This window comes from Cryptomeria japonica, unplaced genomic scaffold, assembly GCF_030272615.1.
Source record: "Cryptomeria japonica unplaced genomic scaffold, Sugi_1.0 HiC_scaffold_84, whole genome shotgun sequence".
Classification (NCBI taxonomy): domain Eukaryota; kingdom Viridiplantae; phylum Streptophyta; class Pinopsida; order Cupressales; family Cupressaceae; genus Cryptomeria; species Cryptomeria japonica.
This window is the reverse complement of record NW_026728906.1, coordinates 1-52937: the sequence shown is the minus strand read 5'-3', so window position 1 is coordinate 52937 and position 52937 is coordinate 1. Positions and strand designations below refer to the sequence as shown.

At 33.8% G+C, this 52937-nt stretch overlaps 4 protein-coding genes across 4 annotated transcripts; all 4 read left to right on the top strand.

Annotated features, from left to right (window-relative positions):
* The first annotated feature begins 2452 nt into the window (after positions 1–2452).
* Positions 2453–3144, top strand: LOC131864359 (putative germin-like protein 2-2). Its single transcript, XM_059215203.1, has 2 exons — positions 2453–2510; positions 2609–3144. Exons 1-2 carry the CDS (start codon positions 2453–2455, stop codon positions 3142–3144), a joined length of 594 nt encoding a protein of 197 aa, XP_059071186.1.
* A 12000-nt stretch (positions 3145–15144) lies between these two features.
* On the top strand, positions 15145–15836 carry LOC131058069 (putative germin-like protein 2-2). The gene is made up of 2 exons (XM_057992104.2): positions 15145–15202; positions 15301–15836. The coding sequence occupies exons 1-2, from the start codon at positions 15145–15147 to the stop codon at positions 15834–15836; spliced, it is 594 nt and encodes a 197-aa protein (XP_057848087.1).
* A 12000-nt stretch (positions 15837–27836) lies between these two features.
* Positions 27837–28528, top strand: LOC131058070 (putative germin-like protein 2-2). The gene is made up of 2 exons (XM_057992105.2): positions 27837–27894; positions 27993–28528. Exons 1-2 carry the CDS (start codon positions 27837–27839, stop codon positions 28526–28528), a joined length of 594 nt encoding a protein of 197 aa, XP_057848088.1.
* A 12000-nt stretch (positions 28529–40528) lies between these two features.
* LOC131058305 (putative germin-like protein 2-2) lies at positions 40529–41220 on the top strand. The gene is made up of 2 exons (XM_057992179.2): positions 40529–40586; positions 40685–41220. Exons 1-2 carry the CDS (start codon positions 40529–40531, stop codon positions 41218–41220), a joined length of 594 nt encoding a protein of 197 aa, XP_057848162.2.
* Positions 41221–52937: the final 11717 nt, after the last annotated feature.

Here is a 52937-nt window from a genome sequence, read left to right as displayed (position 1 = left end):
TGCTCTCTACATTAATAAACATTTTCTTACTTATGCAAACCATGTCATTAAAGGGTCCAAAAGTATAGGGATTCATTCAAAAAATATTCCTCACTTAATTGCATCCAATATTAGATCACTCCCGGTGTCCATGCTCTTACATGGATGTAGATTTACCTTTCGTATTAGTCATTTGTGGAAACTCAATGGGGAATTGGAGATTGTGAGTGTGGTATGAAAGACAAGGTAAAACCTATGAGAGATATTAAAAAAAAATGTACTCGAGTAGTTATCAAGAAAACTGAGATTATACTAGCGTAAAATATGACCAAACTGTTTTATTGACTTGCTCTTCTATAATATGAACCACTTATTATAATCATGAATCGATCAGGTGTAGAATTTTATTCCCCCTCTCACTCTATTTGTTCCTTATATTCGATTGTTGATCACTTTGATTTCTTAATTGTAAAAAGTTCATTAGTTAGCCACCCTTATCCAAAGAGAGTAAAAAGATAATTCTTGATAGGTAAACAAGGGATCATGGAACTAAACGTTTCCCAACCAAGAATCATCCCAATATATCACTTTTAACGCATTTTTTACTTCTCAAATTGAATATTTTTTATAAACTATTTATAATTGTCATATTATTTGATATAAAAGAAAAGAAAATTCAATCAATATAAATAAAAATAAATAAAATGAAATGTCTAATCAATATGAAATACTTTTCTCATATATTTGATTGAAGTAAGAGGAAAAAAATAATCTTTAATATTATATTTTCCTATTTAGTTACCCCAAACAACTAATTCATCAAAACATTAAGTTAAAAAAAATATTAAATAAACATATATCTCACAAAAATAATAAAAAATAAATCATCTAAATCAACTGTATGTACTTTGTTAAAAGGAGAATCGAGAGGACAATGCAGTCAACTGGACGAAAAGTTTTGGTGTCGAAAAATGGAAATAGACAGATCTCAAACATTAGAAAAAGTAGTAAACCTACTTTATTAAAGAGAATTCACTCACCTAAAGGTAAAATTTTGATCTCCAAAACTGCTAGAAAAGACACCTACTTCATTTACAACAATGCACTTCATTTACAACAACACACTCACCTAAAGATTAAATTTTGGCCGAGTTCAACTGTAGATGGATGTGAAAGAGACAATCTAAGCAACGCACTCAACGCAACGTGAGCAATGTTTTCGCACCCATCAACAGTTTGAGAATGAAGGCTCTTTTCTCTAAAATATCGCGGTTTACATTCATTATAGTTATGAGTATTGGAAGCGGTACGATTTTTAGTCACTGTTGTACCTTGACCCAAGGTAGTTCAAGATGCATTCAAACTACTCACCCATGACATTCTGAAAATCAGACATCAACGTCTTAATAAGGTTATATCTTATAGAGGTGATGGATTCTAGTGAATTGTAATGTCAAAACCGGATTCTATTTCCGCTACCCATCTACCCTCTAGGGTTTGGAAAAATAAAACGATCTTAAATAATTCTAAATACTAGATCCCTTGGACAACATGGTCTCTTCCAAGATGGGATTCTCAACACCACCAAAAAGTTTTTTTTCTTGTAGAATACCTCTCCAAAATCTATCTTCTTATACATTTATCCTCCATAAATTGGTTCTTATGTTTGCATATGTTGTCTTAAACCTATAATTTAGGTCTCCAAAACTGCTAAAGAAAAGTAATACACCTACTTGACTTCAAAATTGTAGATGGATGTGAAATAGATATTCTAATCAACGCATTCAATGTAAAGTAAATGAACATAAGTTATTTTGAGCAATGTTTTTCTGTCCTAGAACATAGACAATCTGAGAAATAAACATTGAATAACATAAATTAATTTAAATGACGAGAGATAAAAATCTCATTGAAAAAGGGTACAAAGCATGGACAGTCTTTAGGCCAATATCCAACTCCAAGAAAGAAACTTTCCTCTCATACCGATTCTCCCACGGTGGAGAAAGATTTATATATTGTTTCCTTTGAAGAAGCCCACCGTTCCAATTAAGTCTAAACAATTCCACATTACTAAAATGATGGCGATGGCGAGAATACGTGTAAGGCAGGAGGTAAGTTGATCTTGAGATAGGCATACGCAGCAGGGCAGGGAGAAGATAGAAAATTTCAACGTTAATGAAAGGATGGTGAGAATACATCTGCGGTAGCAGGCGAGACAACCACATGCAGTAAGACTTAGTGTGACGTAAGGAAAAGAGCAACAACTCTGGAAGGATCCGTGAAATATACGGAGTCAAGATGAATTAGTCTTTGCGGAGAGTTATGGTTTGGGCTATATAAAGCGTGTAATGGGTTTGTAATAGACATTCATATCCTGATCTCTTGTGTCTGCGTTTCTATTACAATGGCTAACCGCATGATTTACTTCACGTTGGGACTTTTTCTGTTGATATGCTGTTACAGCGACAGGGTCATGGCAGGGGATCCGGATCCCTTGCAAGATTTCTGCGTTGCAGATGAGGAAAGCAACGGTGAGTGAGAATATTTATACATAAACAATGATAATGATTTGCTTATTAGACGAGTCGAGTTACTAACAGACAGATTGATTTGATCTTGTTTTAAACAGTTTTGGTGAACGGGTTCGTTTGCAAAGACCCAATGCAAGTTTCAGCAAACGATTTCTTCTTCCGGGGACTTGGGCAGGCAGGGAACACCGACAATGATGTGGGCTCCAACGTAACGATGGCGAACGTTAAACAGATACCAGGCCTCAATACGTTTGGAATATCGTTGGTCCGCATCGACTACGCAGTGGGTGGAATAAATCCTCCTCACACACACCCAAGAGCCACCGAAGTTCTTGTTTTACTGGAAGGCCAGCTTCTTGTGGGTTTCATTGACACCAGCAACAAATTTTTCAGCAAAACTTTGGAGAAGGGAGATGTGTTTGTGTTTCCAAAGGCACTTGTTCATTTCCAGCAGAATGTGGGGCATGAAAATGCAGTGGCCATAGCTGGATTGAGCAGCCAGTTTCCCGGAGTTCAGACAATCGCCAATTCTCTGTTTGCGGCGAATCCCCCTCTCCCCGATTCCGTTTTGAGCAAGGCCTTCCGCATCACCCAGGAACTGGTGAATTACATTCAAAAGAAATTCGCATACTAAACAAAACAAACAAGAGGTCTCCCAATGAAGACCGTCTTTCCCAATTCTTTTTTCTCACCGTTGAATAAAACTATCATTTTAGGGTTATTGGCGTCCTCTTGTGCCATTCATAGCATCTGTTTTGGACATCAGCATGTCCTCATCATATTCCAAAGATTGAAAATTAACCGTTGAATAAAACTATCATTTTAGGGTTATTGGCGTCCTCTTGTGCCATTCATAGCATCTGTTTTGGACATCAGTATGTCCTCATCATATTCCAAAGATTGAAAATTAAATATTGATGTCGTTTTGTCCCTTTGATGACAACATTAAAATTTCACTTTGCTGTAACACATTTTAAGGTAAGTTGTAAGCGCATTTTGAATATAATTTCCAATATCTCAAGGTATTTGTTGATTGATACGAAGAAGATAAAAGTGTCGTCATATTGAGAAATTGGCAATCGCATTTCCATCAAGAATAAGATAATAGATATAACTCATACATTATCAGTGAGATCTGCAAATATCATAATCTTCTACTTTTCCCATGCATTTATAAATGATCTAATAAAATAGAGCTTCATACATCAGTTCATTCTAAAGCTTCACGACCTCTTCTTTCATGCCTTCGATGTCTATATAACCTATGTCTTTGAAGCTTGCTCATTTTCATTCTATGCAACTACTGCAGATACTCAAATTCTTAAGAAACTGCAACAATAATGTCTTGAGTTGGTGAAAAACATAGTACATGCTCACAACAAAAAAGAAGCATATTTCAAATACATAAATCTTATTCAATCAACATACTCTTTATTAAATAGTCTTGTGGTATTACAGGGGTGACATATTGTTATAAATCACAAAGGGGTGCGAAATATTATGTATAACATTGTAGGCACAAAATTTGACCACATACAAAATTTCAAGACAAGTGGAAGGTGTAGATGTAGAAGATACCAATTTTGGCTTTCTGAATGTTCACATCAGTAGCATAGTGCATTGGATCGGCACATAGGTGAAGAGAACAAAAATCAGCGATGGTGAGATTAGAATGGAATATTCGATTTGATTATCGATCGGTTGGTATTGGAGAAAGTTTTCTACATGATTTATTTAGGGAAGTGCTAATTTGTTTTAGACAAGTGCATGCATTTTATTCCATATTTGATAGCTAGGTGCATGTTTTTTATTCTAGGTTTTGATTGAGGTTGACAAGGAAGTGAACGCTATTTGGTTGCATAGTTTAGCTTGGGGGAAGACATTGAAAAGAGAGACTATAAAATAATGAAGATATCAATCAATAGATTTGGATGAAGAAAAACGTCGAGTAATAAGATGGTGCAACACTTGGAAATGGAGATTCTAGATTTCAACTCATGGAAACATAAGTTTTGTCATTGGAGAGAAGTAGTCAATGAGCGTAGAACTCGAGCATATTGTTAAGCAAGCTCTTTCCACAAGAATACAATATTGTACGAAATTACATAAGTGCTAGGTAATGTCCACTTTGTATTTAAGACTCAAATTGAGAAGTTGGCTTGTGAATCTTGCATTTAATTGATACTAGAGATGAGGGTACAACTCCATTCTTTTCAATATTTTTTATTGGGTTACACCAAGGAAAGTTCTAAATCACTAGTCACTATTTTATATTCTATTGAGTCCTACACGCTTACTTTCATTTTATGCCACCAGTATGTATATGTGAGCATTTAAGAAAACATATAAAGCACATTTTAAGTGATAAAAACACAACCTTTGCTCATATCTACAAATAGAAGCCGAGTTTAGTTACATGAACCACACGAAGCATTACACTCCTTGCGCACTCCTGGTCTTATGGAATTAGAGGAGTCACATTATGGTATGAAGCATAAAAGGGCGCGAGTATAACATCGTTGGTATTTACATGAGAATGTACACAATTGCAAGACAAGTGAAAGATGTAGATGGAAACACGTTAGAAATAAAAATGTCTATTTTTTTCTATATCAATGTTGGTTTCAGTACCACCAATTTTATACCAATACAATATGGGATCATACCTTAAAAAATGTTGGTTTATGTAGCATATATAATCATACCATCTCATAAATCAATGTAAACCTTGAAATGGAGGAAACAAGATCCTACGATTGACCAATGTAAGCTAGAAGATCTTAGTTGACACAACATAATTAGTAATAAGAATAGGACTAGTTGTTGTCTTTAAGGAAGGGATACGAAATTAGGTTCCTGTTCCTTTTGTTGCATGAGATGGAGACAGTGAAGTGTCTATAGATGAACTAGTCTAACAATGGTAAAATGACTAAGTTTTATAGAATGTAGTAGATACAAGATGAAATATAGAAAGAGTAAGACATATCTGAGATGGAGACATAGAGAGGAAATTGGGACTGTAATATGAAGCTAATTGTACTAGAGAGAAACGTTGGAGATCCGTGTCTAAAGTTGAGGGAAAATTGAGAGATGATCGAAAATGAAATCGACAATATTTGATCACTTGCCTCTTAAAAATATGGGTCAATGACTGCTGGGTGCCCTGTTCTTAGGGTTTTCGTTCAATCAATGTTTTGTGATGCCTGCTAATGTCTGGTCTACTTTTCTTTAACTTCCTTGTTATCGGATTTGGACCTATAGATAGAGAAAATTGGGAGAAATGGTTATTTCATATAAGGGATTACCTTATCCAAACCGCGTATTAGTGTTCTCTCTTCAACAATGATAATGATGAGATAGGATGCATGCCCCCACAAGAAAAGAGGCTAAGCAAATGATAAATGGTGAAATGATGACACCTTATCTTAGGTACGAATTACATAATACACTTGATCATAATTTCTATAGCATATATTTCAATGATTGAATAATCAAATTGGGACTTCTTTATCGTTTCGCTCCCTGAATGCTTGATTGACTAGGTTTTTTGGTTTTCTACATTGAGTACATTGATTCCTAGAATGGGAAAGGGCGTTGTGTTTATATGAAGTTCACACCTTTTCGAAACATTTTGTTGTGATGGGACAACAAAACAAATTAGATTCATGCAAATTACAAGGTCCACTTTCATCTCTCAACAGTTGAGCCTATTTTAGCAAAATAGGGGTGTTGGGTGCACTAGTCCTTGAAAAATGTGCTAGTTAAAAGTTCACCAACAGGGGAAATAACCTGGTTTTCCAAAGCAATCTGAACATTAGGTACACACACGAATAAACCAGGCACACACAAAAAAATAGAAGAAAACCACATAGAAAACCATGCTGAAGAAGACCGTAGTCTACAAAAGGATAAACACTTGTGCAAGAGAAAACTCGTGACTTGTGCAAAATCGACGAGCTCCAAATGACCTTTTTGTGGGTTTGAGCAATTTCACTTACTATAGATTAACGTTTGCTCGCACCTCCATGAACCCAAAATAGCCTACGCCAATTTTTCAAGCTATGTGTTGTTAGTGTATGATATTCTAACTAGAATATTCTTCTATGTAAGTTTGCTAGATGGTTAGTTGTTAGAATAATGCCTGGTTATGTTAATCTTATCCATGAAACATTACATGATTCTAGATAGCATCTGATATTATAGGTGGAACTGTATTAGATATGTATTTTTAATCACCCCTAAGTTGATCAAAGATATTAAGAGCTTATCATTCATCTCAATCTGTGCATTTTCTTTTTTTGAGCTCCACTAGTTTTTTGGTACTCACATGTTTGTAATTTATTTTAATTATGACTGCAGATTTATAGAGGTTTTGATTGAGGTTGAGCATCTGAAAGGAATGTGGATTTGTGCCATAATATTTTTGTGTTCTTGTGAGGACATGATAATCCGAAGGTGTTTCTACTGTGATTTTAAAAATCCCGATGAATTGAAGTTTATAAAATTCATCGTATAAATAATAAAATAAAAATAGGAGATTTTATTTCATGGTTGATTAGTGTATTTTAAATTATATATATTTTTTATTAAATTGTTGATCATGGAGACCAAGTTGACAAATTTGAAGCTCTACTGTAGGGCGATTTTTTAGGAACACATTATTGTGTGGATAGTGGAAGCGCTTAATTAGCTAAAAGATGATTTGTCTTCAATTTTAATAAGACGATCAATTATTTTACTATGGTCAATCTGCATGTGTAAAGGTTTGGGATATTTTATTAAAAAGCCGATCCTTGTGTGCTGGCTTTTTGGCACTTTCTGGTGTGGTAAAATTTGCATAGGCTGATCTTTTGGCATAGATATTTGATTTGAACTAGTGATATAAAGTGGTTGTTTTGGCATAAATTGTTGGATATTGTTGGTCATGCTAGGATATGTTGTGGTCATTGATGTCAACATATTCCTATGATTTTCTCTGGTGATTGCAGATTGGGAAGATTTTCTGATCCGGTTTGTAGCGATGCTTTGTTGATCACTGTTTCGCAGAGTTCGGTATATCCTCTGGTATATTTTGGTGTGATCAGATCTGGTGCTGAGATTTTGGGATATTTCTTGGGAAGGTCTTGTGTATCTTAATTTCAGTTGAATCATGATTTGGTTCTCCGCAAGTTATCTTTCTTCCTGGCCGTTGTTGATTGGTTGTGTTCTTTAGCTTTCAGACGTTGACCGATGAAGATTTGAAAAGTAGTGTTGGTGCAGCTATTGTGGATGATTCTAATGTGCTTGCTGGTATTTTTTTTAATTATGTCCTATTTGTTTTGGCAATCTGTATTTATCGTTGTGTGAGTTTTTGGTGGTTTCTATCAACCAGTGATGATTTGTGTGTTATGCACCATTTCTGGTGGTGTAGCGTGTTGCGATTGATCTTTGCGTGATTTTCGGTGGAGTTATGTGTTTGGGAATTTGACCTAGAACCATGCTATGCTATGTAAACCACTATATTGGTCTGGTGGTCAGTGTTTGTATCGTGTGATGTAATTTTTTAATTGAGGGTCGAGGGTTTAGCCGACCTTGTTATCAAGGTTGATAAATTATATATATAGGTGATATAGTCATGTAATTTGGTTGTTTGATGTTGTGTCTTCATTATCAGAGAGAGGTTTGTGTGCGAACATGTGATGTATCCTTCGATGTTGAGTTTGTGGTGAGATTCTATTTGGAGATGCTATTCTTTCCGTTCATTTCTTTCGAATTGTAGTCCAAATCTTATTGCGAGTCAGTGAGACTTCCCTAAGGGTTGTAGCCTTCCGAGCAAATATTATTTGAGCAGTGAGCTCTAGGCAGTGTGCCTGAATGCATGTGCATTCCTCATTGTAATATTTTCACATACTATTGTAGAGTATCATCTTACTGTGGGTAGGTTCCCACCATGGTTTTTCGCTTAACTGGGTTTTGCGCATCAAAATCTTAGTGTTGTGTGTTGTGCTATTAATTTTCTTATCTGTCTTATTACTGCAGTTTATCAAATCTGTGTTTTGCGGTAAAGTTTGTTATTCCGGTGAAGACTGATTCACCCCCCTCTCATTCTTCCCTCTTGGCTGTTGTTAACATAAATATTGTCAAATCAAATCAATTTTTGGTCAATCTTAGAGTTGCATATGTTGCTTATCTATTTTTGCATGAATTTTGAACAATTTGAATAAAACTGTTTTGTCTTTCTCTATTAATTTTTCCTTGCATGAATGTCATTTTGGCTATTTACAAGGCCGCAAGACTCCTTCTTGGTCTAATTTTTAACCTTTTTTTACCGTTACTTGAGTTCTTCAAGGTCATGTTTTGCACCACTTAGACCAGTTATCTAGCATTAGAGGGCATGTGGAGATTTTGTTTTGCCTCATGGCCTCATCTAGTTTTACTTTATTTTGGTAGTCACGTTTGCCTTTTTAGGCTATAGTGTCCCTTGTTCCATTGCTGATGAAAAGATCCTTTGTCAACTATGAATCTTTGTTACATGAATTTTGGATGAGAATAATTGCTTCCAGAGATTTATTCCTATTACAAGCACTTTTTTGTGGAGGCTTTTATGGAGGAAGACAATAATAGTTCCTAGTGCATATTTTGTGTTCTTTTTGCCCCCGTATTGTTTATGCTCTTTCCAATTTGGTTATTTTAAAAATTGTTCACATATTTTAATGATGAAGTATCATTTCGTGAATTATACTACACAAAATGTAGTAAAGTTCCATCATCTGGGTGGTTACATGCACACACATCTAGTGTAGGTTTCATTCAAAGCTTTTTGAAAAATAAAACTTATGAAATATAAGTTACTAATTAACCATACAATCTCTTCAACAATTCCTCCAACTGGTAGCCAAATGATGTTACGTGCATCTAATTTTTTTGACATCATACCAACTAGAGAGTAACTATGCAGTTATTGTCATGAGCCTATTTCATAAATTACAAAATAATTTATACTTATTTATTTATTTTTCATTAAATTTAAAACAAATTAAGATAGAAATTTTTATTTGAATTAAATATACATTATTATGATAAAGATTTTTATAAATATATTAAATATTTTATTGAAAAGTTTTTTATAAATTATATAAATATGTATATTAAAATCATAAATAAAATAGAAACTCTATCAATTAGAAATATTTTAATTAATATAATGAAATGTCATCACACACAGGCATAGAATCCCAAGAAACCAACATCCTAACAAGCTAATATCAACTCTAAAATTTATCTAGAAGGAACATTCAGATACACTAACAAAGTCTAAATACGTAGTTGTTGTTGGTGCTCCAAAATGTTCCTTGTATTGTAATGGATTAGTCATATATGTATCCCACAAAATTATGATAGAAACATTTTACATCTACCACAATGAAAGAATAGATAACAATACTAAAAGTATAATAAATGTAAACCTAGGTATTTTGTCAATCTCCTAAAATATTATTCAAGAAAAAGATAACTGATATGAAAAAAATTACATGTTATAAATAGTTTTAGAAGAGTTAATCAAAGCTAGAAACTTGATTTTCAAGAGGATGCAATTTGAGAATATGAACCATCACATCAAGCAATTGGATGATGTTGAGTGTCGACATATTGCTAGGGAGACATGCAAGCTAAGGTGGTGCTTGATCATCATAGACCAATTCAGTGATGCCAAGTCAGTTCTTGTAGGTGTATTGAACCTAACTCATCAAAGGAGGAGCAAGTGACATATGGCATTACATCAAATATTATTCAATGTACCTAATCTCATTTCTCATTGATCCACATTCAAAGAGGGACATGTGCCCAAAGTGTTGTAGTTTTCTCATTGGTTAAAGTGGTTGTTGTTATAACTAGCCCTAATTAGGGTTTCATGGTTAAATCTCGGCCATTAAATTCAAATCAATCTCGGACATTCATTTGTATCAAGACTTCTATATAAGGTTTGCCTTCTCATTTTTAAAGGTTAATAGGTGGATAATAGAGTAGAGCAGAACTGTTAGAAAGTAGAGTAGGAGGAGGAAGCTAGAGATTGTTTCCAAGACTTGTTGAAATTAATACATAAGTTTTGTTGAAGATATGGTGGATGTTTGTGCTGTCTTTCTACATTTTGCATGGGTTCTTGTTACTTCTCAAAGTTAATTGAATTTTACTGATTATGATGGAGAAATGCGAAGATATATGATGAATTACTTAGTGCTCATACCATTTGTTATTTGTTGATTGCAAATTGTAGTGCATGGTTGGTCTAAACCTCATTGTTGAAATAGTTCGATTTTTTAGTATTTTTAAAAATGTAAAAAGTTCTATATATTATTATTTTTAAATTATATTTTGAATTTTAAAAATAATTTGTTTTAATTTATTTTGAAATTTTTATCTATTAATATTTATTGCTTTTAAAAGTTTATAATATTAAAATAATTAATTATGTATTTAAAAAATTTAATATTAAATTATATGTTTATGACTTCTTAAATATTATTCTTATTTAAAGGAGAATCTAGATCAATAGAACAATTTAGATTAAATTAAACTTAATGGTCGTTGGACATAAAATCGAAGCTATTGTTAATTCAGTTTAGAATGTGATTATTAACCACACATGTCATTAGAGGGATGCAAGGTTGTATGGGCTTTAGGATGACTTGACCTTATTATGTGTGGTCATAAGGTTGTTTGTAAAGCTAAAGCAAGGCAAGTATGGATATCGAGAAAATAATTATAGTGTGTAATTTAAGACTCCCAAATGTGAGAAATAAATACAAACAAGAGAAGTGTTGAAGTATACAACTTCTATGTAACTTCTTCCCTTGCCACTCTATCTACAAAATTCCTCAGATGTATTATGTACTGAGAAGTATAAGTGGATAATGCACTAAAGGATAGTGCATACGTGACAAAACACACAAAATGAGGTTATACATGGCAATTACAAATAATTCAATACTATGTTAATACTATTACTATTGGTTCAAAGATTTACAAAAGGTATAACCACCATACTAGGTGTCAACCTATGTTAACATCTTCATTAACGAGTTTGAATTACAAATTGGCCCAAAAATATCCCTCCCTCCCTCTCTCTCTCTCTCCCCTTTTGTATCTTTGTATCTCTTCTTTTCTATCCGTTTCTATCTCCTAATCTTTATCTTAATTTCTCCTTATCCCTCTACAACTATATCTCTCTTTATTTGTCCTTTTCATCCTCTCTCACTCTATCTAGGCACGTCTCACTCTCTTTAACCATCTATTTCTTTGCCACCTCCCTCTCTTCATTTCCATCTCTAGCTCTCTCTTCCTCTGTCACCCTATCTCCAGACATGTCTCGCTCTCTTTATCTATTCATCTCTCCCCTCTCACTATTGCAAACATAACATGAGCCTATTGGTAATGGAGTTCAATTATCTTTTGATTGAAAGGTTTTCTTTCACTTATGTTTGGTTTGTATTAATGAATGCACAATTGATTCAAAGTTATCCCTCGCTCATTCTCTCTCCCCCTCTCTATATATTTATCTCTTCTATCTCTATCTATTTCTCTCTCCTCTCTCTTTATCTCTTCCTCTCATATCCATATCCCTATTCTTCTCCATATCTATATCAATCTCGATCTCTATCTTCCTCTCTATATTTATCGCCTAACTCTATCTCCTCACTCCTTTATCTTTCCCTCACTCTTCCTCCTCTATCTCTCTCTTTATATCCCTATATCTCCCTCTCTCCTTCTCTCCCTATTTCAAACAAAACATAAGAATATTGGTAATGGAACTCGATTATATTCCCGGTTTAAGGGTTTTGTTTGATTGCATTTGTCCGTTTAAGTAGATGCATAGTTGATTTGGATCTATAATTTTTTCAAATGTTGAGACCTTTGTTGAATAAATAATATCATTTACTAAATGGTTTGCTAATTTATCTCACGTGTTGCACAAATATATGAAAAAATAGATCAATTTTTTTTAATAATCATTCCACATCTATTCGGCGTACATATTGCACACCAAGGTGCAATTGCTAGTTGTATATTCTTGACTTTTCTATTACACCATATCATTCAATAAAAAAGAGAATAGCGTTGATGGAAGAACCACAATCATCTGTAACCGCATAGGCTACCCATGCCTATTTGTATCACCTCCACATAGAAAAGTACCTAAAACCATGCTCTCTACATTAATAAACATTTTCTTACTTATGCAAACCATGTCATTAAAGGGTCCAAAAGTATAGGGATTCATTCAAAAAATATTCCTCACTTAATTGCATCCAATATTAGATCACTCCCGGTGTCCATGCTCTTACATGGATGTAGATTTACCTTTCGTATTAGTCATTTGTGGAAACTCAATGGGGAATTGGAGATTGTGAGTGTGGTATGAAAGACAAGGTAAAACCTATGAGAGATATTAAAAAAAAATGTACTCGAGTAGTTATCAAGAAAACTGAGATTATACTAGCGTAAAATATGACCAAACTGTTTTATTGACTTGCTCTTCTATAATATGAACCACTTATTATAATCATGAATCGATCAGGTGTAGAATTTTATTCCCCCTCTCACTCTATTTGTTCCTTATATTCGATTGTTGATCACTTTGATTTCTTAATTGTAAAAAGTTCATTAGTTAGCCACCCTTATCCAAAGAGAGTAAAAAGATAATTCTTGATAGGTAAACAAGGGATCATGGAACTAAACGTTTCCCAACCAAGAATCATCCCAATATATCACTTTTAACGCATTTTTTACTTCTCAAATTGAATATTTTTTATAAACTATTTATAATTGTCATATTATTTGATATAAAAGAAAAGAAAATTCAATCAATATAAATAAAAATAAATAAAATGAAATGTCTAATCAATATGAAATACTTTTCTCATATATTTGATTGAAGTAAGAGGAAAAAAATAATCTTTAATATTATATTTTCCTATTTAGTTACCCCAAACAACTAATTCATCAAAACATTAAGTTAAAAAAAATATTAAATAAACATATATCTCACAAAAATAATAAAAAATAAATCATCTAAATCAACTGTATGTACTTTGTTAAAAGGAGAATCGAGAGGACAATGCAGTCAACTGGACGAAAAGTTTTGGTGTCGAAAAATGGAAATAGACAGATCTCAAACATTAGAAAAAGTAGTAAACCTACTTTATTAAAGAGAATTCACTCACCTAAAGGTAAAATTTTGATCTCCAAAACTGCTAGAAAAGACACCTACTTCATTTACAACAATGCACTTCATTTACAACAACACACTCACCTAAAGATTAAATTTTGGCCGAGTTCAACTGTAGATGGATGTGAAAGAGACAATCTAAGCAACGCACTCAACGCAACGTGAGCAATGTTTTCGCACCCATCAACAGTTTGAGAATGAAGGCTCTTTTCTCTAAAATATCGCGGTTTACATTCATTATAGTTATGAGTATTGGAAGCGGTACGATTTTTAGTCACTGTTGTACCTTGACCCAAGGTAGTTCAAGATGCATTCAAACTACTCACCCATGACATTCTGAAAATCAGACATCAACGTCTTAATAAGGTTATATCTTATAGAGGTGATGGATTCTAGTGAATTGTAATGTCAAAACCGGATTCTATTTCCGCTACCCATCTACCCTCTAGGGTTTGGAAAAATAAAACGATCTTAAATAATTCTAAATACTAGATCCCTTGGACAACATGGTCTCTTCCAAGATGGGATTCTCAACACCACCAAAAAGTTTTTTTTCTTGTAGAATACCTCTCCAAAATCTATCTTCTTATACATTTATCCTCCATAAATTGGTTCTTATGTTTGCATATGTTGTCTTAAACCTATAATTTAGGTCTCCAAAACTGCTAAAGAAAAGTAATACACCTACTTGACTTCAAAATTGTAGATGGATGTGAAATAGATATTCTAATCAACGCATTCAATGTAAAGTAAATGAACATAAGTTATTTTGAGCAATGTTTTTCTGTCCTAGAACATAGACAATCTGAGAAATAAACATTGAATAACATAAATTAATTTAAATGACGAGAGATAAAAATCTCATTGAAAAAGGGTACAAAGCATGGACAGTCTTTAGGCCAATATCCAACTCCAAGAAAGAAACTTTCCTCTCATACCGATTCTCCCACGGTGGAGAAAGATTTATATATTGTTTCCTTTGAAGAAGCCCACCGTTCCAATTAAGTCTAAACAATTCCACATTACTAAAATGATGGCGATGGCGAGAATACGTGTAAGGCAGGAGGTAAGTTGATCTTGAGATAGGCATACGCAGCAGGGCAGGGAGAAGATAGAAAATTTCAACGTTAATGAAAGGATGGTGAGAATACATCTGCGGTAGCAGGCGAGACAACCACATGCAGTAAGACTTAGTGTGACGTAAGGAAAAGAGCAACAACTCTGGAAGGATCCGTGAAATATACGGAGTCAAGATGAATTAGTCTTTGCGGAGAGTTATGGTTTGGGCTATATAAAGCGTGTAATGGGTTTGTAATAGACATTCATATCCTGATCTCTTGTGTCTGCGTTTCTATTACAATGGCTAACCGCATGATTTACTTCACGTTGGGACTTTTTCTGTTGATATGCTGTTACAGCGACAGGGTCATGGCAGGGGATCCGGATCCCTTGCAAGATTTCTGCGTTGCAGATGAGGAAAGCAACGGTGAGTGAGAATATTTATACATAAACAATGATAATGATTTGCTTATTAGACGAGTCGAGTTACTAACAGACAGATTGATTTGATCTTGTTTTAAACAGTTTTGGTGAACGGGTTCGTTTGCAAAGACCCAATGCAAGTTTCAGCAAACGATTTCTTCTTCCGGGGACTTGGGCAGGCAGGGAACACCGACAATGATGTGGGCTCCAACGTAACGATGGCGAACGTTAAACAGATACCAGGCCTCAATACGTTTGGAATATCGTTGGTCCGCATCGACTACGCAGTGGGTGGAATAAATCCTCCTCACACACACCCAAGAGCCACCGAAGTTCTTGTTTTACTGGAAGGCCAGCTTCTTGTGGGTTTCATTGACACCAGCAACAAATTTTTCAGCAAAACTTTGGAGAAGGGAGATGTGTTTGTGTTTCCAAAGGCACTTGTTCATTTCCAGCAGAATGTGGGGCATGAAAATGCAGTGGCCATAGCTGGATTGAGCAGCCAGTTTCCCGGAGTTCAGACAATCGCCAATTCTCTGTTTGCGGCGAATCCCCCTCTCCCCGATTCCGTTTTGAGCAAGGCCTTCCGCATCACCCAGGAACTGGTGAATTACATTCAAAAGAAATTCGCATACTAAACAAAACAAACAAGAGGTCTCCCAATGAAGACCGTCTTTCCCAATTCTTTTTTCTCACCGTTGAATAAAACTATCATTTTAGGGTTATTGGCGTCCTCTTGTGCCATTCATAGCATCTGTTTTGGACATCAGCATGTCCTCATCATATTCCAAAGATTGAAAATTAACCGTTGAATAAAACTATCATTTTAGGGTTATTGGCGTCCTCTTGTGCCATTCATAGCATCTGTTTTGGACATCAGTATGTCCTCATCATATTCCAAAGATTGAAAATTAAATATTGATGTCGTTTTGTCCCTTTGATGACAACATTAAAATTTCACTTTGCTGTAACACATTTTAAGGTAAGTTGTAAGCGCATTTTGAATATAATTTCCAATATCTCAAGGTATTTGTTGATTGATACGAAGAAGATAAAAGTGTCGTCATATTGAGAAATTGGCAATCGCATTTCCATCAAGAATAAGATAATAGATATAACTCATACATTATCAGTGAGATCTGCAAATATCATAATCTTCTACTTTTCCCATGCATTTATAAATGATCTAATAAAATAGAGCTTCATACATCAGTTCATTCTAAAGCTTCACGACCTCTTCTTTCATGCCTTCGATGTCTATATAACCTATGTCTTTGAAGCTTGCTCATTTTCATTCTATGCAACTACTGCAGATACTCAAATTCTTAAGAAACTGCAACAATAATGTCTTGAGTTGGTGAAAAACATAGTACATGCTCACAACAAAAAAGAAGCATATTTCAAATACATAAATCTTATTCAATCAACATACTCTTTATTAAATAGTCTTGTGGTATTACAGGGGTGACATATTGTTATAAATCACAAAGGGGTGCGAAATATTATGTATAACATTGTAGGCACAAAATTTGACCACATACAAAATTTCAAGACAAGTGGAAGGTGTAGATGTAGAAGATACCAATTTTGGCTTTCTGAATGTTCACATCAGTAGCATAGTGCATTGGATCGGCACATAGGTGAAGAGAACAAAAATCAGCGATGGTGAGATTAGAATGGAATATTCGATTTGATTATCGATCGGTTGGTATTGGAGAAAGTTTTCTACATGATTTATTTAGGGAAGTGCTAATTTGTTTTAGACAAGTGCATGCATTTTATTCCATATTTGATAGCTAGGTGCATGTTTTTTATTCTAGGTTTTGATTGAGGTTGACAAGGAAGTGAACGCTATTTGGTTGCATAGTTTAGCTTGGGGGAAGACATTGAAAAGAGAGACTATAAAATAATGAAGATATCAATCAATAGATTTGGATGAAGAAAAACGTCGAGTAATAAGATGGTGCAACACTTGGAAATGGAGATTCTAGATTTCAACTCATGGAAACATAAGTTTTGTCATTGGAGAGAAGTAGTCAATGAGCGTAGAACTCGAGCATATTGTTAAGCAAGCTCTTTCCACAAGAATACAATATTGTACGAAATTACATAAGTGCTAGGTAATGTCCACTTTGTATTTAAGACTCAAATTGAGAAGTTGGCTTGTGAATCTTGCATTTAATTGATACTAGAGATGAGGGTACAACTCCATTCTTTTCAATATTTTTTATTGGGTTACACCAAGGAAAGTTCTAAATCACTAGTCACTATTTTATATTCTATTGAGTCCTACACGCTTACTTTCATTTTATGCCACCAGTATGTATATGTGAGCATTTAAGAAAACATATAAAGCACATTTTAAGTGATAAAAACACAACCTTTGCTCATATCTACAAATAGAAGCCGAGTTTAGTTACATGAACCACACGAAGCATTACACTCCTTGCGCACTCCTGGTCTTATGGAATTAGAGGAGTCACATTATGGTATGAAGCATAAAAGGGCGCGAGTATAACATCGTTGGTATTTACATGAGAATGTACACAATTGCAAGACAAGTGAAAGATGTAGATGGAAACACGTTAGAAATAAAAATGTCTATTTTTTTCTATATCAATGTTGGTTTCAGTACCACCAATTTTATACCAATACAATATGGGATCATACCTTAAAAAATGTTGGTTTATGTAGCATATATAATCATACCATCTCATAAATCAATGTAAACCTTGAAATGGAGGAAACAAGATCCTACGATTGACCAATGTAAGCTAGAAGATCTTAGTTGACACAACATAATTAGTAATAAGAATAGGACTAGTTGTTGTCTTTAAGGAAGGGATACGAAATTAGGTTCCTGTTCCTTTTGTTGCATGAGATGGAGACAGTGAAGTGTCTATAGATGAACTAGTCTAACAATGGTAAAATGACTAAGTTTTATAGAATGTAGTAGATACAAGATGAAATATAGAAAGAGTAAGACATATCTGAGATGGAGACATAGAGAGGAAATTGGGACTGTAATATGAAGCTAATTGTACTAGAGAGAAACGTTGGAGATCCGTGTCTAAAGTTGAGGGAAAATTGAGAGATGATCGAAAATGAAATCGACAATATTTGATCACTTGCCTCTTAAAAATATGGGTCAATGACTGCTGGGTGCCCTGTTCTTAGGGTTTTCGTTCAATCAATGTTTTGTGATGCCTGCTAATGTCTGGTCTACTTTTCTTTAACTTTCTTGTTATCGGATTTGGACCTGTAGATAGAGAAAATTGGGAGAAATGGTTATTTCATATAAGGGATTACCTTATCCAAACCGCGTATTAGTGTTCTCTCTTCAACAATGATAATGATGAGATAGGATGCATGCCCCCACAAGAAAAGAGGCTAAGCAAATGATAAATGGTGAAATGATGACACCTTATCTTAGGTACGAATTACATAATACACTTGATCATAATTGCTATAGCATATATTTCAATGATTGAATAATCAAATTGGGACTTCTTTATCGTTTCGCTCCCTGAATGCTTGATTGACTAGGTTTTTTGGTTTTCTATATTGAGTACATTGATTCCTAGAATGGGAAAGGGAGTTGTGTTTATATGAAGTTCACACCTTTTCGAAACATTTTGTTGTGATGGGACAACAAAACAAATTAGATTCATGCAAATTACAAGGTCCACTTTCATCTCTCAACAGTTGAGCCTATTTTAGCAAAATAGGGGTGTTGGGTGCACTAGTCCTTGAAAAATGTGCTAGTTAAAAGTTCACCAACAGGGGAAATAACCTGGTTTTCCAAAGCAATCTGAACATTAGGTACACACACGAATAAACCAGGCACACACAAAAAAATAGAAGAAAACCACATAGAAAACCATGCTGAAGAAGACCGTAGTCTACAAAAGGATAAACACTTGTGCAAGAGAAAACTCGTGACTTGTGCAAAATCGACGAGCTCCAAATGACCTTTTTGTGGGTTTGAGCAATTTCACTTACTATAGATTAACGTTTGCTCGCACCTCCATGAACCCAAAATAGCCTACGCCAATTTTTCAAGCTATGTGTTGTTAGTGTATGATATTCTAACTAGAATATTCTTCTATGTAAGTTTGCTAGATGGTTAGTTGTTAGAATAATGCCTGGTTATGTTAATCTTATCCATGAAACATTACATGATTCTAGATAGCATCTGATATTATAGGTGGAACTGTATTAGATATGTATTTTTAATCACCCCTAAGTTGATCAAAGATATTAAGAGCTTATCATTCATCTCAATCTGTGCATTTTCTTTTTTTGAGCTCCACTAGTTTTTTGGTACTCACATGTTTGTAATTTATTTTAATTATGACTGCAGATTTATAGAGGTTTTGATTGAGGTTGAGCATCTGAAAGGAATGTGGATTTGTGCCATAATATTTTTGTGTTCTTGTGAGGACATGATAATCCGAAGGTGTTTCTACTGTGATTTTAAAAATCCCGATGAATTGAAGTTTATAAAATTCATCGTATAAATAATAAAATAAAAATAGGAGATTTTATTTCATGGTTGATTAGTGTATTTTAAATTATATATATTTTTTATTAAATTGTTGATCATGGAGACCAAGTTGACAAATTTGAAGCTCTACTGTAGGGCGATTTTTTAGGAACACATTATTGTGTGGATAGTGGAAGCGCTTAATTAGCTAAAAGATGATTTGTCTTCAATTTTAATAAGACGATCAATTATTTTACTATGGTCAATCTGCATGTGTAAAGGTTTGGGATATTTTATTAAAAAGCCGATCCTTGTGTGCTGGCTTTTTGGCACTTTCTGGTGTGGTAAAATTTGCATAGGCTGATCTTTTGGCATAGATATTTGATTTGAACTAGTGATATAAAGTGGTTGTTTTGGCATAAATTGTTGGATATTGTTGGTCATGCTAGGATATGTTGTGGTCATTGATGTCAACATATTCCTATGATTTTCTCTGGTGATTGCAGATTGGGAAGATTTTCTGATCCGGTTTGTAGCGATGCTTTGTTGATCACTGTTTCGCAGAGTTCGGTATATCCTCTGGTATATTTTGGTGTGATCAGATCTGGTGCTGAGATTTTGGGATATTTCTTGGGAAGGTCTTGTGTATCTTAATTTCAGTTGAATCATGATTTGGTTCTCCGCAAGTTATCTTTCTTCCTGGCCGTTGTTGATTGGTTGTGTTCTTTAGCTTTCAGACGTTGATCGATGAAGATTTGAAAAGTAGTGTTGGTGCAGCTATTGTGGATGATTCTAATGTGCTTGCTGGTATTTTTTTTAATTATGTCCTATTTGTTTTGGCAATCTGTATTTATCGTTGTGTGAGTTTTTGGTGGTTTCTATCAACCAGTGATGATTTGTGTGTTATGCACCATTTCTGGTGGTGTAGCGTGTTGCGATTGATCTTTGCGTGATTTTCGGTGGAGTTATGTGTTTGGGAATTTGACCTAGAACCATGCTATGCTATGTAAACCACTATATTGGTCTGGTGGTCAGTGTTTGTATCGTGTGATGTAATTTTGTAATTGAGGGTTGAGGGTTTAGCCGACCTTGTTATCAAGGTTGATAAATTATATATATAGGTGATATAGTCATGTAATTTGGTTGTTTGATGTTGTGTCTTCATTATCAGAGAGAGGTTTGTGTGTGAACATGTGATGTATCCTTCGATGTTGAGTTTGTGGTGAGATTCTATTTGGAGATGCTATTCTTTCCGTTCATTTCTTTCGAATTGTAGTCCAAATCTTATTGCGAGTCAGTGAGACTTCCCTAAGGGTTGTAGCCTTCCGAGCAAATATTATTTGAGCAGTGAGCTCTAGGCAGTGTGCCTGAATGCATGTGCATTCCTCATTGTAATATTTTCACATACTATTGTAGAGTATCATCTTACTGTGGGTAGGTTCCCACCATGGTTTTTCGCTTAACTGGGTTTTGCGCATCAAAATCTTAGTGTTGTGTGTTGTGCTATTAATTTTCTTATCTGTCTTATTACTGCAGTTTATCAAATCTGTGTTTTGCGGTAAAGTTTGTTATTCCGGTGAAGACTGATTCACCCCCCTCTCATTCTTCCCTCTTGGCTGTTGTTAACATAAATATTGTCAAATCAAATCAATTTTTGGTCAATCTTAGAGTTGCATATGTTGCTTATCTATTTTTGCATGAATTTTGAACAATTTGAATAAAACTGTTTTGTCTTTCTCTATTAATTTTTCCTTGCATGAATGTCATTTTGGCTATTTACAAGGCCGCAAGACTCCTTCTTGGTCTAATTTTTAACCTTTTTTTACCGTTACTTGAGTTCTTCAAGGTCATGTTTTGCACCACTTAGACCAGTTATCTAGCATTAGAGGGCATGTGGAGATTTTGTTTTGCCTCATGGCCTCATCTAGTTTTACTTTATTTTGGTAGTCACGTTTGCCTTTTTAGGCTATAGTGTCCCTTGTTCCATTGCTGATGAAAAGATCCTTTGTCAACTATGAATCTTTGTTACATGAATTTTGGATGAGAATAATTGCTTCCAGAGATTTATTCCTATTACAAGCACTTTTTTGCGGAGGCTTTTATGGAGGAAGACAATAATAGTTCCTAGTGCATATTTTGTGTTCTTTTTGCCCCCGTATTGTTTATGCTCTTTCCAATTTGGTTATTTTAAAAATTGTTCACATATTTTAATGATGAAGTATCATTTCGTGAATTATACTACACAAAATGTAGTAAAGTTCCATCATCTGGGTGGTTACATGCACACACATCTAGTGTAGGTTTCATTCAAAGCTTTTTGAAAAATAAAACTTATGAAAAATAAGTTACTAATTAACCATACAATCTCTTCAACAATTCCTCCAACTGGTAGCCAAATGATGTTACGTGCATCTAATTTTTTTGACATCATACCAACTAGAGAGTAACTATGCAGTTATTGTCATGAGCCTATTTCATAAATTACAAAATAATTTATACTTATTTATTTATTTTTCATTAAATTTAAAACAAATTAAGATAGAAATTTTTATTTGAATTAAATATACATTATTATGATAAAGATTTTTATAAATATATTAAATATTTTATTGAAAAGTTTTTTATAAATTATATAAATATGTATATTAAAATCATAAATAAAATAGAAACTCTATCAATTAGAAATATTTTAATTAATATAATGAAATGTCATCACACACAGGCATAGAATCCCAAGAAACCAACATCCTAACAAGCTAATATCAACTCTAAAATTTATCTAGAAGGAACATTCAGATACACTAACAAAGTCTAAATACGTAGTTGTTGTTGGTGCTCCAAAATGTTCCTTGTATTGTAATGGATTAGTCATATATGTATCCCACAAAATTATGATAGAAACATTTTACATCTACCACAATGAAAGAATAGATAACAATACTAAAAGTATAATAAATGTAAACCTAGGTATTTTGTCAATCTCCTAAAATATTATTCAAGAAAAAGATAACTGATATGAAAAAAATTACATGTTATAAATAGTTTTAGAAGAGTTAATCAAAGCTAGAAACTTGATTTTCAAGAGGATGCAATTTGAGAATATGAACCATCACATCAAGCAATTGGATGATGTTGAGTGTCGACATATTGCTAGGGAGACATGCAAGCTAAGGTGGTGCTTGATCATCATAGACCAATTCAGTGATGCCAAGTCAGTTCTTGTAGGTGTATTGAACCTAACTCATCAAAGGAGGAGCAAGTGACATATGGCATTACATCAAATATTATTCAATGTACCTAATCTCATTTCTCATTGATCCACATTCAAAGAGGGACATGTGCCCAAAGTGTTGTAGTTTTCTCATTGGTTAAAGTGGTTGTTGTTATAACTAGCCCTAATTAGGGTTTCATGGTTAAATCTCGGCCATTAAATTCAAATCAATCTCGGACATTCATTTGTATCAAGACTTCTATATAAGGTTTGCCTTCTCATTTTTAAAGGTTAATAGGTGGATAATAGAGTAGAGCAGAACTGTTAGAAAGTAGAGTAGGAGGAGGAAGCTAGAGATTGTTTCCAAGACTTGTTGAAATTAATACATAAGTTTTGTTGAAGATATGGTGGATGTTTGTGCTGTCTTTCTACATTTTGCATGGGTTCTTGTTACTTCTCAAAGTTAATTGAATTTTACTGATTATGATGGAGAAATGCGAAGATATATGATGAATTACTTAGTGCTCATACCATTTGTTATTTGTTGATTGCAAATTGTAGTGCATGGTTGGTCTAAACCTCATTGTTGAAATAGTTCGATTTTTTAGTATTTTTAAAAATGTAAAAAGTTCTATATATTATTATTTTTAAATTATATTTTGAATTTTAAAAATAATTTGTTTTAATTTATTTTGAAATTTTTATCTATTAATATTTATTGCTTTTAAAAGTTTATAATATTAAAATAATTAATTATGTATTTAAAAAATTTAATATTAAATTATATGTTTATGACTTCTTAAATATTATTCTTATTTAAAGGAGAATCTAGATCAATAGAACAATTTAGATTAAATTAAACTTAATGGTCGTTGGACATAAAATCGAAGCTATTGTTAATTCAGTTTAGAATGTGATTATTAACCACACATGTCATTAGAGGGATGCAAGGTTGTATGGGCTTTAGGATGACTTGACCTTATTATGTGTGGTCATAAGGTTGTTTGTAAAGCTAAAGCAAGGCAAGTATGGATATCGAGAAAATAATTATAGTGTGTAATTTAAGACTCCCAAATGTGAGAAATAAATACAAACAAGAGAAGTGTTGAAGTATACAACTTCTATGTAACTTCTTCCCTTGCCACTCTATCTACAAAATTCCTCAGATGTATTATGTACTGAGAAGTATAAGTGGATAATGCACTAAAGGATAGTGCATACGTGACAAAACACACAAAATGAGGTTATACATGGCAATTACAAATAATTCAATACTATGTTAATACTATTACTATTGGTTCAAAGATTTACAAAAGGTATAACCACCATACTAGGTGTCAACCTATGTTAACATCTTCATTAACGAGTTTGAATTACAAATTGGCCCAAAAATATCCCTCCCTCCCTCTCTCTCTCTCTCCCCTTTTGTATCTTTGTATCTCTTCTTTTCTATCCGTTTCTATCTCCTAATCTTTATCTTAATTTCTCCTTATCCCTCTACAACTATATCTCTCTTTATTTGTCCTTTTCATCCTCTCTCACTCTATCTAGGCACGTCTCACTCTCTTTAACCATCTATTTCTTTGCCACCTCCCTCTCTTCATTTCCATCTCTAGCTCTCTCTTCCTCTGTCACCCTATCTCCAGACATGTCTCGCTCTCTTTATCTATTCATCTCTCCCCTCTCACTATTGCAAACATAACATGAGCCTATTGGTAATGGAGTTCAATTATCTTTTGATTGAAAGGTTTTCTTTCACTTATGTTTGGTTTGTATTAATGAATGCACAATTGATTCAAAGTTATCCCTCGCTCATTCTCTCTCCCCCTCTCTATATATTTATCTCTTCTATCTCTATCTATTTCTCTCTCCTCTCTCTTTATCTCTTCCTCTCATATCCATATCCCTATTCTTCTCCATATCTATATCAATCTCGATCTCTATCTTCCTCTCTATATTTATCGCCTAACTCTATCTCCTCACTCCTTTATCTTTCCCTCACTCTTCCTCCTCTATCTCTCTCTTTATATCCCTATATCTCCCTCTCTCCTTCTCTCCCTATTTCAAACAAAACATAAGAATATTGGTAATGGAACTCGATTATATTCCCGGTTTAAGGGTTTTGTTTGATTGCATTTGTCCGTTTAAGTAGATGCATAGTTGATTTGGATCTATAATTTTTTCAAATGTTGAGACCTTTGTTGAATAAATAATATCATTTACTAAATGGTTTGCTAATTTATCTCACGTGTTGCACAAATATATGAAAAAATAGATCAATTTTTTTTAATAATCATTCCACATCTATTCGGCGTACATATTGCACACCAAGGTGCAATTGCTAGTTGTATATTCTTGACTTTTCTATTACACCATATCATTCAATAAAAAAGAGAATAGCGTTGATGGAAGAACCACAATCATCTGTAACCGCATAGGCTACCCATGCCTATTTGTATCACCTCCACATAGAAAAGTACCTAAAACCATGCTCTCTACATTAATAAACATTTTCTTACTTATGCAAACCATGTCATTAAAGGGTCCAAAAGTATAGGGATTCATTCAAAAAATATTCCTCACTTAATTGCATCCAATATTAGATCACTCCCGGTGTCCATGCTCTTACATGGATGTAGATTTACCTTTCGTATTAGTCATTTGTGGAAACTCAATGGGGAATTGGAGATTGTGAGTGTGGTATGAAAGACAAGGTAAAACCTATGAGAGATATTAAAAAAAAATGTACTCGAGTAGTTATCAAGAAAACTGAGATTATACTAGCGTAAAATATGACCAAACTGTTTTATTGACTTGCTCTTCTATAATATGAACCACTTATTATAATCATGAATCGATCAGGTGTAGAATTTTATTCCCCCTCTCACTCTATTTGTTCCTTATATTCGATTGTTGATCACTTTGATTTCTTAATTGTAAAAAGTTCATTAGTTAGCCACCCTTATCCAAAGAGAGTAAAAAGATAATTCTTGATAGGTAAACAAGGGATCATGGAACTAAACGTTTCCCAACCAAGAATCATCCCAATATATCACTTTTAACGCATTTTTTACTTCTCAAATTGAATATTTTTTATAAACTATTTATAATTGTCATATTATTTGATATAAAAGAAAAGAAAATTCAATCAATATAAATAAAAATAAATAAAATGAAATGTCTAATCAATATGAAATACTTTTCTCATATATTTGATTGAAGTAAGAGGAAAAAAATAATCTTTAATATTATATTTTCCTATTTAGTTACCCCAAACAACTAATTCATCAAAACATTAAGTTAAAAAAAATATTAAATAAACATATATCTCACAAAAATAATAAAAAATAAATCATCTAAATCAACTGTATGTACTTTGTTAAAAGGAGAATCGAGAGGACAATGCAGTCAACTGGACGAAAAGTTTTGGTGTCGAAAAATGGAAATAGACAGATCTCAAACATTAGAAAAAGTAGTAAACCTACTTTATTAAAGAGAATTCACTCACCTAAAGGTAAAATTTTGATCTCCAAAACTGCTAGAAAAGACACCTACTTCATTTACAACAATGCACTTCATTTACAACAACACACTCACCTAAAGATTAAATTTTGGCCGAGTTCAACTGTAGATGGATGTGAAAGAGACAATCTAAGCAACGCACTCAACGCAACGTGAGCAATGTTTTCGCACCCATCAACAGTTTGAGAATGAAGGCTCTTTTCTCTAAAATATCGCGGTTTACATTCATTATAGTTATGAGTATTGGAAGCGGTACGATTTTTAGTCACTGTTGTACCTTGACCCAAGGTAGTTCAAGATGCATTCAAACTACTCACCCATGACATTCTGAAAATCAGACATCAACGTCTTAATAAGGTTATATCTTATAGAGGTGATGGATTCTAGTGAATTGTAATGTCAAAACCGGATTCTATTTCCGCTACCCATCTACCCTCTAGGGTTTGGAAAAATAAAACGATCTTAAATAATTCTAAATACTAGATCCCTTGGACAACATGGTCTCTTCCAAGATGGGATTCTCAACACCACCAAAAAGTTTTTTTTCTTGTAGAATACCTCTCCAAAATCTATCTTCTTATACATTTATCCTCCATAAATTGGTTCTTATGTTTGCATATGTTGTCTTAAACCTATAATTTAGGTCTCCAAAACTGCTAAAGAAAAGTAATACACCTACTTGACTTCAAAATTGTAGATGGATGTGAAATAGATATTCTAATCAACGCATTCAATGTAAAGTAAATGAACATAAGTTATTTTGAGCAATGTTTTTCTGTCCTAGAACATAGACAATCTGAGAAATAAACATTGAATAACATAAATTAATTTAAATGACGAGAGATAAAAATCTCATTGAAAAAGGGTACAAAGCATGGACAGTCTTTAGGCCAATATCCAACTCCAAGAAAGAAACTTTCCTCTCATACCGATTCTCCCACGGTGGAGAAAGATTTATATATTGTTTCCTTTGAAGAAGCCCACCGTTCCAATTAAGTCTAAACAATTCCACATTACTAAAATGATGGCGATGGCGAGAATACGTGTAAGGCAGGAGGTAAGTTGATCTTGAGATAGGCATACGCAGCAGGGCAGGGAGAAGATAGAAAATTTCAACGTTAATGAAAGGATGGTGAGAATACATCTGCGGTAGCAGGCGAGACAACCACATGCAGTAAGACTTAGTGTGACGTAAGGAAAAGAGCAACAACTCTGGAAGGATCCGTGAAATATACGGAGTCAAGATGAATTAGTCTTTGCGGAGAGTTATGGTTTGGGCTATATAAAGCGTGTAATGGGTTTGTAATAGACATTCATATCCTGATCTCTTGTGTCTGCGTTTCTATTACAATGGCTAACCGCATGATTTACTTCACGTTGGGACTTTTTCTGTTGATATGCTGTTACAGCGACAGGGTCATGGCAGGGGATCCGGATCCCTTGCAAGATTTCTGCGTTGCAGATGAGGAAAGCAACGGTGAGTGAGAATATTTATACATAAACAATGATAATGATTTGCTTATTAGACGAGTCGAGTTACTAACAGACAGATTGATTTGATCTTGTTTTAAACAGTTTTGGTGAACGGGTTCGTTTGCAAAGACCCAATGCAAGTTTCAGCAAACGATTTCTTCTTCCGGGGACTTGGGCAGGCAGGGAACACCGACAATGATGTGGGCTCCAACGTAACGATGGCGAACGTTAAACAGATACCAGGCCTCAATACGTTTGGAATATCGTTGGTCCGCATCGACTACGCAGTGGGTGGAATAAATCCTCCTCACACACACCCAAGAGCCACCGAAGTTCTTGTTTTACTGGAAGGCCAGCTTCTTGTGGGTTTCATTGACACCAGCAACAAATTTTTCAGCAAAACTTTGGAGAAGGGAGATGTGTTTGTGTTTCCAAAGGCACTTGTTCATTTCCAGCAGAATGTGGGGCATGAAAATGCAGTGGCCATAGCTGGATTGAGCAGCCAGTTTCCCGGAGTTCAGACAATCGCCAATTCTCTGTTTGCGGCGAATCCCCCTCTCCCCGATTCCGTTTTGAGCAAGGCCTTCCGCATCACCCAGGAACTGGTGAATTACATTCAAAAGAAATTCGCATACTAAACAAAACAAACAAGAGGTCTCCCAATGAAGACCGTCTTTCCCAATTCTTTTTTCTCACCGTTGAATAAAACTATCATTTTAGGGTTATTGGCGTCCTCTTGTGCCATTCATAGCATCTGTTTTGGACATCAGCATGTCCTCATCATATTCCAAAGATTGAAAATTAACCGTTGAATAAAACTATCATTTTAGGGTTATTGGCGTCCTCTTGTGCCATTCATAGCATCTGTTTTGGACATCAGTATGTCCTCATCATATTCCAAAGATTGAAAATTAAATATTGATGTCGTTTTGTCCCTTTGATGACAACATTAAAATTTCACTTTGCTGTAACACATTTTAAGGTAAGTTGTAAGCGCATTTTGAATATAATTTCCAATATCTCAAGGTATTTGTTGATTGATACGAAGAAGATAAAAGTGTCGTCATATTGAGAAATTGGCAATCGCATTTCCATCAAGAATAAGATAATAGATATAACTCATACATTATCAGTGAGATCTGCAAATATCATAATCTTCTACTTTTCCCATGCATTTATAAATGATCTAATAAAATAGAGCTTCATACATCAGTTCATTCTAAAGCTTCACGACCTCTTCTTTCATGCCTTCGATGTCTATATAACCTATGTCTTTGAAGCTTGCTCATTTTCATTCTATGCAACTACTGCAGATACTCAAATTCTTAAGAAACTGCAACAATAATGTCTTGAGTTGATGAAAAACATAGTACATGCTCACAACAAAAAAGAAGCATATTTCAAATACATAAATCTTATTCAATCAACATACTCTTTATTAAATAGTCTTGTGGTATTACAGGGGTGACATATTGTTATAAATCACAAAGGGGTGCGAAATATTATGTATAACATTGTAGGCACAAAATTTGACCACATACAAAATTTCAAGACAAGTGGAAGGTGTAGATGTAGAAGATACCAATTTTGGCTTTCTGAATGTTCACATCAGTAGCATAGTGCATTGGATCGGCACATAAGTGAAGAGAACAAAAATCAGCGATGGTGAGATTAGAATGGAATATTCGATTTGATTATCGATCGGTTGGTATTGGAGAAAGTTTTCTACATGATTTATTTAGGGAAGTGCTAATTTGTTTTAGACAAGTGCATGCATTTTATTCCATATTTGATAGCTAGGTGCATGTTTTTTATTCTAGGTTTTGATTGAGGTTGACAAGGAAGTGAACGCTATTTGGTTGCATAGTTTAGCTTGGGGGAAGACATTGAAAAGAGAGACTATAAAATAATGAAGATATCAATCAATAGATTTGGATGAAGAAAAACGTCGAGTAATAAGATGGTGCAACACTTGGAAATGGAGATTCTAGATTTCAACTCATGGAAACATAAGTTTTGTCATTGGAGAGAATTAGTCAATGAGCGTAGAACTCGAGCATATTGTTAAGCAAGCTCTTTCCACAAGAATACAATATTGTACGAAATTACATAAGTGCTAGGTAATGTCCACTTTGTATTTAAGACTCAAATTGAGAAGTTGGCTTGTGAATCTTGCATTTAATTGATACTAGAGATGAGGGTACAACTCCATTCTTTTCAATATTTTTTATTGGGTTACACCAAGGAAAGTTCTAAATCACTAGTCACTATTTTATATTCTATTGAGTCCTACACGCTTACTTTCATTTTATGCCACCAGTATGTATATGTGAGCATTTAAGAAAACATATAAAGCACATTTTAAGTGATAAAAACACAACCTTTGCTCATATCTACAAATAGAAGCCGAGTTTAGTTACATGAACCACACGAAGCATTACACTCCTTGCGCACTCCTGGTCTTATGGAATTAGAGGAGTCACATTATGGTATGAAGCATAAAAGGGCGCGAGTATAACATCGTTGGTATTTACATGAGAATGTACACAATTGCAAGACAAGTGAAAGATGTAGATGGAAACACGTTAGAAATAAAAATGTCTATTTTTTTCTATATCAATGTTGGTTTCAGTACCACCAATTTTATACCAATACAATATGGGATCATACCTTAAAAAATGTTGGTTTATGTAGCATATATAATCATACCATCTCATAAATCAATGTAAACCTTGAAATGGAGGAAACAAGATCCTACGATTGACCAATGTAAGCTAGAAGATCTTAGTTGACACAACATAATTAGTAATAAGAATAGGACTAGTTGTTGTCTTTAAGGAAGGGATACGAAATTAGGTTCCTGTTCCTTTTGTTGCATGAGATGGAGACAGTGAAGTGTCTATAGATGAACTAGTCTAACAATGGTAAAATGACTAAGTTTTATAGAATGTAGTAGATACAAGATGAAATATAGAAAGAGTAAGACATATCTGAGATGGAGACATAGAGAGGAAATTGGGACTGTAATATGAAGCTAATTGTACTAGAGAGAAACGTTGGAGATCCGTGTCTAAAGTTGAGGGAAAATTGAGAGATGATCGAAAATGAAATCGACAATATTTGATCACTTGCCTCTTAAAAATATGGGTCAATGACTGCTGGGTGCCCTGTTCTTAGGGTTTTCGTTCAATCAATGTTTTGTGATGCCTGCTAATGTCTGGTCTACTTTTCTTTAACTTTCTTGTTATCGGATTTGGACCTGTAGATAGAGAAAATTGGGAGAAATGGTTATTTCATATAAGGGATTACCTTATCCAAACCGCGTATTAGTGTTCTCTCTTCAACAATGATAATGATGAGATAGGATGCATGCCCCCACAAGAAAAGAGGCTAAGCAAATGATAAATGGTGAAATGATGACACCTTATCTTAGGTACGAATTACATAATACACTTGATCATAATTGCTATAGCATATATTTCAATGATTGAATAATCAAATTGGGACTTCTTTATCGTTTCGCTCCCTGAATGCTTGATTGACTAGGTTTTTTGGTTTTCTATATTGAGTACATTGATTCCTAGAATGGGAAAGGGAGTTGTGTTTATATGAAGTTCACACCTTTTCGAAACATTTTGTTGTGATGGGACAACAAAACAAATTAGATTCATGCAAATTACAAGGTCCACTTTCATCTCTCAACAGTTGAGCCTATTTTAGCAAAATAGGGGTGTTGGGTGCACTAGTCCTTGAAAAATGTGCTAGTTAAAAGTTCACCAACAGGGGAAATAACCTGGTTTTCCAAAGCAATCTGAACATTAGGTACACACACGAATAAACCAGGCACACACAAAAAAATAGAAGAAAACCACATAGAAAACCATGCTGAAGAAGACCGTAGTCTACAAAAGGATAAACACTTGTGCAAGAGAAAACTCGTGACTTGTGCAAAATCGACGAGCTCCAAATGACCTTTTTGTGGGTTTGAGCAATTTCACTTACTATAGATTAACGTTTGCTCGCACCTCCATGAACCCAAAATAGCCTACGCCAATTTTTCAAGCTATGTGTTGTTAGTGTATGATATTCTAACTAGAATATTCTTCTATGTAAGTTTGCTAGATGGTTAGTTGTTAGAATAATGCCTGGTTATGTTAATCTTATCCATGAAACATTACATGATTCTAGATAGCATCTGATATTATAGGTGGAACTGTATTAGATATGTATTTTTAATCACCCCTAAGTTGATCAAAGATATTAAGAGCTTATCATTCATCTCAATCTGTGCATTTTCTTTTTTTGAGCTCCACTAGTTTTTTGGTACTCACATGTTTGTAATTTATTTTAATTATGACTGCAGATTTATAGAGGTTTTGATTGAGGTTGAGCATCTGAAAGGAATGTGGATTTGTGCCATAATATTTTTGTGTTCTTGTGAGGACATGATAATCCGAAGGTGTTTCTACTGTGATTTTAAAAATCCCGATGAATTGAAGTTTATAAAATTCATCGTATAAATAATAAAATAAAAATAGGAGATTTTATTTCATGGTTGATTAGTGTATTTTAAATTATATATATTTTTTATTAAATTGTTGATCATGGAGACCAAGTTGACAAATTTGAAGCTCTACTGTAGGGCGATTTTTTAGGAACACATTATTGTGTGGATAGTGGAAGCGCTTAATTAGCTAAAAGATGATTTGTCTTCAATTTTAATAAGACGATCAATTATTTTACTATGGTCAATCTGCATGTGTAAAGGTTTGGGATATTTTATTAAAAAGCCGATCCTTGTGTGCTGGCTTTTTGGCACTTTCTGGTGTGGTAAAATTTGCATAGGCTGATCTTTTGGCATAGATATTTGATTTGAACTAGTGATATAAAGTGGTTGTTTTGGCATAAATTGTTCGATATTGTTGGTCATGCTAGGATATGTTGTGGTCATTGATGTCAACATATTCCTATGATTTTCTCTGGTGATTGCAGATTGGGAAGATTTTCTGATCCGGTTTGTAGCGATGCTTTGTTGATCACTGTTTCGCAGAGTTCGGTATATCCTCTGGTATATTTTGGTGTGATCAGATCTGGTGCTGAGATTTTGGGATATTTCTTGGGAAGGTCTTGTGTATCTTAATTTCAGTTGAATCATGATTTGGTTCTCCGCAAGTTATCTTTCTTCCTGGCCGTTGTTGATTGGTTGTGTTCTTTAGCTTTCAGACGTTGACCGATGAAGATTTGAAAAGTAGTGTTGGTGCAGCTATTGTGGATGATTCTAATGTGCTTGCTGGTATTTTTTTTAATTATGTCCTATTTGTTTTGGCAATCTGTATTTATCGTTGTGTGAGTTTTTGGTGGTTTCTATCAACCAGTGATGATTTGTGTGTTATGCACCATTTCTGGTGGTGTAGCGTGTTGCGATTGATCTTTGCGTGATTTTCGGTGGAGTTATGTGTTTGGGAATTTGACCTAGAACCATGCTATGCTATGTAAACCACTATATTGGTCTGGTGGTCAGTGTTTGTATCGTGTGATGTAATTTTTTAATTGAGGGTCGAGGGTTTAGCCGACCTTGTTATCAAGGTTGATAAATTATATATATAGGTGATATAGTCATGTAATTTGGTTGTTTGATGTTGTGTCTTCATTATCAGAGAGAGGTTTGTGTGCGAACATGTGATGTATCCTTCGATGTTGAGTTTGTGGTGAGATTCTATTTGGAGATGCTATTCTTTCCGTTCATTTCTTTCGAATTGTAGTCCAAATCTTATTGCGAGTCAGTGAGACTTCCCTAAGGGTTGTAGCCTTCCGAGCAAATATTATTTGAGCAGTGAGCTCTAGGCAGTGTGCCTGAATGCATGTGCATTCCTCATTGTAATATTTTCACATACTATTGTAGAGTATCATCTTACTGTGGGTAGGTTCCCACCATGGTTTTTCGCTTAACTGGGTTTTGCGCATCAAAATCTTAGTGTTGTGTGTTGTGCTATTAATTTTCTTATCTGTCTTATTACTGCAGTTTATCAAATCTGTGTTTTGCGGTAAAGTTTGTTATTCCGGTGAAGACTGATTCACCCCCCTCTCATTCTTCCCTCTTGGCTGTTGTTAACATAAATATTGTCAAATCAAATCAATTTTTGGTCAATCTTAGAGTTGCATATGTTGCTTATCTATTTTTGCATGAATTTTGAACAATTTGAATAAAACTGTTTTGTCTTTCTCTATTAATTTTTCCTTGCATGAATGTCATTTTGGCTATTTACAAGGCCGCAAGACTCCTTCTTGGTCTAATTTTTAACCTTTTTTTACCGTTACTTGAGTTCTTCAAGGTCATGTTTTGCACCACTTAGACCAGTTATCTAGCATTAGAGGGCATGTGGAGATTTTGTTTTGCCTCATGGCCTCATCTAGTTTTACTTTATTTTGGTAGTCACGTTTGCCTTTTTAGGCTATAGTGTCCCTTGTTCCATTGCTGATGAAAAGATCCTTTGTCAACTATGAATCTTTGTTACATGAATTTTGGATGAGAATAATTGCTTCCAGAGATTTATTCCTATTACAAGCACTTTTTTGTGGAGGCTTTTATGGAGGAAGACAATAATAGTTCCTAGTGCATATTTTGTGTTCTTTTTGCCCCCGTATTGTTTATGCTCTTTCCAATTTGGTTATTTTAAAAATTGTTCACATATTTTAATGATGAAGTATCATTTCGTGAATTATACTACACAAAATGTAGTAAAGTTCCATCATCTGGGTGGTTACATGCACACACATCTAGTGTAGGTTTCATTCAAAGCTTTTTGAAAAATAAAACTTATGAAATATAAGTTACTAATTAACCATACAATCTCTTCAACAATTCCTCCAACTGGTAGCCAAATGATGTTACGTGCATCTAATTTTTTTGACATCATACCAACTAGAGAGTAACTATGCAGTTATTGTCATGAGCCTATTTCATAAATTACAAAATAATTTATACTTATTTATTTATTTTTCATTAAATTTAAAACAAATTAAGATAGAAATTTTTATTTGAATTAAATATACATTATTATGATAAAGATTTTTATAAATATATTAAATATTTTATTGAAAAGTTTTTTATAAATTATATAAATATGTATATTAAAATCATAAATAAAATAGAAACTCTATCAATTAGAAATATTTTAATTAATATAATGAAATGTCATCACACACAGGCATAGAATCCCAAGAAACCAACATCCTAACAAGCTAATATCAACTCTAAAATTTATCTAGAAGGAACATTCAGATACACTAACAAAGTCTAAATACGTAGTTGTTGTTGGTGCTCCAAAATGTTCCTTGTATTGTAATGGATTAGTCATATATGTATCCCACAAAATTATGATAGAAACATTTTACATCTACCACAATGAAAGAATAGATAACAATACTAAAAGTATAATAAATGTAAACCTAGGTATTTTGTCAATCTCCTAAAATATTATTCAAGAAAAAGATAACTGATATGAAAAAAATTACATGTTATAAATAGTTTTAGAAGAGTTAATCAAAGCTAGAAACTTGATTTTCAAGAGGATGCAATTTGAGAATATGAACCATCACATCAAGCAATTGGATGATGTTGAGTGTCGACATATTGCTAGGGAGACATGCAAGCTAAGGTGGTGCTTGATCATCATAGACCAATTCAGTGATGCCAAGTCAGTTCTTGTAGGTGTATTGAACCTAACTCATCAAAGGAGGAGCAAGTGACATATGGCATTACATCAAATATTATTCAATGTACCTAATCTCATTTCTCATTGATCCACATTCAAAGAGGGACATGTGCCCAAAGTGTTGTAGTTTTCTCATTGGTTAAAGTGGTTGTTGTTATAACTAGCCCTAATTAGGGTTTCATGGTTAAATCTCGGCCATTAAATTCAAATCAATCTCGGACATTCATTTGTATCAAGACTTCTATATAAGGTTTGCCTTCTCATTTTTAAAGGTTAATAGGTGGATAATAGAGTAGAGCAGAACTGTTAGAAAGTAGAGTAGGAGGAGGAAGCTAGAGATTGTTTCCAAGACTTGTTGAAATTAATACATAAGTTTTGTTGAAGATATGGTGGATGTTTGTGCTGTCTTTCTACATTTTGCATGGGTTCTTGTTACTTCTCAAAGTTAATTGAATTTTACTGATTATGATGGAGAAATGCGAAGATATATGATGAATTACTTAGTGCTCATACCATTTGTTATTTGTTGATTGCAAATTGTAGTGCATGGTTGGTCTAAACCTCATTGTTGAAATAGTTCGATTTTTTAGTATTTTTAAAAATGTAAAAAGTTCTATATATTATTATTTTTAAATTATATTTTGAATTTTAAAAATAATTTGTTTTAATTTATTTTGAAATTTTTATCTATTAATATTTATTGCTTTTAAAAGTTTATAATATTAAAATAATTAATTATGTATTTAAAAAATTTAATATTAAATTATATGTTTATGACTTCTTAAATATTATTCTTATTTAAAGGAGAATCTAGATCAATAGAACAATTTAGATTAAATTAAACTTAATGGTCGTTGGACATAAAATCGAAGCTATTGTTAATTCAGTTTAGAATGTGATTATTAACCACACATGTCATTAGAGGGATGCAAGGTTGTATGGGCTTTAGGATGACTTGACCTTATTATGTGTGGTCATAAGGTTGTTTGTAAAGCTAAAGCAAGGCAAGTATGGATATCGAGAAAATAATTATAGTGTGTAATTTAAGACTCCCAAATGTGAGAAATAAATACAAACAAGAGAAGTGTTGAAGTATACAACTTCTATGTAACTTCTTCCCTTGCCACTCTATCTACAAAATTCCTCAGATGTATTATGTACTGAGAAGTATAAGTGGATAATGCACTAAAGGATAGTGCATACGTGACAAAACACACAAAATGAGGTTATACATGGCAATTACAAATAATTCAATACTATGTTAATACTATTACTATTGGTTCAAAGATTTACAAAAGGTATAACCACCATACTAGGTGTCAACCTATGTTAACATCTTCATTAACGAGTTTGAATTACAAATTGGCCCAAAAATATCCCTCCCTCCCTCTCTCTCTCTCTCCCCTTTTGTATCTTTGTATCTCTTCTTTTCTATCCGTTTCTATCTCCTAATCTTTATCTTAATTTCTCCTTATCCCTCTACAACTATATCTCTCTTTATTTGTCCTTTTCATCCTCTCTCACTCTATCTAGGCACGTCTCACTCTCTTTAACCATCTATTTCTTTGCCACCTCCCTCTCTTCATTTCCATCTCTAGCTCTCTCTTCCTCTGTCACCCTATCTCCAGACATGTCTCGCTCTCTTTATCTATTCATCTCTCCCCTCTCACTATTGCAAACATAACATGAGCCTATTGGTAATGGAGTTCAATTATCTTTTGATTGAAAGGTTTTCTTTCACTTATGTTTGGTTTGTATTAATGAATGCACAATTGATTCAAAGTTATCCCTCGCTCATTCTCTCTCCCCCTCTCTATATATTTATCTCTTCTATCTCTATCTATTTCTCTCTCCTCTCTCTTTATCTCTTCCTCTCATATCCATATCCCTATTCTTCTCCATATCTATATCAATCTCGATCTCTATCTTCCTCTCTATATTTATCGCCTAACTCTATCTCCTCACTCCTTTATCTTTCCCTCACTCTTCCTCCTCTATCTCTCTCTTTATATCCCTATATCTCCCTCTCTCCTTCTCTCCCTATTTCAAACAAAACATAAGAATATTGGTAATGGAACTCGATTATATTCCCGGTTTAAGGGTTTTGTTTGATTGCATTTGTCCGTTTAAGTAGATGCATAGTTGATTTGGATCTATAATTTTTTCAAATGTTGAGACCTTTGTTGAATAAATAATATCATTTACTAAATGGTTTGCTAATTTATCTCACGTGTTGCACAAATATATGAAAAAATAGATCAATTTTTTTTAATAATCATTCCACATCTATTCGGCGTACATATTGCACACCAAGGTGCAATTGCTAGTTGTATATTCTTGACTTTTCTATTACACCATATCATTCAATAAAAAAGAGAATAGCGTTGATGGAAGAACCACAATCATCTGTAACCGCATAGGCTACCCATGCCTATTTGTATCACCTCCACATAGAAAAGTACCTAAAACCATGCTCTCTACATTAATAAACATTTTCTTACTTATGCAAACCATGTCATTAAAGGGTCCAAAAGTATAGGGATTCATTCAAAAAATATTCCTCACTTAATTGCATCCAATATTAGATCACTCCCGGTGTCCATTCTCTTACATGGATGTAGATTTACCTTTCGTATTAGTCATTTGTGGAAACTCAATGGGGAATTGGAGATTGTGAGTGTGGTATGAAAGACAAGGTAAAACCTATGAGAGATATTAAAAAAAAATGTACTCGAGTAGTTATCAAGAAAACTGAGATTATACTAGCGTAAAATATGACCAAACTATTTTATTGACTTGCTCTTCTATAATATGAACCACTTATTATAATCATGAATCGATCAGGTGTAGAATTTTATTCCCCCTCTCACTCTATTTGTTCCTTATATTCGATTGTTGATCACTTTGATTTCTTAATTGTAAAAAGTTCATTAGTTAGCCACCCTTATCCAAAGAGAGTAAAAAGATAATTCTTGATAGGTAAACAAGGGATCATGGAACTAAACGTTTCCCAACCAAGAATCATCCCAATATATCACTTTTAACGCATTTTTTACTTCTCAAATTGAATATTTTTTATAAACTATTTATAATTGTCATATTATTTGATATAAAAGAAAAGAAAATTCAATCAATATAAATAAAAATAAATAAAATGAAATGTCTAATCAATATGAAATACTTTTCTCATATATTTGATTGAAGTAAGAGGAAAAAAATAATCTTTAATATTATATTTTCCTATTTAGTTACCCCAAACAACTAATTCATCAAAACATTAAGTTAAAAAAAATATTAAATAAACATATATCTCACAAAAATAATAAAAAATAAATCATCTAAATCAACTGTATGTACTTTGTTAAAAGGAGAATCGAGAGGACAATGCAGTCAACTGGACGAAAAGTTTTGGTGTCGAAAAATGGAAATAGACAGATCTCAAACATTAGAAAAAGTAGTAAACCTACTTTATTAAAGAGAATTCACTCACCTAAAGGTAAAATTTTGATCTCCAAAACTGCTAGAAAAGACACCTACTTCATTTACAACAATGCACTTCATTTACAACAACACACTCACCTAAAGATTAAATTTTGGCCGAGTTCAACTGTAGATGGATGTGAAAGAGACAATCTAAGCAACGCACTCAACGCAACGTGAGCAATGTTTTCGCACCCATCAACAGTTTGAGAATGAAGGCTCTTTTCTCTAAAATATCGCGGTTTACATTCATTATAGTTATGAGTATTGGAAGCGGTACGATTTTTAGTCACTGTTGTACCTTGACCCAAGGTAGTTCAAGATGCATTCAAACTACTCACCCATGACATTCTGAAAATCAGACATCAACGTCTTAATAAGGTTATATCTTATAGAGGTGATGGATTCTAGTGAATTGTAATGTCAAAACCGGATTCTATTTCCGCTACCCATCTACCCTCTAGGGTTTGGAAAAATAAAACGATCTTAAATAATTCTAAATACTAGATCCCTTGGACAACATGGTCTCTTCCAAGATGGGATTCTCAACACCACCAAAAAGTTTTTTTTCTTGTAGAATACCTCTCCAAAATCTATCTTCTTATACATTTATCCTCCATAAATTGGTTCTTATGTTTGCATATGTTGTCTTAAACCTATAATTTAGGTCTCCAAAACTGCTAAAGAAAAGTAATACACCTACTTGACTTCAAAATTGTAGATGGATGTGAAATAGATATTCTAATCAACGCATTCAATGTAAAGTAAATGAACATAAGTTATTTTGAGCAATGTTTTTCTGTCCTAGAACATAGACAATCTGAGAAATAAACATTGAATAACATAAATTAATTTAAATGACGAGAGATAAAAATCTCATTGAAAAAGGGTACAAAGCATGGACAGTCTTTAGGCCAATATCCAACTCCAAGAAAGAAACTTTCCTCTCATACCGATTCTCCCACGGTGGAGAAAGATTTATATATTGTTTCCTTTGAAGAAGCCCACCGTTCCAATTAAGTCTAAACAATTCCACATTACTAAAATGATGGCGATGGCGAGAATACGTGTAAGGCAGGAGGTAAGTTGATCTTGAGATAGGCATACGCAGCAGGGCAGGGAGAAGATAGAAAATTTCAACGTTAATGAAAGGATGGTGAGAATACATCTGCGGTAGCAGGCGAGACAACCACATGCAGTAAGACTTAGTGTGACGTAAGGAAAAGAGCAACAACTCTGGAAGGATCCGTGAAATATACGGAGTCAAGATGAATTAGTCTTTGCGGAGAGTTATGGTTTGGGCTATATAAAGCGTGTAATGGGTTTGTAATAGACATTCATATCCTGATCTCTTGTGTCTGCGTTTCTATTACAATGGCTAACCGCATGATTTACTTCACGTTGGGACTTTTTCTGTTGATATGCTGTTACAGCGACAGGGTCATGGCAGGGGATCCGGATCCCTTGCAAGATTTCTGCGTTGCAGATGAGGAAAGCAACGGTGAGTGAGAATATTTATACATAAACAATGATAATGATTTGCTTATTAGACGAGTCGAGTTACTAACAGACAGATTGATTTGATCTTGTTTTAAACAGTTTTGGTGAACGGGTTCGTTTGCAAAGACCCAATGCAAGTTTCAGCAAACGATTTCTTCTTCCGGGGACTTGGGCAGGCAGGGAACACCGACAATGATGTGGGCTCCAACGTAACGATGGCGAACGTTAAACAGATACCAGGCCTCAATACGTTTGGAATATCGTTGGTCCGCATCGACTACGCAGTGGGTGGAATAAATCCTCCTCACACACACCCAAGAGCCACCGAAGTTCTTGTTTTACTGGAAGGCCAGCTTCTTGTGGGTTTCATTGACACCAGCAACAAATTTTTCAGCAAAACTTTGGAGAAGGGAGATGTGTTTGTGTTTCCAAAGGCACTTGTTCATTTCCAGCAGAATGTGGGGCATGAAAATGCAGTGGCCATAGCTGGATTGAGCAGCCAGTTTCCCGGAGTTCAGACAATCGCCAATTCTCTGTTTGCGGCGAATCCCCCTCTCCCCGATTCCGTTTTGAGCAAGGCCTTCCGCATCACCCAGGAACTGGTGAATTACATTCAAAAGAAATTCGCATACTAAACAAAACAAACAAGAGGTCTCCCAATGAAGACCGTCTTTCCCAATTCTTTTTTCTCACCGTTGAATAAAACTATCATTTTAGGGTTATTGGCGTCCTCTTGTGCCATTCATAGCATCTGTTTTGGACATCAGCATGTCCTCATCATATTCCAAAGATTGAAAATTAACCGTTGAATAAAACTATCATTTTAGGGTTATTGGCGTCCTCTTGTGCCATTCATAGCATCTGTTTTGGACATCAGTATGTCCTCATCATATTCCAAAGATTGAAAATTAAATATTGATGTCGTTTTGTCCCTTTGATGACAACATTAAAATTTCACTTTGCTGTAACACATTTTAAGGTAAGTTGTAAGCGCATTTTGAATATAATTTCCAATATCTCAAGGTATTTGTTGATTGATACGAAGAAGATAAAAGTGTCGTCATATTGAGAAATTGGCAATCGCATTTCCATCAAGAATAAGATAATAGATATAACTCATACATTATCAGTGAGATCTGCAAATATCATAATCTTCTACTTTTCCCATGCATTTATAAATGATCTAATAAAATAGAGCTTCATACATCAGTTCATTCTAAAGCTTCACGACCTCTTCTTTCATGCCTTCGATGTCTATATAACCTATGTCTTTGAAGCTTGCTCATTTTCATTCTATGCAACTACTGCAGATACTCAAATTCTTAAGAAACTGCAACAATAATGTCTTGAGTTGATGAAAAACATAGTACATGCTCACAACAAAAAAGAAGCATATTTCAAATACATAAATCTTATTCAATCAACATACTCTTTATTAAATAGTCTTGTGGTATTACAGGGGTGACATATTGTTATAAATCACAAAGGGGTGCGAAATATTATGTATAACATTGTAGGCACAAAATTTGACCACATACAAAATTTCAAGACAAGTGGAAGGTGTAGATGTAGAAGATACCAATTTTGGCTTTCTGAATGTTCACATCAGTAGCATAGTGCATTGGATCGGCACATAAGTGAAGAGAACAAAAATCAGCGATGGTGAGATTAGAATGGAATATTCGATTTGATTATCGATCGGTTGGTATTGGAGAAAGTTTTCTACATGATTTATTTAGGGAAGTGCTAATTTGTTTTAGACAAGTGCATGTATTTTATTCCATATTTGATAGCTAGGTGCATGTTTTTTATTCTAGGTTTTGATTGAGGTTGACAAGGAAGTGAACGCTATTTGGTTGCATAGTTTAGCTTGGGGGAAGACATTGAAAAGAGAGACTATAAAATAATGAAGATATCAATCAATAGATTTGGATGAAGAAAAACGTCGAGTAATAAGATGGTGCAACACTTGGAAATGGAGATTCTAGATTTCAACTCATGGAAACATAAGTTTTGTCATTGGAGAGAATTAGTCAATGAGCGTAGAACTCGAGCATATTGTTAAGCAAGCTCTTTCCACAAGAATACAATATTGTACGAAATTACATAAGTGCTAGGTAATGTCCACTTTGTATTTAAGACTCAAATTGAGAAGTTGGCTTGTGAATCTTGCATTTAATTGATACTAGAGATGAGGGTACAACTCCATTCTTTTCAATATTTTTTATTGGGTTACACCAAGGAAAGTTCTAAATCACTAGTCACTATTTTATATTCTATTGAGTCCTACACGCTTACTTTCATTTTATGCCACCAGTATGTATATGTGAGCATTTAAGAAAACATATAAAGCACATTTTAAGTGATAAAAACACAACCTTTGCTCATATCTACAAATAGAAGCCGAGTTTAGTTACATGAACCACACGAAGCATTACACTCCTTGCGCACTCCTGGTCTTATGGAATTAGAGGAGTCACATTATGGTATGAAGCATAAAAGGGCGCGAGTATAACATCGTTGGTATTTACATGAGAATGTACACAATTGCAAGACAAGTGAAAGATGTAGATGGAAACACGTTAGAAATAAAAATGTCTATTTTTTTCTATATCAATGTTGGTTTCAGTACCACCAATTTTATACCAATACAATATGGGATCATACCTTAAAAAATGTTGGTTTATGTAGCATATATAATCATACCATCTCATAAATCAATGTAAACCTTGAAATGGAGGAAACAAGATCCTACGATTGACCAATGTAAGCTAGAAGATCTTAGTTGACACAACATAATTAGTAATAAGAATAGGACTAGTTGTTGTCTTTAAGGAAGGGATACGAAATTAGGTTCCTGTTCCTTTTGTTGCATGAGATGGAGACAGTGAAGTGTCTATAGATGAACTAGTCTAACAATGGTAAAATGACTAAGTTTTATAGAATGTAGTAGATACAAGATGAAATATAGAAAGAGTAAGACATATCTGAGATGGAGACATAGAGAGGAAATTGGGACTGTAATATGAAGCTAATTGTACTAGAGAGAAACGTTGGAGATCCGTGTCTAAAGTTGAGGGAAAATTGAGAGATGATCGAAAATGAAATCGACAATATTTGATCACTTGCCTCTTAAAAATATGGGTCAATGACTGCTGGGTGCCCTGTTCTTAGGGTTTTCGTTCAATCAATGTTTTGTGATGCCTGCTAATGTCTGGTCTACTTTTCTTTAACTTTCTTGTTATCGGATTTGGACCTGTAGATAGAGAAAATTGGGAGAAATGGTTATTTCATATAAGGGATTACCTTATCCAAACCGCGTATTAGTGTTCTCTCTTCAACAATGATAATGATGAGATAGGATGCATGCCCCCACAAGAAAAGAGGCTAAGCAAATGATAAATGGTGAAATGATGACACCTTATCTTAGGTACGAATTACATAATACACTTGATCATAATTGCTATAGCATATATTTCAATGATTGAATAATCAAATTGGGACTTCTTTATCGTTTCGCTCCCTGAATGCTTGATTGACTAGGTTTTTTGGTTTTCTATATTGAGTACATTGATTCCTAGAATGGGAAAGGGAGTTGTGTTTATATGAAGTTCACACCTTTTCGAAACATTTTGTTGTGATGGGACAACAAAACAAATTAGATTCATGCAAATTACAAGGTCCACTTTCATCTCTCAACAGTTGAGCCTATTTTAGCAAAATAGGGGTGTTGGGTGCACTAGTCCTTGAAAAATGTGCTAGTTAAAAGTTCACCAACAGGGGAAATAACCTGGTTTTCCAAAGCAATCTGAACATTAGGTACACACACGAATAAACCAGGCACACACAAAAAAATAGAAGAAAACCACATAGAAAACCATGCTGAAGAAGACCGTAGTCTACAAAAGGATAAACACTTGTGCAAGAGAAAACTCGTGACTTGTGCAAAATCGACGAGCTCCAAATGACCTTTTTGTGGGTTTGAGCAATTTCACTTACTATAGATTAACGTTTGCTCGCACCTCCATGAACCCAAAATAGCCTACGCCAATTTTTCAAGCTATGTGTTGTTAGTGTATGATATTCTAACTAGAATATTCTTCTATGTAAGTTTGCTAGATGGTTAGTTGTTAGAATAATGCCTGGTTATGTTAATCTTATCCATGAAACATTACATGATTCTAGATAGCATCTGATATTATAGGTGGAACTGTATTAGATATGTATTTTTAATCACCCCTAAGTTGATCAAAGATATTAAGAGCTTATCATTCATCTCAATCTGTGCATTTTCTTTTTTTGAGCTCCACTAGTTTTTTGGTACTCACATGTTTGTAATTTATTTTAATTATGACTGCAGATTTATAGAGGTTTTGATTGAGGTTGAGCATCTGAAAGGAATGTGGATTTGTGCCATAATATTTTTGTGTTCTTGTGAGGACATGATAATCCGAAGGTGTTTCTACTGTGATTTTAAAAATCCCGATGAATTGAAGTTTATAAAATTCATCGTATAAATAATAAAATAAAAATAGGAGATTTTATTTCATGGTTGATTAGTGTATTTTAAATTATATATATTTTTTATTAAATTGTTGATCATGGAGACCAAGTTGACAAATTTGAAGCTCTACTGTAGGGCGATTTTTTAGGAACACATTATTGTGTGGATAGTGGAAGCGCTTAATTAGCTAAAAGATGATTTGTCTTCAATTTTAATAAGACGATCAATTATTTTACTATGGTCAATCTGCATGTGTAAAGGTTTGGGATATTTTATTAAAAAGCCGATCCTTGTGTGCTGGCTTTTTGGCACTTTCTGGTGTGGTAAAATTTGCATAGGCTGATCTTTTGGCATAGATATTTGATTTGAACTAGTGATATAAAGTGGTTGTTTTGGCATAAATTGTTCGATATTGTTGGTCATGCTAGGATATGTTGTGGTCATTGATGTCAACATATTCCTATGATTTTCTCTGGTGATTGCAGATTGGGAAGATTTTCTGATCCGGTTTGTAGCGATGCTTTGTTGATCACTGTTTCGCAGAGTTCGGTATATCCTCTGGTATATTTTGGTGTGATCAGATCTGGTGCTGAGATTTTGGGATATTTCTTGGGAAGGTCTTGTGTATCTTAATTTCAGTTGAATCATGATTTGGTTCTCCGCAAGTTATCTTTCTTCCTGGCCGTTGTTGATTGGTTGTGTTCTTTAGCTTTCAGACGTTGACCGATGAAGATTTGAAAAGTAGTGTTGGTGCAGCTATTGTGGATGATTCTAATGTGCTTGCTGGTATTTTTTTTAATTATGTCCTATTTGTTTTGGCAATCTGTATTTATCGTTGTGTGAGTTTTTGGTGGTTTCTATCAACCAGTGATGATTTGTGTGTTATGCACCATTTCTGGTGGTGTAGCGTGTTGCGATTGATCTTTGCGTGATTTTCGGTGGAGTTATGTGTTTGGGAATTTGACCTAGAACCATGCTATGCTATGTAAACCACTATATTGGTCTGGTGGTCAGTGTTTGTATCGTGTGATGTAATTTTTTAATTGAGGGTCGAGGGTTTAGCCGACCTTGTTATCAAGGTTGATAAATTATATATATAGGTGATATAGTCATGTAATTTGGTTGTTTGATGTTGTGTCTTCATTATCAGAGAGAGGTTTGTGTGCGAACATGTGATGTATCCTTCGATGTTGAGTTTGTGGTGAGATTCTATTTGGAGATGCTATTCTTTCCGTTCATTTCTTTCGAATTGTAGTCCAAATCTTATTGCGAGTCAGTGAGACTTCCCTAAGGGTTGTAGCCTTCCGAGCAAATATTATTTGAGCAGTGAGCTCTAGGCAGTGTGCCTGAATGCATGTGCATTCCTCATTGTAATATTTTCACATACTATTGTAGAGTATCATCTTACTGTGGGTAGGTTCCCACCATGGTTTTTCGCTTAACTGGGTTTTGCGCATCAAAATCTTAGTGTTGTGTGTTGTGCTATTAATTTTCTTATCTGTCTTATTACTGCAGTTTATCAAATCTGTGTTTTGCGGTAAAGTTTGTTATTCCGGTGAAGACTGATTCACCCCCCTCTCATTCTTCCCTCTTGGCTGTTGTTAACATAAATATTGTCAAATCAAATCAATTTTTGGTCAATCTTAGAGTTGCATATGTTGCTTATCTATTTTTGCATGAATTTTGAACAATTTGAATAAAACTGTTTTGTCTTTCTCTATTAATTTTTCCTTGCATGAATGTCATTTTGGCTATTTACAAGGCCGCAAGACTCCTTCTTGGTCTAATTTTTAACCTTTTTTTACCGTTACTTGAGTTCTTCAAGGTCATGTTTTGCACCACTTAGACCAGTTATCTAGCATTAGAGGGCATGTGGAGATTTTGTTTTGCCTCATGGCCTCATCTAGTTTTACTTTATTTTGGTAGTCACGTTTGCCTTTTTAGGCTATAGTGTCCCTTGTTCCATTGCTGATGAAAAGATCCTTTGTCAACTATGAATCTTTGTTACATGAATTTTGGATGAGAATAATTGCTTCCAGAGATTTATTCCTATTACAAGCACTTTTTTGTGGAGGCTTTTATGGAGGAAGACAATAATAGTTCCTAGTGCATATTTTGTGTTCTTTTTGCCCCCGTATTGTTTATGCTCTTTCCAATTTGGTTATTTTAAAAATTGTTCACATATTTTAATGATGAAGTATCATTTCGTGAATTATACTACACAAAATGTAGTAAAGTTCCATCATCTGGGTGGTTACATGCACACACATCTAGTGTAGGTTTCATTCAAAGCTTTTTGAAAAATAAAACTTATGAAATATAAGTTACTAATTAACCATACAATCTCTTCAACAATTCCTCCAACTGGTAGCCAAATGATGTTACGTGCATCTAATTTTTTTGACATCATACCAACTAGAGAGTAACTATGCAGTTATTGTCATGAGCCTATTTCATAAATTACAAAATAATTTATACTTATTTATTTATTTTTCATTAAATTTAAAACAAATTAAGATAGAAATTTTTATTTGAATTAAATATACATTATTATGATAAAGATTTTTATAAATATATTAAATATTTTATTGAAAAGTTTTTTATAAATTATATAAATATGTATATTAAAATCATAAATAAAATAGAAACTCTATCAATTAGAAATATTTTAATTAATATAATGAAATGTCATCACACACAGGCATAGAATCCCAAGAAACCAACATCCTAACAAGCTAATATCAACTCTAAAATTTATCTAGAAGGAACATTCAGATACACTAACAAAGTCTAAATACGTAGTTGTTGTTGGTGCTCCAAAATGTTCCTTGTATTGTAATGGATTAGTCATATATGTATCCCACAAAATTATGATAGAAACATTTTACATCTACCACAATGAAAGAATAGATAACAATACTAAAAGTATAATAAATGTAAACCTAGGTATTTTGTCAATCTCCTAAAATATTATTCAAGAAAAAGATAACTGATATGAAAAAAATTACATGTTATAAATAGTTTTAGAAGAGTTAATCAAAGCTAGAAACTTGATTTTCAAGAGGATGCAATTTGAGAATATGAACCATCACATCAAGCAATTGGATGATGTTGAGTGTCGACATATTGCTAGGGAGACATGCAAGCTAAGGTGGTGCTTGATCATCATAGACCAATTCAGTGATGCCAAGTCAGTTCTTGTAGGTGTATTGAACCTAACTCATCAAAGGAGGAGCAAGTGACATATGGCATTACATCAAATATTATTCAATGTACCTAATCTCATTTCTCATTGATCCACATTCAAAGAGGGACATGTGCCCAAAGTGTTGTAGTTTTCTCATTGGTTAAAGTGGTTGTTGTTATAACTAGCCCTAATTAGGGTTTCATGGTTAAATCTCGGCCATTAAATTCAAATCAATCTCGGACATTCATTTGTATCAAGACTTCTATATAAGGTTTGCCTTCTCATTTTTAAAGGTTAATAGGTGGATAATAGAGTAGAGCAGAACTGTTAGAAAGTAGAGTAGGAGGAGGAAGCTAGAGATTGTTTCCAAGACTTGTTGAAATTAATACATAAGTTTTGTTGAAGATATGGTGGATGTTTGTGCTGTCTTTCTACATTTTGCATGGGTTCTTGTTACTTCTCAAAGTTAATTGAATTTTACTGATTATGATGGAGAAATGCGAAGATATATGATGAATTACTTAGTGCTCATACCATTTGTTATTTGTTGATTGCAAATTGTAGTGCATGGTTGGTCTAAACCTCATTGTTGAAATAGTTCGATTTTTTAGTATTTTTAAAAATGTAAAAAGTTCTATATATTATTATTTTTAAATTATATTTTGAATTTTAAAAATAATTTGTTTTAATTTATTTTGAAATTTTTATCTATTAATATTTATTGCTTTTAAAAGTTTATAATATTAAAATAATTAATTATGTATTTAAAAAATTTAATATTAAATTATATGTTTATGACTTCTTAAATATTATTCTTATTTAAAGGAGAATCTAGATCAATAGAACAATTTAGATTAAATTAAACTTAATGGTCGTTGGACATAAAATCGAAGCTATTGTTAATTCAGTTTAGAATGTGATTATTAACCACACATGTCATTAGAGGGATGCAAGGTTGTATGGGCTTTAGGATGACTTGACCTTATTATGTGTGGTCATAAGGTTGTTTGTAAAGCTAAAGCAAGGCAAGTATGGATATCGAGAAAATAATTATAGTGTGTAATTTAAGACTCCCAAATGTGAGAAATAAATACAAACAAGAGAAGTGTTGAAGTATACAACTTCTATGTAACTTCTTCCCTTGCCACTCTATCTACAAAATTCCTCAGATGTATTATGTACTGAGAAGTATAAGTGGATAATGCACTAAAGGATAGTGCATACGTGACAAAACACACAAAATGAGGTTATACATGGCAATTACAAATAATTCAATACTATGTTAATACTATTACTATTGGTTCAAAGATTTACAAAAGGTATAACCACCATACTAGGTGTCAACCTATGTTAACATCTTCATTAACGAGTTTGAATTACAAATTGGCCCAAAAATATCCCTCCCTCCCTCTCTCTCTCTCTCCCCTTTTGTATCTTTGTATCTCTTCTTTTCTATCCGTTTCTATCTCCTAATCTTTATCTTAATTTCTCCTTATCCCTCTACAACTATATCTCTCTTTATTTGTCCTTTTCATCCTCTCTCACTCTATCTAGGCACGTCTCACTCTCTTTAACCATCTATTTCTTTGCCACCTCCCTCTCTTCATTCCCATCTCTAGCTCTCTCTTCCTCTGTCACCCTATCTCCAGACATGTCTCGCTCTCTTTATCTATTCATCTCTCCCCTCTCACTATTGCAAACATAACATGAGCCTATTGGTAATGGAGTTCAATTATCTTTTGATTGAAAGGTTTTCTTTCACTTATGTTTGGTTTGTATTAATGAATGCACAATTGATTCAAAGTTATCCCTCGCTCATTCTCTCTCCCCCTCTCTATATATTTATCTCTTCTATCTCTATCTATTTCTCTCTCCTCTCTCTTTATCTCTTCCTCTCATATCCATATCCCTATTCTTCTCCATATCTATATCAATCTCGATCTCTATCTTCCTCTCTATATTTATCGCCTAACTCTATCTCCTCACTCCTTTATCTTTCCCTCACTCTTCCTCCTCTATCTCTCTCTTTATATCCCTATATCTCCCTCTCTCCTTCTCTCCCTATTTCAAACAAAACATAAGAATATTGGTAATGGAACTCGATTATATTCCCGGTTTAAGGGTTTTGTTTGATTGCATTTGTCCGTTTAAGTAGATGCATAGTTGATTTGGATCTATAATTTTTTCAAATGTTGAGACCTTTGTTGAATAAATAATATCATTTACTAAATGGTTTGCTAATTTATCTCACGTGTTGCACAAATATATGAAAAAATAGATCAATTTTTTTTAATAATCATTCCACATCTATTCGGCGTACATATTGCACACCAAGGTGCAATTGCTAGTTGTATATTCTTGACTTTTCTATTACACCATATCATTCAATAAAAAAGAGAATAGCGTTGATGGAAGAACCACAATCATCTGTAACCGCATAGGCTACCCATGCCTATTTGTATCACCTCCACATAGAAAAGTACCTAAAACCATGCTCTCTACATTAATAAACATTTTCTTACTTATGCAAACCATGTCATTAAAGGGTCCAAAAGTATAGGGATTCATTCAAAAAATATTCCTCACTTAATTGCATCCAATATTAGATCACTCCCGGTGTCCATGCTCTTACATGGATGTAGATTTACCTTTCGTATTAGTCATTTGTGGAAACTCAATGGGGAATTGGAGATTGTGAGTGTGGTATGAAAGACAAGGTAAAACCTATGAGAGATATTAAAAAAAAATGTACTCGAGTAGTTATCAAGAAAACTGAGATTATACTAGCGTAAAATATGACCAAACTGTTTTATTGACTTGCTCTTCTATAATATGAACCACTTATTATAATCATGAATCGATCAGGTGTAGAATTTTATTCCCCCTCTCACTCTATTTGTTCCTTATATTCGATTGTTGATCACTTTGATTTCTTAATTGTAAAAAGTTCATTAGTTAGCCACCCTTATCCAAAGAGAGTAAAAAGATAATTCTTGATAGGTAAACAAGGGATCATGGAACTAAACGTTTCCCAACCAAGAATCATCCCAATATATCACTTTTAACGCATTTTTTACTTCTCAAATTGAATATTTTTTATAAACTATTTATAATTGTCATATTATTTGATATAAAAGAAAAGAAAATTCAATCAATATAAATAAAAATAAATAAAATGAAATGTCTAATCAATATGAAATACTTTTCTCATATATTTGATTGAAGTAAGAGGAAAAAAATAATCTTTAATATTATATTTTCCTATTTAGTTACCCCAAACAACTAATTCATCAAAACATTAAGTTAAAAAAAATATTAAATAAACATATATCTCACAAAAATAATAAAAAATAAATCATCTAAATCAACTGTATGTACTTTGTTAAAAGGAGAATCGAGAGGACAATGCAGTCAACTGGACGAAAAGTTTTGGTGTCGAAAAATGGAAATAGACAGATCTCAAACATTAGAAAAAGTAGTAAACCTACTTTATTAAAGAGAATTCACTCACCTAAAGGTAAAATTTTGATCTCCAAAACTGCTAGAAAAGACACCTACTTCATTTACAACAATGCACTTCATTTACAACAACACACTCACCTAAAGATTAAATTTTGGCCGAGTTCAACTGTAGATGGATGTGAAAGAGACAATCTAAGCAACGCACTCAACGCAACGTGAGCAATGTTTTCGCACCCATCAACAGTTTGAGAATGAAGGCTCTTTTCTCTAAAATATCGCGGTTTACATTCATTATAGTTATGAGTATTGGAAGCGGTACGATTTTTAGTCACTGTTGTACCTTGACCCAAGGTAGTTCAAGATGCATTCAAACTACTCACCCATGACATTCTGAAAATCAGACATCAACGTCTTAATAAGGTTATATCTTATAGAGGTGATGGATTCTAGTGAATTGTAATGTCAAAACCGGATTCTATTTCCGCTACCCATCTACCCTCTAGGGTTTGGAAAAATAAAACGATCTTAAATAATTCTAAATACTAGATCCCTTGGACAACATGGTCTCTTCCAAGATGGGATTCTCAACACCACCAAAAAGTTTTTTTTCTTGTAGAATACCTCTCCAAAATCTATCTTCTTATACATTTATCCTCCATAAATTGGTTCTTATGTTTGCATATGTTGTCTTAAACCTATAATTTAGGTCTCCAAAACTGCTAAAGAAAAGTAATACACCTACTTGACTTCAAAATTGTAGATGGATGTGAAATAGATATTCTAATCAACGCATTCAATGTAAAGTAAATGAACATAAGTTATTTTGAGCAATGTTTTTCTGTCCTAGAACATAGACAATCTGAGAAATAAACATTGAATAACATAAATTAATTTAAATGACGAGAGATAAAAATCTCATTGAAAAAGGGTACAAAGCATGGACAGTCTTTAGGCCAATATCCAACTCCAAGAAAGAAACTTTCCTCTCATACCGATTCTCCCACGGTGGAGAAAGATTTATATATTGTTTCCTTTGAAGAAGCCCACCGTTCCAATTAAGTCTAAACAATTCCACATTACTAAAATGATGGCGATGGCGAGAATACGTGTAAGGCAGGAGGTAAGTTGATCTTGAGATAGGCATACGCAGCAGGGCAGGGAGAAGATAGAAAATTTCAACGTTAATGAAAGGATGGTGA

Bases quoted from the DNA above. Each gene is read 5' to 3' on its own strand.
- LOC131864359 (XM_059215203.1), top strand. From the start codon at position 2,453: ATGGCAGGGGATCCGGATCCCTTGCAAGATTTCTGCGTTGCAGATGAG. The intron at 2,511-2,608 runs GTGAGTGAGAAT...TGTTTTAAACAG, and splicing joins TGCAGATGAGGAAAGCAACG to TTTTGGTGAACGGGTTCGTT.
- LOC131058069 (XM_057992104.2), top strand. From the start codon at position 15,145: ATGGCAGGGGATCCGGATCCCTTGCAAGATTTCTGCGTTGCAGATGAG. The intron at 15,203-15,300 runs GTGAGTGAGAAT...TGTTTTAAACAG, and splicing joins TGCAGATGAGGAAAGCAACG to TTTTGGTGAACGGGTTCGTT.
- LOC131058070 (XM_057992105.2), top strand. From the start codon at position 27,837: ATGGCAGGGGATCCGGATCCCTTGCAAGATTTCTGCGTTGCAGATGAG. The intron at 27,895-27,992 runs GTGAGTGAGAAT...TGTTTTAAACAG, and splicing joins TGCAGATGAGGAAAGCAACG to TTTTGGTGAACGGGTTCGTT.
- LOC131058305 (XM_057992179.2), top strand. From the start codon at position 40,529: ATGGCAGGGGATCCGGATCCCTTGCAAGATTTCTGCGTTGCAGATGAG. The intron at 40,587-40,684 runs GTGAGTGAGAAT...TGTTTTAAACAG, and splicing joins TGCAGATGAGGAAAGCAACG to TTTTGGTGAACGGGTTCGTT.